The sequence below is a fragment of the Dipodomys ordii genome, unplaced genomic scaffold (assembly GCF_000151885.1).
Source record: "Dipodomys ordii isolate 6190 unplaced genomic scaffold, Dord_2.0 Scaffold45, whole genome shotgun sequence".
NCBI lineage: Eukaryota > Metazoa > Chordata > Mammalia > Rodentia > Heteromyidae > Dipodomys > Dipodomys ordii.
In genome coordinates, this window is record NW_012267261.1 from 2,630,733 (window position 1) to 2,702,821 (window position 72,089).

General features: G+C 36.4%; 2 protein-coding genes across 2 annotated transcripts in view; one reads left to right on the forward strand and one right to left on the reverse strand.

The window, feature by feature from the left end:
• Window positions 1-632, forward strand: part of Cldn16 (claudin 16) — a 23,703-nt gene extending 23,071 nt beyond the window's left edge. Inside the window, exon 6 of the mRNA XM_013019516.1 lies at window positions 560-632. Within this exon, the coding sequence (XP_012874970.1) occupies window positions 560-572 (13 nt within the window). The 3' untranslated portion in view covers window positions 573-632. The remainder of the gene's footprint in view (window positions 1-559) is intronic.
• Window positions 633-16,795: 16,163 nt separating this feature from the next.
• On the reverse strand, window positions 16,796-35,895 carry Tmem207 (transmembrane protein 207). The gene is made up of 5 exons (XM_013019518.1): window positions 35,750-35,895; window positions 33,884-33,921; window positions 28,226-28,270; window positions 26,760-26,902; window positions 16,796-17,483 (listed from the first exon to the last, which is right to left on the reverse strand). Exons 1-5 carry the CDS (start codon window positions 35,822-35,824, stop codon window positions 17,347-17,349), a joined length of 438 nt encoding a protein of 145 aa, XP_012874972.1. The 5' UTR covers window positions 35,825-35,895; the 3' UTR covers window positions 16,796-17,346.
• Window positions 35,896-72,089: the final 36,194 nt, after the last annotated feature.

Below are 72,089 nucleotides of genomic sequence, written 5' to 3' on the forward strand. Positions count from 1 at the left end.
AGCCATGCCTCCATCCCCAGCCCTTTCTTTAGTTATATTAAAGTCTTCCATTTGAGATAATGACCCTATTACCTATGCTTTCTGTGTAGCTTGGATTATATCCTGGCACCACCACAACTGATCACTATTTCATTATTAATTATATAAATAAATAAATTTTCCCCACTGATCTTGGATTGAAGTGAAAAAAATCCAATTTTATTATATTTTGTCTTAGCTTCTGGATTTGTCTTGAAATTATATTTAGCTTAATTAGCAATTACTTTAATGCTATTTCTAATAAGTTGGAATTTAAATCTAAAAGGTAGATGGAATCAAATGAAATAATTTCTAGAATTCACAATGGGGACCTAACATCTAACCCTTGGGTTAGATGCTAAAATTCTTTCTCTGGTAAGGAGAAGGAAAACCTGGTCATTCCACTCTCATAAAAAGATGATTTTCTAATTTTATATCACTTGTGTCTTCAGTGAAATTCTTTAGGTGAGTTGTTAAGCTCACCTCAAGTGAAAATAAATGGGCAATAATTTCCTTTTACACACTCATTTCACTACTATAGATGGAGAACATGATCTTTGAGAGGGAGAATATGCTGATCTTTACTGGAACTAGGACACTGTGGCAGAAAAAAGGAAGGTCACAAACAGAAGTCAAAATGTTCCCTTGATTGGCTCAAGCAATGGCATGTACAATTTCTCAGTATCTTCCATTCACAGATATCATTATTAACACAGAATTTCTTTGAATCAATATCTTCTAGTCTATCATAATTGTTATTTAGATCTAATTATTAGCCTTTTGGTTATGTAAGTCTTCTTTATGTTGGCACTTATGTTTTCTTTGTCACAGTCAGTAATGTTAATGAACACACAAAAGTACACGTTTTTAGGTATATTTATTGTCACAACATTCATATTCACATTCTGTACAATCAGTTTCATGGGAAAAGTAGATGATCCCCCTTTCCCCAAGAAGCACTCTGAAGCCGGCACTTATGGCTCATGCCTGTAATCCTAGCTACTCAGGAGGCTGAGATCTGAGGAATCGCAGTTCCAAGCCAGTCCAGGCAGGAAAGGCCATGAGACTCTTATCTCAATCATAGAAAAAGTTCAAGCCCCAGGACCAGCATAAAAACATTTTAAAATTTAGCTGGGCTCCAGTAACTCAAGCCTGTAATCCTAGCTACTTGATCTGAGGATCAAGGTTCAAAGCCAGCCTGGGCAGGAAAATCCGTGAGACTCTTATCTCCAATTAACCACCCAGAAAACAGGAAGTGGCTCTGTGGTTCAAGTGGTAGAGAACACGCCTTGAGTTGAAAAGCTGAGGGACAGCGCCCAGACCCAGAGTTCAAGCCCCACCACCGAAAAAAAAAATAGAAAAGAATAGAAACAAATCCTACTTTATAGCCATTATTCCCACCAACCCATGAGAAACCACTCTTCGGAATGTCAACTCACGTAGACTAATGTTTGAAATATCATATTCTTAACCTTTGGGTCTGGATTCTTTCATTCAACATTATGACAGAATTCTGTAGTAGTGTTTCATGTAGCTTATGTAGCATAGTTTATCAATATCTATCTGTGTACAGAACTCTCAGAACTCACTTCCATGAATTTACTACAAAGGCTCAATCCTTGTAACTGATAGACATCTGATTTGTATCTGATTTTTGCTTAATATAAATTATGCTTCTATGAGCATTTTGCCCATAGTTTTGAAAGTTATGCACTCCCTTTACTTGGAAATGTACCTACGGGAAGGATTTCTCCATCACAGGCATTACAGGCTCTGATACCCAGGATGCTACTGACCAGTTCTCTACAATGCTTGTATCAATTTCCATTCCTATACCATAATATGAAAATTTTAGTTGCTATGGAACATGTCAACACTTGGTATAATCTAAATTTTCAAATTTTAGCTCTTCTAGTATGCATGTACTTGTGTCAAAGAGCAAAAACAAAAAATAAACTACACATTTTAACATTCTATTTCCTAAGAAATTTCCTATAACTTTCCATATTTTTGTTTACTATCCTAAAAGATCTTCATTTTATTATAAAATTTAAACTATAAAATTTATAAGAAATAAAATAATAAAAAATAATACAATTTAATGTTTATTGTAATAATAAAATTTCACTGAAATAGTGAATTTCACATTAAACACATTTACTAGTTTTTCTATTAGAGTGCCTGTCTTTTTCTTAGTGATTTTAGGTATTTGTTTTTTACATTTTTTAAAAAATGTAAGTCCTTTGCTAGAGAAGAATATCATAAATGTTTTCTGGTTTGTGGAATTAATCATCACCTGATGTAAATTATTATTTCTCAAAAAGAAATTATTTTAATATAGTCAAATTTATTTTTGCCTTTATATAGTTATCATTTTTTGTGTTCTGCTATGACCTTGTTGTCTATCAAAAGGTAGTTTCCTAACAAATCGTTTAAATAGGGACACAGGTGGACCCATTGCAACAATGAGATGTACAAGTCGTTATGTCAAAAACGAACTTTACAACTTTGGTGGGGGGAGGGAGGATGGGAAGGGATGGGAAGGGGAAACAAAGGAGGAGGAGGCTACAATGCTTGATAAGAAATGTACTCATTATCTTGCCCATGTAATTGTAACCCCTCTGTACAAATAAAAATAAAGAGAGAGAAAAGGTAGTTTCCTCTGTGTCTTATAATCTGTGTTTTCCTTTTTGAAAACTTTTATGTACATAATGAAAAGTGTATAAGTCATGAGTGCACATTGTGATAATTGTTTAGAAACTTAGCACTATTGACAATGAGACCAAGAAACAAAAACTCCATAACTTAATTTTGCATACTTTCTGTGTTACTGTGAAGCTTGAGCAGCCCTGGTTAACAGAGTTTAGAAAGCATTTAAAAATATATCGATAAGAGATTATTTCATAAGAAACAACTGTAACCTTTATAAATACATTGTTTTGGTGTTTACAAAAGTATGACCTACGCATTTTTCAAATATTTTGCGCTGAAATGTAATGATGAAAACGTAGGTCTCAGTTGAATGTATTATTATAAACATCTGATTGACAGCATACACACATGTGAGTATACACAAATACACACATTGCTATTACTTAGTTAGGCTGAGATCAAGCAAAGAAGAGTTTAATGTACAAGAATATTTCATTGGTTGTCTTTTCCAGAGCTTGATTCTTCTTGAAATTGTGTTTGATTAATGCTTTGGATATCATAGAGATTCAATACTTCATTTTGTTTGAAAGCATGAAAACTGTTTCCTTTTACATAGAGCAGGAACAGTTACTCTCCACTATTTTGAAGAGTTGTGTTTGCTCCTCAGTTTAAATGTGAATGCTTTGAAATAAATTTATTTTCAAGAATAAAATGAATGATTGATTCCATTACTATCACTTTATTTGCAATTGAATGACAGGGTCATGTATGTACATGTACATACATGTGCATCTTATATGTATTTTTATGACTAGATGTGTTAAATTTAACAGTATGATTGTAGGAACAATAATCAATTTCATAGCAATGTTTTTCTGAAAAAATTAACAATTTCTAAAACTGCAGAATCTCTTAAAATTTTGACCTCTGTCCATAAAAACTAAAAAAAAGTAGAAACAAAAGCAAAAAAGTTTATAACAAATACAATAAAATAATAGAAGGGAGAGAACATTATCTTGGTTGCTATGCTACTCATGAAGCAAGCCAGATTCATTACATTTACTGATTTATTCGTACATGTCATGTATTTCTCATTAAAGAAAGAAACAATCAAAATGGGAAGAAGTACCACAGAATACTTTACTATTTGTCTTCAAAGAAAGGAAAATTTACAGAATGACACTCAGAAATGTAGCTTTCTTTGTAGAAGCCATTATGTGCAAGTATGGAAATACTACTATGAAATAATTCTGCACAATTAATAAATAATAATGAAGTCATAAAAAGCAAGCTGAAGCTTACACCTATAATTCTAGTTACTCTAATACTCTGAGATCTGTGAATCATGATTTGAAGCCAGCCTGTGCAGGAAAGTCTGTAAGTTTCTTATCTCCAGTTAACCACCAAAAAGCCAGAGGTGGAACTTTGCTCAAGTGGTAGCTAGCATTGAGCAAAAAAGTTCAGGGACAGAGCTCAAGCCTTCAGTTCAAGCTCCAAGTCTGGCACAAAATACATAATAAATACATAAATAATACTAATGTTACAACAGAATCAGACATTAATGACTTAGAAAAATACTATAATAATGATTTAGTTTTGGAATAAGTGTTGGAAGCCAACTTATTTATTTCTCTCAATTCTACAATGGTGCTAGTTCAGTTACTTGTACCATAGCAGGACAAAATAATCTAGAGATTTGAAATTTTATGGTGCTTTATCCAATAAAACTAATTGGAAAGGGAGACTCTGATCAAAATGTATTGTACGTATAAATGAGCATTAAATTGCAACCCATTGAATAACTATTCTTTGAAGTTAATAATAATGAAAGGATATATTAGTAATTTTTTAATCTAAGGGTTATTTTCTGAGCTGCATAGAAGATATTATATGCTTAATAGAAATACTTGGATGTTGTCTTGAACTCTCTGTCTTTATTCATTTAGTTAATCAAACATAATTGCTGCTATTCATTCTAATTCATTGAAAGCCTTCTAATTAATTTTATTAATCCAAGTCACTGTTCATGTCCTAGCCCAAATCATTATCTTTTCTCCCCTAGATGGATGCACTAGACTTTTCTTTCCCTTCTCTCAATCTTGCTTAACCCAGGAGCCAGATAGTCTTTCTATTTTCCCTAGAATAAGATAGCAAAATTGTAACATGGTTTTTTTTGATACTGGTCCTGAGATGACCTCAAATACCCATTCTCTCTGTCTCTCTGTGTCTGTGTCTGTCTGTCTGTCTCTCTCTCTCTCCCCACTCCTCTCCTTTTACCAAAGTTCCCCTTACACATCATAGTCTAATTATAGTACATTTGTTTCTCTACCCCAAAGATCCTCTTCTCTTGTTTCTTACTCGGAAACACCTGCTCCCTTCCTTGATTTATCTTATCATCTGTCTTAGCTTTAATATCAATTCCCTTTGAAAACTTGCCTTCACTTCTACTAAGATGTCAGGTATGGGCAGGTCCCTAACCTTTCCCTCACTGAACTCACTTATGAATATGACTCCTCCTTCTATATATCAATCTTCCATAAGATTACAAGTTCCCAGAGGCTTAAAAACATGCAGCCTTTTGTACTGCTCCATACCCAGCATCTGGCCCTGTGCTTGACGCATAGTAGGTTTTCAATAGTTTTAAGTTAGTGAATAAATAAATGGCAATAATACAATGCTGTAGAATTGCTAAATGCTATTGCATGCAATTTGTTTGATGGATCATCCTTTCCCTGTATATAATGCACTTGTATATAATTCATAAATGTATATATTTGTGCAAGTTTTTTTAAAGAAGGTAACATACGCTTTCAAGAAGCACACATGTGAGGAAAGAAAAACAACAACTGTCCTTTTCTATCCATGTGTGTTGCTTAAAAGTTCCTTCTTGGGCTTTGTGGCATGGCTCTTATTGAGACAAAGAGAAATTGCTTTGGGATAAGGAAGAATTTTTGAAATGTAAGGTTTTTTCTTAAACTGTTGTCCCCTCCCCACCCTGACAAGATGGAAGCCAAACCTCAGATTCTTCGAGAAATAGCAGAGGTTGTGGATGTATTTGGGGATTTCGTATTACTAAGTCACTTTATGTAAATATATTTTTCCCTATTCAAACTTGCCAATCACAAGCAGGTTGTGAACCAGAGCTAAACAAATCTGGGCAAAGGGGCGGGGCCTGCTGCATTAGGAAATTAGGAATAAATGGGGGTAGGGGGCTGCCTGCCTGCTCTGTGTGATTGCTAGCCAGATTTTGAGCTGATGGTGTGCCTTTCTGCGGAAGTAAATTTTATGTTGCTGAGAATTTTTTTTTAATTTTCGTGACTCCAGTAGTTCTTGGGGAGCATAGACTGTCTCTTTTTCTCAGGCTCTCTCTCTCTCTCTGTCTCTCTGTCTCTCTGTTTCTGTCTCTCTCTCTCTCACACACACACACACACACAGTGGTGACTCACATCAATAACTAACTACTCAGGAGGCTGAGATCCAGAGGATCAAATTTCAGTTTGAATTGGCACTGAAAACTTCTTGTCACACCATTTTTCAAAAGAGCTAGCAAAAAATTTGGCTAGAGGCATGACTCAAGGAGTAAAGTGACAGCAAAGCCAGCAAAGTGAGCAAGCCAGAGGTCCTGAATTCAAAAGCAAGCACCAAATTTTTAAAAAATAATATTCGAGTGACATAGGTAATTGGTATTATGTGGTATAGGAGACATCACAAGACCAGAAATCTCTGTATCTGCCTGTGGTGTGGGCTGTTTCAGTAGAATGAGAGATTGCTTCCTACATGAAGAAAGGTTATAAGGCTAGGTATGGTGGCTCATTCCTCTGTCCCAGATTCTTAGGTAGTGAAGATCAGGAGGATAGTAGTTAAAAGCCAGCCAGGGTACAAAAAATGTTGCTTCAACCCTATCTGACGCAGTAAGCTATACAGTGACATGCTTTTTATGAACAGTTGAGAGGCATTTAAAAATGAGGATGACGGGCTGGACCAACCATGGGGAAACATTGTGAGACCCCCATCTAAGAAACAGCTAAAGAAAGAAGAATAGAAAGCATTGTAGTCATTTTTAATGCAAAGAATCTAGAGAAAAGTGTTGTATACAAAAGAGAAAAAAATGCACAGGTAAAGTTATCAAGAGAAACCAACTAATATTCCAAAATTACATAAAGTTTGATGCCCCAAAAGCTTATCTTGTAGAAAAGGATTTTCATATTCACATATTAATTTGCAATTCAGACCCTAAGAAAACAGCATCCCTTTCTTTTTCCAAGTAGGAAAACTGAGCCTGAAGGATGCTCACAAATGGCACTGTTACCACTGACAATACAATCCAGTACATGGTCCACATCACCTATGTAGCAACATTTTATTAAGCTAATTTTGCCTCCTCTATTAATCTTCCTACTGTAACGTCTCCACTACCTTTTTTTTTGTTTGATTTTGTCAGTCATGGGTCCTGAACTCTGGGCCTGAATGCTGTCGCTCAACTCTTCAGGTCAAGGCTAGCATTCAACCATTTGAGCCATAGCACCCTTCTGGCTTTTTCTGCTTATGTGGTGCTGAGGAATTGAACCCAGGGTCTCATGCATGCAAGGCAAGCATGCTACCACGGAGCCACCTTCCCAGCCTCCATTATGTTTTAATCTTTCAAATCAACCCCTTTGCCTTTCTAATATAATTTCTTTATCTCAACACTCTCCGCTTGAAGAGAGAACTTATATTCTCTGTGTAGAGGAATAAGCTGGAAATTAAGCAGAGAAGCCAGTTTTTGGAGCTTTTGAGCTCAGGAACAATGTTTCTCAGTTGGATAAGATTTTCCCTTATATACAGTAATTAACTGGGGGAACTCTACAAGTATAAACATTGGCTCTTCTATATTCCTATTAGACAGTAATTTAGTCATTTCAAGAGTTTTATGGACTAATATTTATTATGTAAATAAATTAAATAGGTAAGATTAATTAGGTAACTGATAAAAAAGAACACCACGTGGTATTCAGGCAGGAAGAGAAGTGTATTTTTATCAAACTGCTGCCTGCCATGTATGGTGGAGAGGCAGGGCCAAAAAGGGCCAGAGGTTGGTTTGCAAGCCTTAACTAGGGAAGGGCAGGGAGAAGGGGTGGCCAAGTAAGGGAAGGTGTATTACCACCCTTGTGACTCTGGATCTTAGGAGTCTGCTACAGTCAGATGGGAGGTGTGATGGGAGGGGGGACAGAATGTGACTTTGGGGGAGGGGGAGAGGAGTGTCTCTGGGTGTGCCAGTTACCTTGGTGACACAGGTACTGGTCAGAGACTTAGCTAAGAAGAGGGAGACATCTCCCCACCTTTCCAGGGTGGACCTTACATATCAAAAATTAAAAAAGAGCACAGCAAAACAATGAAACGTGTATGGCAGTAAAGATCAGTTGAAAATGTTCACCATAATATCACTCTACATCTCACTTCAATTTAATATTTCAATATTTATTGATATTTTCTCATACCATCTCAATCTTTATATTGGCTTGTTAATTGGATATCTGTACTAGTATTATTTAATCTGTCTACTTAAATATCTCCTTTGTTGCAAGTTTTAATATTATTAGCAATTTTGCAGTGAATATCATTATATAAACATTTTTCCTTTTTATAGATTATAACTGTAGAATTAATTTCTAATTATATCTAAAAGCAAGAATGCTGAGTAGGTATGAATATATATTAACTTGTTAAATCTATTTAGCCCAACTGGCTTCGAAGAAAAGGTTTTGCTAATTAATAGGTTCGCCAACAGTGAATAAAAGTGCTTAGTTCCCTACATTCTTGCCAAAACAAATTATTACCAATCTTTAAGGTTGTAAATTTCATGGTCAAAACATTATATCATATTAATGTTTTGATTTGCATATAATAAATCAAATTGAGTGCAAGTATATACACTAATAGGTTGAATATATATTTCTGAAGCTGGATAAAACCACAATTTTCTTTGTTTTTATTTCCATCATTCCATCCTAATTTCAAAGCATATATCACCAAGGTCCTCAATAGGAGACAAATTTACTATTACTGGAATCTGAAATATTTTTAGCATTAATAGAATATTTGTTTTATGTTAGCAAGTATAAGGTAGAACTACTCTCATACTCAAAACATAAACATTATCCAGAACCAATAAATAAGAAAATAAAATATTTATGTATTAGGTTATTTAAAAATAGATTTCAAGATTTGTATCATTTCACTCATAAAATGGATAAGGACTTGGCAACATAGCCATGATAATATCACCATGGTTAACAGCATCAACAATCAGCAATTCCCTAAAATCAACTTTTGCCTATGTCTGCTGTATTCCAATTGTCTGAAAAATATCCTTTCCTGTTGCATACCAAATTAAAGATCCAATGCAGCCCACACTTAAGTTGCTATGCTTTGACTAAATCGATGTGTTTTTAATCTCTGTAGTTGTTATTTGAATAATCATTTAGGAATGTTGAAAACAGAAACTATTATAATGATTTCTTTGCAAAAACAAGGCTCAAAAACACATCTCTGAGGCCAGGTGCTGGTGGCTCACACCTGTAATCCTAGCTACATAGGAAGCTGAAATCTGAGGATCACGGTTCAAAGCCAGCCTGGTCAAGAAAGTCCGTGAAACTCTTATCTCCAATAAGCCACCAGTAAACCAGAAGTGGCTCTGTGGCTCAAGTGGTTGAGCACTAACCTTGAACTGAAGAGTTGAAGGACAGCCCCCAGGTCCAGAGTTCAAGCCCTACAACCAACAACAACAACAAAAACATCTCTGTGCATAGCATTAATACAATTTGTTAAGACACATTACAGATGAAAATCACCATAGGATATCAGATAAGCAGACAGTGGTCCTTTAATATTTCCCGAAAGGGAAATATTAAGTCATACGGAGATAAAACAAAATTGGAGTTGTAGCAAAAGTAAAAGGACCAGACTTGAAGCCAAGTGGACCTGGCCCTGTAATTGTCATTCTGAGTGTGCAGAGGGTGGGGCTCAACATAGGTGGACATAGGAAAGCTGTTGAAACCAAGAAGCTCTTCTACTGTTTTCCATGTTAAAGTGGTTGTATGGAATCTCAGCCTAAGTTACCTACAGAATTGTGGAAGGGGGTTGAGAAAATACCCTATTTATAAATGACAATTTGACAATTGTCTTTTAAATGATTAACATTAATAATGATAGTCATTACCATAAACCTGTTCGTTGGGAAATATTGACTAAGCAGAAAAAGAAATCTAAGAGAGAATTTAAAGGAAGTTTTCAACTCTCATAAATCCAAGCAAAATTAGCTGCACTAGTTAATACGGTGGAAAGTAAACTTGCTGAAAAATGACAGAATAAAGATAGAGAAAACTAAAATATTACTCATCAATAAAAATGGGAGATTTAAAGCACATAGAGGGTTAGTCAACTAGAATTAATGTTTTGTGACTATCTGTACAGCTGAATCTTGTTAATACCACAATAAAATGAAATTGTGCTAATAAAAATATGTACACATATCGGTATATGTATTTTCACAAGTATGAATGGTGTGAATATATATGATAAACTCTCTTTCAAATATTATACAGTATAGATTCTATATAATATAGACTATACAATACAGACTCATGACTGTCCGTTGCTATCTGAATGTTCATTGGATAGCTACTTTTCATTTTATCAGCTAATCCAAGTATTCCCTTCAATGGTAATACTTTAAAAAAAAGATATTCACAATTCCAAAGATATCTAGAAGATTAATATTTTTATACTCTTTAAGAGATTGGTAGTCCTTCATTATTTCAGATCTCTGTATATAACATTAATACAATTTGTGGGACACATTTAGGTGTCAACCATTCCATAAATATCAAATAAGCACCCAATTGTCAAATATTTCTTATAAATTCATAAGCTTACTTATTTTTCCTCACCATATTCTTCAATAAAACACAATAACTATGGTCCTTCTAAATTTAAAAGACAATAAATCAGTTAGCTCAGACTCTTCAAAATTATAAACTTATATAAACTGGAAATACATATACATAACAGAAAATAATCTGAGTTGAAAAATGAGTTCATGTTACAGGCTCAATTTTCCATTAAATGGGGGAAAATCCTGCAATGCTTATTTAATATCTATGCTTTATAATTTGGTGGTACTGGAGTTTGAACTCAGGGCTTTGTGCTCACTAGGTAGACATTCTACCTCTTTAGTCATGTCTCCAGACCTTGCTTTAAATATAAAGACAGATATCATTATACCAATTATTCCAAAAAGAGAAATTGTGGGGTTTTTTTTGCTTATTGCAAGCTATTTTTTCCCCAAAGGCAAAGCTCTTCTCTAAAGTATGACAATAAAATCAAACAACCTTCAGCTATTGATTATTTAAATAAAATAATGATTGACACATTGCTTTCTTTATTAGTCAGATCACAGGAGTAGAGTGGTCTAATTTCAGAGGGAAGATAGCTGTTTTTCAAATAAAGAAATATAAAATCCATTTTATCACCAATTTCATTTCATACAGGGGCACTACTTTTATTTCATTTTCTCAGAGCTACAGTTACTAAAATAACATAAAAGATACATTCTGCCAGGATCTAATATTAAATTTTTTTAAGAATGTCTGTATGGACTTATTTTGTACAAAAATCACAGAGCAAAGTAAATTTAGAAGTGAAAGATTCCTTTATAATATATATTCTGCTTTTTTTTCTTTGCCCTAACGTAAAAAAAAATCATTCTCCACCAAGAGTGGGGTCTTATAACCAACAAATTTTCATTGTCTCGTTTCTCTTACCCAATTCCAAAGTATTTCACATTCTGCTTTAAGTATAATATTCTAGGTGAGTTTCATTTCACTGTCCCCAGGATGCTATTGAGTCCTATGCCAGCTCTATTTCATTTCCGTCAAAGATATTGAATTTTAACGTTGTCTTTTATAAAAAAAAATGTTTAAAAAAGCCCTGCTTCTAGAACAAATGAAACAAATGTGGAACAACAAAACTGAAAATTGAATGAGAACATGTGGTCAGATAAAACTAAATAAGGTAGACCTCCAAGGTCAATGTTGTAGATAGGACAAACCATGAAGGTGTCAGAGGACCCAATTAGCCTGCTACTACAGGTAGAGCAAACTCACAGTTCTTCTCAGAAGAAGAAGGGTATTCAGATTCTCTAGACTCCACTGAAACACGAAGCGACTGTAAGTAATAATAAGCTCCAGTCAGTGCTGGAATTCTCTTTATAAATTTGAATCCCATTATTATTCCATTCTTGGCAAATTTGTACCTGGTTATTATTCCATTTTACTAAGGTGTTTCAAAAATCTGAAACAAATAGTAACCTAGTTTGGGGATTTCCTTAAAAAAAAAAAGAACAAAAAATAAATAAGAAAAGAAGGGGTGAAAAAAGCATTAAGTAAAATCTAGCTAATTGGCTGGAATCATGGGAAAGATTTCATGACCTCTGGTGTATACAGAAAGAGATAAGCCTGTTAGCAAGAAGAAAAAAAATGTCATTTAAAAAAAAAACGAAAGCAGGGAAATAAGAGATTTTAAAGTTTCCTTTACTGCTGGTTTTGTTTTCTTTTCCTTTTGTCTCATTTGTTCATTGATCTGAGTTTGGGAAGGTTTGGGAGGTACACAGAAATAATAGGGCCAAGGGTGAAAAAAACGCAGCAATGATACTAGACTCCATGTTGAAAATGGTCTATACAACTTATCGGTGGGAGATAGAAAGGACAACTGGGAGAGAGGTATGAAAGAAAATGTCCAAAAAGAAATGTACTCTTTATCTGACTTATGTAACTGTAACCCCTCTGCACATAACCTTACAACAACAATAAAAATGAAGGCATATTTTCTCTCATATGTGGAAGTTAGATCGAAATTATAAATACATAAATGTTTATATATACATAAAGATAGAGGCTCATATATACATAATATGCAAACATGCTATATAAAGTATGATTTGTGCAGGGAAGACTGCAATAGTGTAACTCCCTTCAACAACTAACTTGCAGTTTAACGAATACCAGAAACGAATACCAGAAAACTAGAATTAGTGGCATTGGTGGCAGGGGAGGGGAGGGGAGATTAAGTTAATAAAGAAAGGAAGGATAGGCAAATGCAGTCATAATATCCAATTTATACATATATGAAAATGGCAGTGGGTAAATTGAGGAAATGGGTAGGGATGATACAGATGGGGGTGCAATGATGGAAAAAGTGACATTGACAAAGATGCATTATACTTATAAACTCATATGTTGAACTGAAACCTTTGTGTATAGCTACTTAAAGATAACTTCAAAAGGAATAAATAATGCATATTAACTTTCTAAAAAGACGTAACCAGACGACAAAAAAAACTCTTTAACATGGAAAGAAAAAAATTAAAACAGTGCTGGGTAGGTGGCTCAGTAGTAGAGTGCTTGCCAGCATGCATGAGGCCCTGAGTTTGATTCCTCAGCACCACATAATCAGAAAAAGCCGGAAGTGGCACTGTGGCTCAATTGGTAGAGCACTAGTCTTGAGCCGAAGAGCTCAGGGACAGTGCGCAGGCCCACAGTTCAAGCCCACAACCGACCAAAAAATAAAAATAAAAAACAGTCCTATTAGAATTAAAATTTGAGACATAATTTAAATGAAATTTCTAAAGATTTATCAAAGAACTAAAATACAGGCAAATAATTTGAGAAATTAAGCAACAGAAAATGACCACTTTTAAATTTCTTGTTAAAGTGCCATGATAATCAAAACTCACATCACTGTAATTATTTTTAATTTTAACCTTAATTTTCTGTGGACCATAAAGGGTACCTTCTGTTGAACTATCACGCACTTACTTGTTGGTCACTAATTTCCATGGCTGGTTGACACTAACAAAATCTGTTGCAGACATATCTTCTTTTAACACATACACTTTTTATTATGATTATCAGATAGTTGTTCAAGTGGGTTCAATTTAACATCTCCATTTCTGAGAAGCAACAATATCTCTTATGTATTAACATCATTGAGTATACTATGCAGGTATTTCTAGATTGCTTCAGCATAGAGTTGCTTTATTATTCTCATTTTTCTCCCCTTAAAGATGCTTAGCAAATTAAGAGAACTGAATTCTAGTTCGTATGACAACTCGCTAGATACATCTCATTAATCTCTGCAGGCCCCACATCTCATAGAGAACTTTCATCTGTCTTCTTACCACTGGCATCATTCTTGTGAATTAAACGTTTTTATTTCTTTGTTGGACTCATAAAGAGTTTCTGAAGGGAGCAGACATGTTTATTCTGCTCTGTATAATTAGAAGTTAGAAACAGCACAGCCACAAAATTGTTATGAGAACAAAATCTGTTGTGTATATGAAAGCCTTATGTGTGTATCAGTCTAATACCCATAATAACACAGTATTTTTACACACGTTTCTTCAGAAGTTAGTCACAGATAAATACAAGTGAGATTTTATTAAAGCACTTACCCAGCCAACCCTGGATTTCACACACACTCCATAGGTAAGGTCTCATCCCCATTAGATTTGCATCTGGTTACTTGGAATTTTTAGAATGAGGAAACATTACTTACAAAAATCTCTTTAAATATGTTTTAAGTATCAAAAGCTCACTCAAGGTATGAATCATGGAATAAGATAATGATTTGTTCACTCCAGGATTTCCAATCCAGCAAGAATAAACAAATACAAATCTACAAATAGTACTGAGCCATGGCATGTAATTCAAGTGCTATGACTGTTGGGGAAAAAAAAAAAGAATGGCTAAAATCCAGAGCACTATTAACACCAAATGCTGGCAAGCATATGGAACGACAGGAACTCTTATAGCTGAGGTGGACAGTCACTGGAGAAGACAACCTGGGAGTTTCTGAAAACATCGTTATGCAACCCAACAACTCTGAGCTTGGCATTTGCTCTAAGTAGTTGAAAAAGTATGTCCCCATAAAAATACATACTTGGATCTTCATAGAAGCTTTATTTATAATTGCCAAAACTTGGAAGTACCCAGATGCCCTGTAGATGTGAACTGATCAATGAATGCTGGTATATCCACACAAGAGACTTTTAATTTTTTATTGTTGAATTAGAATACAATAATAATCTGAGGGGTTTCATTATGATCCATAGTAGATTCTGAACAAACTAACTCTCCATTACATTCCCATGCTTCCTCCCCTGTCTTTCAGACAATGTCATTTTATTCAATATTGAGAAGGAAAGAACTATTGAGCCAGAAAGAATGGAGGAAACTTTAATATATATTATAAAGTCAAAGAGGCCAAACCAAAAAGGGCTGCATACTGTATCATTCCAACTGTATGATATTCTGGAAAAAGCAAATAAAAAATAAAGGAAAATCAGTGGATACCAGGAGTTAGTGTGTGTGGGGAGAGTAGAAAGTGATGGATGGGCAGAGCACTCAGAATTTTTAAAGCAGTAAACCTACTCTAGGTTATATTACAGTAGTGGGAGAAAGTCATTATAAATTTATAACTGTTAGCAATAAACTCCTTCCCATAACTTAGCATTCTCCTTCCCCTTTCTACAGGTTGGCTCACTCCCTTCCTAAGCAACACTAGGCCCATTTAGTAAAGGCAGTAAGTAATCATCCTCCTACCCTCCCCCCCCCCCCCCGTTTACCTTGGGATGATACTTCTCTTGGGCAGCTACCACCATATAAGGCATCAAAAGCCTTTTAGAGTGACCTTCAGGTCTGGGCAGCTGCAGGACCCCTTATCTATTACTTGGGCAGCAGCCATAAACCCTAGTCAGCCATGATGAAGCCGCTGGCCCACACGTCCACACCAGGGTCTCTACCTCTTAGCCCCTCTAGCCTCTCCTAGCCTCAGTAGGTTATATAGGTCATCTCAGACAAGGGCTGGTGCTTCTTCTCACTTCACAGGGCTAGAATCATAGCCCTGTGTTAAAGATGGAATACATCAGGATGGAGGTGGATGTAAATGGACCAGTTTAGATGCCACTATATTACTCAGGCAAGAATTAGTGGTGAGTCCCTCATAGCACAGATAGGGTAGTAAGAGACCTTTAGGGACTAGATATCTTGTGATAAGATTTCCTTATGAAATTGTTGTAGGGATTAACACAAAGAGAAAAAGCAGTCCGTTAGCCTGAGCAACTGGAAGGTTGCAGTTAAAATTAACTGAGATGGGTAAAACTTGGGCAAAACATCTTTTAAAAAAGATTAGGAGTTCAGTTTGGTCAAGTTAATTTTGAGATATCTATCACCAAGTGGCTATGTTAATATTTGCACACATTTCTTAGAATTTTTTGTCTTTTTCCTTCGGATGGATCCTGCCACGATATAACATGAATGTATCTCTTCTATAGTGTCTTTAATAAGAACAATATCTGGTGCCAAATTTTCTTACCATAGTGTTGGAGTTATTGCCAAGCCTGAGAGCCCATCAGACATTCACACAAACAAAATGAAAACCCTCCCCTTTCTACATAGAGGCATTGCACATCTTCTCTGTCTTAGGGAATCTCCTATTTCTAGCTATACTTTCCTTCTTCCCTAAGACTCAGTGATAAAACTTCCTGAAGTAAAATTCATAATATTTACCTCCTCCCTTTTATTTATCCTTCTCCCTTCAAGTTCAAACTGATTCCTCCTTTTTGTATTCTATCTGCTCCTTGTAACTCAAATATTCCCTTTCTGTTTCTAGAGCTAAATATGTCTCCATCTCCTGTTGGGCCATTATTAAATTATATGATTTTTATTGACTCACCACTACAAGAGAAGTCCAATTAATGTAGAAATACTGCTGGGAACCCTTGGCTAATGCCTGAAATTCTTGCTAGCTACTCAGGAAGCTGAGAACTGAGGATCACAGTTTGAAACCAGTCTGAGCAGAAAAATCCATGAGACTCTTATCTCCAAAAAACCATTAAAAAGCTGTAAGTGTGTGTGTGTGTGTGTGTGTGGCTCAAGTAGTAGAGCCTTGAGAAGAAAAGCCAGGTCAGAGGGAAAAACACTGAGTTTGAACTCCAATATACCCCACAAAAATTATCTATTGGTGTGTCTGTCTGCCTGCCTGCCTGCCTGTCTGCCTGCCTGCCTACCTGCCTGCTGCCTGCCTGCCTGCCTGCCTGTCTGCCTGTCTGTCTGTCTGCCTGTCTGTCTATTGGGGGGTAGGTAGATAGCTAGGTAGATAGACACTGGGGCAGAAAAAAATTGTGTAATATTGTGGAAAATATTCATAACACTGTTTAGTTCCTATATGAGTACTAATGAAAAAGTATTAACTTGGTTGTATGTGTAGCATGGAAGTGATAGGTCAAGTCTACTAATTCATGATTCAGACACTGTCATTATAAAATGATTTTTCTGCATTCATTGTTTGTTTCCCTTGTCCTTTACATGAAAGTCATAGTTCTCCAGGAGCCACTCAGCTAAAGATGATCTGGATTAAATGTGAATTATCAGACACCACTTTGAAAGAATTGTTGCTAAACTTTATTTTTAACTGTGTGTATCTATTTGTTTGTTTTTGTCTTTTCTTTTTGGTATGGGGGATCAAACCCTGGACATGGCACTTGTTAGTTAAGTGCTTTGCCTCTGAGCTATATTCCAGTCTAACTTAGATATTTTTGAACTATAAATATTCTTAATACTCTCAGTTGATGATCCCCATCTATAGCTGGCTTGTTTTTGTAATTTCTTCATAGGGAGGTGGAGAATCCAATGTACCAAAACAGGGAACAGGGTACAGGTCATGGTTCTGAGTGTGAAGGTGAGCTCCAACAGTTGGCCTCACAGCTGCTTCTGTCCCTGGGGAAGAAAAGATGGAGAAAAGTAATCTTTCTAGTCCGCATAAAACAGAAGTGTATGAACTGCCTGATGATATTGGGCATTTCTTGGCTCACTGAAGCAACAGAAAATTACTTGTACCTAAGGTTTGCAATCATCTTGCTCTCTGCAGTGTTAGCCTAGTCATGATAGCAAGAAAATCTCTTACAATGAACTCATTATACTAACCACTGGGGAGCATTCACAGTTGAACATCTGAAATTAGAGAAAATCCTCTCTCAGGGATCAAAAAAGCAGATTCCTCTGAACACTAATATAATTTTAGCTCATGTTCCCACCCTAGAAAATGCAAATCTCGCTAGAAACCTTAACATGTTATTCAACATTAGTACTTTTACTTATGGTATGATCACAGATTACAACACATGCAAATGGGTTTTCTTTTTACTGGGGGTGGGGAGGTGTTGTTGTTTGTTTTTGTCTTATGTTTTGCTGATACTGGGGCCTGGCTTCAGGACCTCATTTGGCTTTTTTACTCAGGTCTGGTGTTCTACCGCTTGAGCTGTATCTCCGCTTCTGCCTTTTTGCTAATTAATTGGAGATGAGTCTTGTGGACTTTCTTTACTGGGCTGGCTTAGAACTACAATCCTCAGATCTTAGTCTCTTGACAAGCTAGGATTGCAGGCTTGAGTAACTAATCCTGGGAAACAAATAATCTAAATATCTCCTTTTGATGAATACTAAGTATTCTATTTAAAATATGCCATATAACTTTTAGAAGATACTCTGCAGAGTAAAATGCTACTTTGAAGTTAAGGTTTCTAACATTTTGACTATTTACAATAAAGCCATTCAATAAAAAACAAATGAACAACAACAACAAAAAAAACTAGCCTTCTCATTCCAAACTTGTCACCTTGAAAGACCTTGCGTTTATTCCAATAGCCCTCCTTGAAAAACTACTTTAATGTCACACAAGCAATCAATACTAATATTTCCTAGCCCTCTTTTTTTATATACATTTTTTTACCCTGATCTTTTCTTTAATATTTTTGATTGCTTCTTCCACAAACAGTAGCAATAATCTTAAATTCACCTTTACAAGAGAAAGCCCTTGAACTAAATCTAGCCTTTGACTGCTTCTGTATGTTAAGTTTAATTGGAACACAAACATACTCAGTCATTTACATATTGATTGTGGCTGCGGTTGAACCACAGTGGCAGAGGTGAATAGTTCCTGGTTCTCCAGAGACTATAAGGACTGCAGGCCCAAAATAGCCTCTTCTGTTTTTGGAGAGAAGAATTTGGCTGACATTCCTTAAAGGATTAAGATTTGCTAGTTCTTCAAAAATTCCAAAGAACCTGCCACAATTACTAAAAATATTCAGAATATTAGCTTTTAGGCATAGCTGTATCACTGGAATTCCATTTGCACATCACTCAAAATGGTTATTTTGGAAAATGATAAGTTAGTATAAATTGTATTTGCCTTGCTTGTTGTTTTTCTGGTTCTCAGAGAAAATTGTGATCAAATATTATTATAGTATGTGAAGGATAAGTGCTGTATTTGGGATGTAAACTTCAGCTCTTGCTCCATTACTTTGCTTACCTTTGTTTTATCACATAGCATATATTTACCTCAGTTTTCTCTGATGCAACAAAAGGCTACTTAATTGTATTTTCCTCTGTAAGAGTAGTAAGTGAATGCAATGTTTAAGACCTACCACACAGTAAAGTTCCATTCTTCTTCTTATAATATTATATGGGAATTCATTCTAGCGAAACAGAGAAACTACATTTTGAGAGGTCAAATTGGGAGTCTTTATTAGAAAGCCAGTGACTGGTCCCAAAGACCTGCACTCCAGAAAGTAGCTTCCACAAAGCTTTTAAAGGCAAATACCACATGATGGGGTAGGGGATAATCAAAGGGGAGTAAGGCAAACTATCTCAGGCCAAATAGCATGACATATCTGCATCTGCAATTCAATGAATGGCCTACTCACCTCTAGGCTTTTCAGAGCTGGGTGAATAGTCCCCACCACTCAGCAAGGTGAAGTTACTTAGACCCAGTATCCTTATTTCAGTATAATTAATTAAGAATATGTGACTGATAGGCATGAATTTTTTCTTTTATATTTATCCTATTTTAATGGTTAAATCATGATTAATTATTGTTGCTATCATCATTATTAGATATAATAGAAATAATTACATAAACCATACTATGGAGTAAAGCCTTTGGCAGATTTTAAGTTTAGGCACATTTCAAGGCTATGTCACTTGATTAAGCAGAGTTAACAGTGATAAAGTTCATTGTTTCATGTGAATTTTTTTTTCTGTCAGTTGTGGGGCTTGAACTCGGCCTTGGCACTGTCCCTCAGCTCTTCAGCTCAAGATGAGTGCATCACCACTTCTGGTTTTGTGGTGGTTTATTGGAGACAAGAGTCTCATGGACTTTCCTGCCTGGGCTGGCTTTGAACCGCCATCCTCAGACCTTAGCCCCCTGAGTAGCTACCATTAAAGGTGTGAGCTACTGGCACCTGGCTGATTTTTTCTTTTTCATTTTTGGTATGTTTGAGCCAGTCTTAGAGCATGAACTCAGCATCTGGAAGGTGTCCCTTAGCTTAAAAAATAATTTATTTTTTATTGTAAAAATTATGTACAGAGGTTACAGTCACTTAAGTCAGGTGGTGAGTAAATGTCTTTTTTTTTTTTTGTAGGTTGTGGGGCCTGGGTGCTGTCCTTCAGCTCTTCAGCTCAAGGCTAGCACTCTACCACTTGAGCCATAGCAGCTTCTTCTGCTTTTATGGTGCTGAGGAATCAATTCCAGGGTCTCATGCATGCAAGGCAAGCACTCTACCACTGGGCTACCTTCCCAGCCCCTACATTTCTTTTTAAATAGTCACCACTTTCCTCTTTTTCTCTTAGTTTTGTCCCTCCCAACCTCCTTTCCCCACAAGTTGTATAGTTCAAAATAGTATCTAGAGTGTGCCACTGCTGTATTTGTTCACCCTTTGTCCCACCATTTCTGTGCTTCCCCTCTACCTCCCCCAAACAATTAACTTACATACAAAAGGTTCAGAAATTCTAAAAAAGCAGCAACAAAATACAAAAAACAAAAATAACAAAAAAACCCTTGTTTCCATTTTTTTGGAGTTCATTTTATATGATCATATTCACATAGCTATTCAGCTTGTGTAATCCTCTCCTAAGAGTATTCTCCTTTGGTTTCACTGTGAATGTCTAGAGTCTGTCTCATTTATCATGTAAACACCATGGAGGGTAAAAGACAAAAAATTATACTTGTCCCCCAGACTTGTTCACAGTTAATTCCCTACCAGTTGAGCTACAGCTCCACTTTCAGCATTTTGGTGATTGAAGGCATCTAAGAATCTAACAGACTTTGTTGCTGGGCTGCTTCAAATGGTGAACTTCAGTTCTCAGCCTTCTGAGTAACTAAGATTACAGGTATAAACCTGGCCTCCATGATGAATTCTTATATTGAACACTGGCTATTTTCCTGGCAGACTGCTTCTGATATAGGCAATACAAAGTCAATAGTAATTCACCTAGCATTTTGCCTAGAAGTGGTTGATCCATTGGATTTACACACTTATTTTTTGCTGCAGTATCAATTTATTTCCAATGCCAGTATTATCAGTATGATGCACCAGGTGATAGTACCTTTACAATTGCTCTCTTTGGTAGAAAATTATATTATCTGCTTCCTATAAATGTTGCTGATGCTTTTAGACCTATTATAAATACTATACTATATAACAAATCAAGATGTTCAGAAAGCTTTTAGAAATTGAAAATACAACTATTTTCAATTTTTTCAAAGCATGTTTACGTGTCATTTTATTTGAATTGGGTTAGGGAAATCAGGCTTTTTTTTTTATCTTTTGAATGGTTAAGAACTATAGCTAAGTATAGTTAAGAGAACTCAAATTAAAATGCTTGCCCAAATTGTGTGTTTTTCCAGAGCTGTCAGCTAAGACATTATGCCAGTATACTTTCTACTGAGGTTATATAGCCAGAATTCAACTTCCTCATGCTATTAAGAACAAATCCAGATGGCTTTTGCCTGTAATCCTCATTTTGGAGGTGGGGATTAGAATTCCAGTTCTCAGCTACAGTGGAAAAGTCCAATTCACCACCAAAAAGCTAGAAGTGGAACCAGGGTTCAAGAAATAGAGCATTAGTCCTTAGTGAAAAAGCTCAGGGACAGTGTCTAGGCCCTAGGTTAAGGGTTATCTCACACACACACACACACACACACACACACACACACACACACACACACACATTCCAAGAGATTTGTCTTATTATGCTTTACTAGGACCACTTTGTTCTCATCTCTGTTTTCATACCCTCAGGTTTGTAACTCTCTTGTTCCAGCCTTCCAAGTGTTAAGATCCCAGGCGTATGTCCCTGTACCTACCTGATTATACTTTCCTTTATTATTTTTTAAAAAAATCCTATCCTTTCTTACATATGGGAATGCTTAAATGGTGGGATGCTGTCACACCTTTGCTATCTACTCATCGCTGTTTTCTAGATAGGCCTACATTTCCTCATCAGTACTGTGTTAGGAATGATGATAAATGCCCCACAGACTTGTAGGGGAGAATAAAGATTTGAGATTTGTGGTATGATTCAATGTAAATGCTCAATAAATCTGGACCATGAATATTGTCATGTCCTTTCACAAATGTGTGCGTATGAATTCCTCCCTTTGTTTACCTAAAATAAGTTACAGGCTACTTACATATAATTATAACATGTAGGGGAAAGTTCTCTAAAGGAGCATAAAATGAGTCAGTTGTGGGAATTCTGGAGGGAGAAAGGAGCAGTGCATGAGGGTCCACTCTTCTTAATCATCTCTCTTCAGTCCTCTGTTTCCCCCATGCTCAGAGCCATCACATTTAATCACAGCCAGAAGATCAGTCTTTCTATATATGCTTTGCTAAAATGAGGTAAAAGGCAAATTATCTCTGCAATTGCAGACGAAATGGGGTCAGGGAGCTTTGGCCGTTGAAAAGCAGCATTGTCAGGGATGTTGGCCCAGAGAAGCTAAGCCAAGATGAGTGTCCCTGGGACAGTGTTTCTGGGCTTCACCTTGCTCTCTGCTCGGGAAAGGCAGGCACTTTTGCAGGGATTCAGGGCTCCAGCTTTCATCCACAAAGCACATGAAAGAACTCCCACAGATTTTAGAGTCATTTTTTTTTTCTGAAGTACTGACAAACTACAGTGAGGTCTTTCTGCTGTGCTCTTTCTACTGAACATTAAATTGTCTACCTCCAGCCTTGCTTGTCTTTTCATTCACCTCCCATACCAAACCCCAGGTATCTTATTTAGTTATTTACTTATTTGCTTACTTACTTAATTAGTGCCTGAGTGCACTCCCTCAGCTTTTTTTTTTCTCTCAAGGCTAGTACTCTACCAGTTGGGCTAGTGCTCTAGCACTTCTGGCTCTTTGTAGGTTAATTGGAGGTCAGACTCTTATGAACATTCCTGCCAGGGCTAGCTTTGAATCACCATCTTCTGATCATAGCTTTCTGAGTTTCTAGGAATACAGGTATGATCTGCTGGTGCCCAACATAAATCTGTGGGTTTTGATTATTTATTATTTAGAAGAGATTCCAAAATTCTTATTTAAATAGATGAAGTATTTGGAAGAAAACAACAACAATGAAAAGAGAAATCATTTTACTCCTAATACAGGCTCTGGACAAAACACCTGAATAATTTCATAATTATTCCTGTCTGATGATTGAAGAGATCAGGAAGAAGTCAGAAGCTATTGTATGCATTGTTCCACTCAGGTAGACATAGGACATTGAGTGGACTTCCCATAGGTTATAGCAGGGATGATCATGGGGATTGTATTGTATATAGAGGATAAGTGGTACTTGTATAAGGGATGGGTACTAAAGACAGGGGGACTAAGAGGAGATTCTGGAGCATGGTATTGAAAGAACATGTAGACTTGACCCAGAAAATATCAAGAGAGACAAGTGGGAGGTAAGCTTAGAGATCCTAGAAAATAAACGCCATTTCAATTCTAGTTCTTAAAATATCTCTTATCTTTAAAGTGTAATAATCTTCTCTCCTTGCTCTTTATCTTCCTTTGTTCTCTGCAATCTCAACTTCCTTGTGACCTTCCTTTTTGTTTCTCTCTCTACCTATGCCTCTTCCCCCTTAATCCCTATGGAAGGTGTGTCAGAGTCATCTAGGGCTGCTGTAACAAAGTTTCAAAGACTAGGTGGCTGGCTATAGCAATAGAACTTTATTTTCCCCAAATTCTGGGTCTAGATTTCCAAGATCAATTATCAGCAGAGTTGGTTTCTTCTGAGACCTATGTCCTTGCCTTAGAGATGATAACCTTTCACCTTGCATCTTCCCCTGTGTCTTTTCTCTGTGGCTATGTGCTTATCTTATCGAGATGCCAGTCAACTGGGTTACCTTCCATCCTAATTACCTAATTTTTACTTAGTTCACTTTCCAAGGTTCCTGTCTTCAAATATTGTCATCTTCTGAAGTACTGGGCTTTAGGACTTGAGTATATAAATTCAGTGGGCTACACAACTCACCCGATAGCAGTACCAATAGAAGGACATTCATGGAAATAAAGAGTTCTCTCATAACATATTTACACCTAGGTAATAACTGAGTGAAATAAGTGCCAGAGTCTCTTCTACTGAAAACAATAGCTGAACAGGGAAACTCCTAAACCCAGAATCCATCATTCAAACATGTAAAGGCTATGAAGAGAACACAATCCAGTTGTCTGAACACTGAATCATCAAAACACTGCAAAAATTGGCAAAGTCACTAAGTGCTGGTGGCTCATACCTATAATCTTAGCTACTCAGGAGGCTGATACCTGAGGATCGTGGCTTCAAGCCAGCTGGGGGAGGAAAGTCTGTGAGGCTCTGCAATTAACATCCAGAAAACCAAAAGTGGCCCTGTGGCTCAAGTGGTAGAGTGGTAACTTTAAGCAAAAAGAGCCCAGGGACAGCACCCAGGTACAGAGTTCAAGCCCCAGGACTGGGAAAAATAATGGCAGTCATTGGTCCAGAAGAGGCTATTGGATAAGGGGTATTTGGCTCAGATCTGAAAAACCTTTTATAGACCTGAATTCCCATCAGACATTAAGATAGTCTGAGCTGGCAACATCTCCCTTAAGCACCTTTTATGAGGATGCCAAGCCAAGTAGTTAACTTTTTTTCATTAGTATTTTTAATCAAGATAATTGGAAACATTAGCCATGTAATATTGGCATGAATTGCTACTTAGATAAACCACCTATTTTATATATTTTAGCATTAGTAAAGTTCACTCAACTCTACCCTTGACAATTCAGTTGAAGATTTCATTTTGGCTCTCTTTATTTAAGGGCAATTTCTATATGGTTCTCTGAGTCAAATCTCTGAGCTGTAGGTCAGAGGAACACAACTATTTCAACTGATTATTTAACACATAGTGATATTAAAGTGAAATAACTTTGGAGGAAATAAAATAAAAGTCTGGGAGGACCCTAAGGTGAATACATCAAATTTAATGTCTCCATTAAAATATTTGAAATGACCTATTACCTATATTCTGCATGCTTGGAGAATGTCTTGACTTCCCTTTTATATGCAAGAGAAGGCAAAGACTAGGGATGAAGCCCTACTTCATATTCTCATATATCACGAGTGCCATTGAAGTGATTTCTCATTTTTCTCTCCCTCTTCTAAACAGGAAAACTCAACAATAGATCCCCCAAATTCAGTATTTCCATGTACCACACACACACACACACACACACACACATACACACACATATACACATATATACAAACACATACAAAATATACATATTCCTCAGTAGCTGGACTTTATCTGAGAAGCAGTAAATTTTTTGTGAATATTGATCTTTTGACCCTTACTTGCCTCTACCCACAATAGGATCCAGGAATGGTCCTCTATCTTCCCTCTGAAGAGGGACTTTTTGTTATAGAAACATTAGGGAGGACGTGAATGCATAAAGGAGAATCTAGTCATGACTGTGAATCCAGTGTGGGTTCGTATTTCAGATTGCTCTAAATATTGCTCATGGAGTTTGATTCCTGAGACAGAGTTTGGGAGAATTGAAGGATCACAGAGAATAACATTTTCTAAATTACTTTTTTAAACTTTGGTTTTGGATAATGGAAACAGGAATTTCATGTTCTGGGGTAACATTTGCTCTAAGGCTATGTGAATTGTTTGTTACTAACTTAAATGCATATTGTGCATCCTTTTTACAGGATAGTGAAGTAGCTCAGTGGTTGGATAGCCTACATGGCCAGAGAAGAAGATGAATAGCAAGGAATAACTACTTCAGTGGCCTTCAAGTAAGATGGTAATAGAAGATAACATTGTAAGAGTCTATATATTTCTTAATAAAAATCAAACTCAGAGGCTATACCTGGGACTGGGAAGAAAAGGAAGAATGAGGAGGGAAACAAAGACTAGAGCCCAATTCCTGTTATTAAGGAAATACATATGGTCATATTTGTTCAGAATAGGAGAGTATATTTTATGTTCAAGAAGGAGCTATTTTGTTCATGAATTCACAACCTAATTTTTTTTATTACATTCTTACCTATATATCTGTGAAGTTAACTTACATAGAAAAGGTGTGTGTGTGTGTGTGTGTGTGTGTGTGTGTTTGTATGCATGTGTGCTTATCAGAAGAGTGCAGTAATAGATAACATCTTCCATAGGAAATAATTACCAACTTCTAAGTTTATAGTTAAGAAACAGAGGTAGTATGGAAAAAGTCTGAATCTACTTCCTGAAACTTGAGAGGTATAAAATAAATGACGTGGATATAGATTTTTAAAGAAAACAATGTCTTCCTAAGTATGTTCTTGTTTTCAAAGATTGTAGGATAATATATAGAAGGTGATTTAATGTCCAACACTCATTGCTATGATATACAGATTATTGAAATAATATTAAAGGAGTCCCCTTTTATTTTACACTCATCACTCTTCAGGCTGGTGCACCCTGTAGGAAATACACAAAGGCTAGACAAATACATTCATCACTGTGGCACATAAACTGCTTTAGAAATTATTACAACAAAGCTGGGATTTATTTCAGCTGGGGTCTCCTTTCTTATAACGTGTTCCTGTGTAAACCCCTTTGAGAGACACCCCTTTGGTGTCTCTCATAAGTTGTGAATTGTTCAAGGTTCACCAATGTGCTTGACAGAGGATAGTTTTTTTTAGATTTCTAAGAAGAATCCATAAAACACCTTACCATAAATGGGGTCCAAATCTCCAATAGCGAAAACTGCCCTGGTGCGTCTCCGGGAGTGAATGGTAGGTCCCTTCAGCCAGCACTGGAAACAAAAGAGGACCACCCCACAGAGAAGAGCCACCAAGAAAATCAGCAGTAGAAACCTGACATCAAAAATAGCAGGTGGGAAATGAAGCAGGACATGTGCCAAGTTAAGAGTTCATAGTACCACCTTGAAAGTGGACAAGAAAGGCTCTGCTAGATCAGGGCAAGCAAACTGGGATGCTTAACTCCCATTACCATACATTGCTACTGTACTTGGAGTATTGCTGGTCCTCAGAGAAGGATGCCATTGTCAAGTGGTGATAATCATTTGTTTCTTCAAATCTTGAAGGTCATTCCCAAAGTTAATTTCTTTCCTTCCTTCCTTCCTTCTTTTTGCTTCCTTTTTTATTCTTCCTCTTTACTTTCAAGTTTATATCCATTAGTTCAGCTTGTGTTTCAGCAATATATGTGCATATGTATTGTTGGTGTGGGTCTTGAACTCAGGGCCTTGGTGCTGTCCCTGAGCTCTTTTGCTCAAGGCTAACATTCTACCCCTTGAGCCACAACACCATTTTAAGGTTTTGAGTGGTTAATTGGAATTGAGGCTGGGAATGTGTCTTAGTGGTAGAGTGCTTGCCTAGCATGCACGAAGCCCTTGGTGTGATTCATGAGTACCACATACACAGAAAAATCCGGAACTGGTGCTGTGGCTCAAGTGGTAGAATGATAGCCTTGAGCAAAAGAAGCTCAGGGGCAATGCCCAGGCCCTGAGTTCAAGCCCCAGGACTGGCAAAGAGAGAGATCTTTGCCTCCAGAGAGAGTGAGAAAGAGAGAGACAGAGACAGAGAGAGACAGAGAGATAAACAGAGAGAGACAGAGACAGACAGACAGACAGACAGACAGAGAGAGAGAATCTTAGCTTGCTGAGTAGCTAGGATTAAAGATGTGAGCCACTGGTATCCTGGATAAGTTTACATATTTTAGATGTTAGGACAATGATTTTCAAAGGTAGATAAGATAGGTGTCTGCCTTTGATAGTTAACTATAAATTGATAGGACTGTTCAACACAAAAATCAGGATTTGGAAGTCAAAAAAAAACAAACTTTCTGGACTCTGTCATAGAAGAAGTAGCTACTTGTTCTGAACAGCTTTTATAGCTGAGCTATATCACGGGAGGAATCATTTAGAAACATTTTAAAGAGTCAATTATTACCAATCTCCAAATCTGGAGTTAACTCTTACTTTCAAAAACAGTTGGTTCCCTGCCGCAGAAAGTGTTTAAGCAAACACTGGCCAACACTCTCTAGCTTGAAAGGGATATTCTTCAGATATTGATTTACATCACCAGTAAAATTTCCTTATGCTATGTGTAGTCTCAAATTATTTTGGAAAATAATCATACATTGAATTGTTTCATAAAAGGAATCAAATATATTCTTACCAGATGTACCACATATTAGGACGCTCATCGTTGTAATTTATACACCTGATGATATAGAAAGAGCAGTAAGTAGTAGAACTCTATCTGGCTAAAACTTATCTCTCTGGGAATATAAAATTTCTACTCATCACATCCATCCCCTCAGAAGAACCACCTACTAATCCTCCCTACCCCCCACCTACATTTACCTTTATAGATGTAAGTTTGAATCTAGTAGGTAGATAGACAGATAGATCTACAGTAGTAGATTAGATTCTAAAATTAAAAATGTTGTTATGTAAGATGTGAACAACAGAACAACATTTTAGAACAGCATGTCATAAGTATTAGGCAGATAATCATACTCCCATTCTCTTTATTTAGGTCGCTAGGGTTCTTTGCAATAAAAATTTTCCATGGAATGCTTATAAACCTTATTAACCTTTAGTATCTTGGTAGAGAATAAAAGTATTGAACAGTTGGTTGCTTTCTGGTTAAATAATTTGTAAGATGTTAGGTGTGTGTGGGGTGGGGGTGAAAGAAATAGTTATATATCCCAATTACCAGAGATCTGGAAATTTGTCTCTTTGGTCCAAAAGATTGAATGATTTGTGACTAGACATTCACAACTCTGTCACTACTGAAGTAAATTTATAAAGAGCATATAAAAAGTTGACAATGGGTTTAACTGGTCAGTTAATAGAGATGTGCATGTTGTGAACCTAAGAGTTGTTCTGCACTGAATGGACATCTGCAGGCTGATTTCTCTCAAATCTCAGCATCTGCCCACCATTACTGCACCCTGAAGTTGAACAGTGAATGCCTGTTTATCACAGCCTTGGAGACAGAGCTATGCTCAATCATGCCTTCCTCAGCCATTGTTCATAACACTTGGTGCTTTTTAGCTTGAAAGCATTCGCAGATATCAGTTAGTGTATTGCTCCAAGCATCTTCTCTGGAAGTGTCACATCTATCATTATCCTAGTTAGAAGAGAGAGTTTTTAACATATGTGAAGTGTCAATCTATTTTTTTCCCCAAACACTGAAGAGACAAGCCATTCATTCAGGCCAGGAGATTTTCTTCTTTTGTTTTTTACATTTGAATTTTGAGCCCCTAGAAAGATTAGCAATGTTCTTAATTCAAAGTGGCTAAGGAAAAAGAAGACAACCCAAATATAACTTTAAAAATCATCTTAACATAGGCTACTCTCACTAGGAGAGTTTATTTTTGTTTTTAACTAAATTATGTAACATATGCTTTGAGATCAATCATACTATATGACCCAGGCTGGCCTCGAACTCATGATCTTCCTGCCTTAATCTCTACTGTGATGAATTTATGAGCCCTAGCAATAAGGGCTCTAAAAAATTAATGGCATAACATTATAAGGGAATATTATCTACCTATCAAAAGGAATATACATTTATGCTTATAATTAGAATTCCTGGTTAAAAAAAACACAATCTAAAGAGCTCATTCTTACATTTTTACACAAATCCAATAATTTAACCCCCCAAACCTATTAATTAATATGAATATACAATTAAATACAAATGCTTATTTCTCTTGGAGATAGACGTAGGAGTAATTTTCCCTTTTAAAATTTTTGTATTATAACTTTTTAGTATATATATATATATATATATTACTTTTTTTTTTTCAGAGCTGAGGACTGAAGTCAAGGTATTGCACTTTTTAGGCAAGTACTATTCCACTGAACTAAATTTCCAACCCTTATACATCACTTTTGTAGTACAGGAATCCACACACAGTTCTTAAATTAAAAAAAAATCTTAAAAACCCACAGTCTATTAGTTATAGAAGCATATAGGGAATATGTTTTGGATCCTGGCCGCAATAAATTTTTAGTTTTGAATCTTGACTTGGAAGGCTAAGGCTGTCCATTATTTCATCTCCTTCAATATATAAATCTGTTTATTTATTTTTACATATGAAGGAGGTCCATATAGCAATATAAATTTCAAGTTCTCAGTAACTCATTTTTGTTTCCTAAGATTTGAGCCACTCAACATTGTATTCAGTGTTAAGAGTTACCCAAGCTAACTTATTTTACTTCTCTGAGCCCTGTGCACCCTCTGGTGGAGGATCTGATAAGGAAAAAAATGGCCAGGATGCTGTTAGCAAGCGAAATGGAATGTTATTGTGCAAAGTCAGAATTTCTGGCATCTTGGGATCATTTGTTCCACTCTGAGGATTTTACACCCTGGACAACTGAGATCCAGAATGAGGAAAGACAGTGGCATAGTGACTAGCTGACCAATGAACGGAAACTAGCAAAAGGGACTTATCACTTTACCTGCATTCTTCTCCACCCTGATTTCCTTTTCTTTGTCAATTCATTCTCAGAAGTAACTTTTGAGTTCTCTTTAAAAAAATAAAAACAAAAAGCAAACAAAAGAAAAAACTTAACAAAAAATGCCTGGATTCAGACTCTGTGGCTCACACCAAAAAACATCCCAGCTATATAAAACATGCAGGTTGGAAGATCATGGTTGGGCTGGCATGGGCAAAAATGGTTAATCCTATCTGAAAAGTACTTAACCTAAAGCATGAAGGATGTGTTTTGTGTGTATGTGAGAGAGAGAGAGAGAGAGAGAGAAAGAGAGAGAGAGAGAGAGAAATGGTGTATGTGTGTGTATGTATGTATGTATGGTTGGGTGAAATGATAGAGTTCTTTCCCCTGACTTCAAACTCTAGAGCACTTGGCTCTGATTTCAAACTCCAGTATCACATAAAAAATTACATAAACTATAACAGTATTTTAATTACTCAAACTCTAAATCCAAGATTTGCATAAAATGGTTTTAAAATGAACTTATTAAAGGATTAATCATGATAGGTTGTTGATATAATAAAGAAAAAGAGAAAGGAAAACAGGTATCAAGAAGAAGTGACATTAGCCTTTCAATAATCAGCACTCTTTAGAAGTAGATGCTGAAGGAGATAATTTCTTTCTCTGCCAGAAAACTAGAGCCTCCCCTTGCTCCAATGCTTCTGCTTTGCATGGATGTTTAGAGCATTTGATCCTTATTTTCATTCTTGGTGCAGAGAATCTATGGATCTAAATATTAAAAGTTCATTATTATCATTACCATTGCCAGTCCTGGGGCTTGAACTCAGGTCCTGGGCACTGTCCTTGAGCTTCTTTTACTACAAGGCTAGCACTCTACCACTTGAGCCACAGCATCACTTCTGGCTTTTTCTGTGTATTTGGTACTGAGGAATTGAACCCAGGTCTTCATGCACACCAGGCAAGCACCGTACCACTAAGCTACCTTCCAGCCCAAAAGTTCATTAATTTTTATAACACCACAAAGAAAACTGCTGAGCTGTTCCATTGTACTCATTCAAGTAGGGCTAAAGTCTTGTAATCTTCCTCTCCAGATTCAGAAAACACCATCAAAGAAATGCTAAGTACCCAGAAACACTTCTAGTCAAAGTATATAAATTCATGTGAAATTGTACTTTCAAACTTACAACACTGGGAAGTAGGGCTAGAGTATTGTAATCCTCCTCTTCTGATTCAGAAAACACAAAGAAATGCTAAGTACCCTGCCTTAAGGAAGTGGCCAATGTAACCACAGCCAAACACAAATGGCTCTCACTATAGACTCATGGCACTGACTACCAGCAGTGTAATCCGAAGCACTACACACAGCCCCAGCTTCCTATTACTGCCCTGTCTGTGCTGCAAAATGCTTTGAGGAAATACTGGAAATAAAAGTCAAACATTTGAAGTGAAACCCTGGAGAGCAGCTGAAAAAAGAGAAAAAAGACAGACTAAGATCAGTTTGTTAATTATGAAAGATGTAAAACCCACATGTAAAATTATAACTGGATTTCATACCTAGCTTAAGCTTTCCAACTACGGAAGCGGATAAAGAGAACTCTGTTGACAATAGGAACAACCTTCTACATCATCCTTTTAGAATAACCGGAATAACAGATTTCATGACCTTACTTCTCTGATAGAATTCCTCAACATAGGCCAATATGTAATTCCCACCACAAATTTTTGAGGGAAGTATAACTATCAAATTATATCATCCAAATATTGGTGGAAAATTTCATACATAGTATTTAGGAAAGTATTCCTCTAATATATAATCAATTAAAAGTTAGATATACAATAACTTTAAAATTCAATAACTTTAAAATTCGAGCTACAATAAAATTCTAGGTTCAGAATCAGTCCTAGGACCAAATCTAAGCTCTCTCTCTTATGTTATGTTTTCCTAATCTTATTTATTTCTTTATTTCTTTTATTTACTGTGTAGCCCAGGCTAGTCTTCAAGTCACAGTACCCCTGCCTCAGTCTCTTGCCTTCTCTGTTTTCCTTTCCTACTAATTAAGCATTTTATTTGAGGCAGTTTCTGGTTTTCACTCAAAAGGAAAATTATGAAAATTATGATAAATATAACAAATACTTTGATGCAAAATTATGTAGTCATAAAAAGGTCATAGCTAAGTACCAGTTGAAGTCCTGCTATTAATTTACCATCTTTCCTTGGCTCTCAATTACTTCACTTGAAAAGGAGACCAGTAACCTTAGCATAAAATGTCCCCTATTACCATATGTCATGTTAATTAGAGAGTTAGATTCGACATTTAAGATCCTTTCCAATTATGGATTTTTAAAAATTCTATTATTCTGGGTCAAAGGCAGAAAATGAAGAGGCAAGATGAGAACAACCATGATATCATGTCCAGAGTCAGCTAAGCAGCAAATAATCAAAACCTGTGTTGTGTCAGGAGCAGCAGAAAGCAGAATGGAAAAGATCCAAAATTATTGCATTCAAAGAGACATGAAGAGCCACGCAAAAGTTGAAGAGAGGCACACACTAAATTAAATAAGCAGCAAGAGGATGAGCCACTAGAAATAGGTGAATAATCCCAGAACCAAAAATATCACCCACTTGGCCTTGTCTCTTGCTCTAGAGCCCATGCCCATAGACCCTGGCTTTGAGGGTAATGAGAAATGTTCATTGAAAACAGCTGGCTGGCAGACGCTGTAGCCATCAGAACACAGTACTTGGCAGAAGTGCTTTTCTGACACTTGCCCTAAGTTACAGTGCATTACGGTTACCATTAATCATCAGCAGCATTATTAATGACATCTTCTCCCTGTGTCAAAAATAGAACTTGGAGAACCAATAAGTCTACAGCACCAAAAAAAAAAAAGGTGAGAAAAGTGAGCCAATTACTCACATAATGCACACCAGGATCCCTTTGAAGTGTATATATGACAGTGTAGAATTTAGGTGCTTTGTTGTGCTCAAAACTGAACTATCCAGAAAACTGGCATCCTGTGCTAGCCCTGACTTATCAGAGTAGGTGCAGCTGTGGAGCAACAACATAGCCCTTTCAGGAACTAAAGGGCCTTTGAAGCCTCAAGAGAAGGGAACTCAGTGGGCGAAAGTACCTACAGATCAACTGGGCCATTATTCAACAAAGCTGCCCACAACAAATGTTTTATGTTTCCTGTTTTCAGAAGAATTGACCCATCTGCAATTTTTGAACTATTTACTTAACATTTTGAAATTACATGATTAGAATGATTATTTTAAAATTCTTTGGGAGCTTTTCAAATGAACCTTTTTATTCAATTTTTTCCCCAATGCTAAATAAAAATAGAGAATTTCTTGTTACTTACTTACATTTCATTTTCTTCACACAGTAGATCTGAGAGCACCAACTGAAACACATGTTTAGAACAATAAAATCCAAACATCTCATCAATCTAATCCTTTAATACAAGCTGCGCCTAGAGACAATGTGGGTTTATGTCATTAGTTTCTTTCTTTCTTTTTTAATTAAAAACTCTGCAGCATAGTTTGTTGGTGCTGCATTTGGGTTTTAATTGAAAAAAAATTCTCTGGGTAGAATCTTAAACTTAGCAATGACAGAGGATGTAAAATGTGAACCAGATTCCTATCTTACATAATATTATGGATGGATTTGAAAACTTTGCTATAAGAACTTTTGTACACCTTGAATTATTTTTGCTTTCTTTCCACATTTTTGTTAGACAAAGGATGTTCATCATCATCATCATCATCATCATCATCATCATTATCATCATCATCACTATTATTATTGCTGTTGCTCTTGTGTTTCAATACTGGCATTAGCTTCTAGTTCCTGCCTTTTTTTTCTGGATTTTCTTGCTTGGCTTGGTGCTGTACCACTTGAGCTACACTTCCACATCTGGCTTTTTAGTTGGTAATTGGAGATAAGAGTCTCACAGAATTTTCTCTCCTGGCTGTTTTTGAACCCCAATCTTCACATATCAGTGATCCTAAGTAGCTAGGAATAGAGGCATAAGCCACCATTGCCTAGAATACTTGTATTATTTTTATGTAAAAGAATCAAGTTCCCAGCAAGCAGAAGTCAAACCTATTCACTTGAATGGGTGTTAAATACATGCATGAAAGCGTGATTTAAACTTGTTGCAATGTCAAGGTCCTTTTAAGATCATATGGAATTCCTGTTGGGATTTTAAAAACCTCTTTATCAAAGAAGAGGGAAAGTAATAACCTTCAAGAGATCTGAACTGCAATTATCTCAGTTTTCTATGTTGAGCCCTTATAGATGACATCTCAGAGCCACAGTCACAGGAAAGAAAGTACTTTATTTCCTAAAACGATCACCTGTCATCATAAGGACAAGTAAGAAGCTATAAAAACTTTAAAAGGATAGACTTGGGAATTTTGTAGGAGGTAGGTGTTTCTACCCACTTAATATCAAATGTGTCTTCTTCTGTACCTCGTATTTACTCCACCAAGTTTATCTAGGCAAAAGAGATTTGTGGAGATGTAGATGAGCTATGAATTGGCCATCAGAGAACATGGTAATGAACAATTTATAAGCACAGAAAATGAGTTGCATTCTCTTTTGCTAGAATGTGGCAAATAGATTTGCATACTAACAGAGAAGAAAATGAACATTCAAATTTTGTCCATAAAGAAACTTTATTTATGAGTAGATGCAATCATTAGGGGCTTAGCTTAAAGGATAAACAAATAAAGCCAGAATTACACTTCCAAGTCACTTCCTTGTCTTCTGGTATTTTGCAAGAAGTACATGGTCTTTTGTTATACTGCATTACTACCAATGAATTAGCTGTTAAGATTCCAGGCTATTATGAAATAGTGAGAGAAGTCTTACTATGTTATAGATGTAAAATCTTTCAGGTCCATGGTATTCAACAGAGATGCAGGTATGGGTCCAAAAGGGGTATTTAAAGCAGAGAAAGCAATTAATGTTAAAATGGCTCTGAAACAGTAAAGAATCAAATATGGTTGCAGACCAACAGTTAACATTTTTACATTAACCCAGCCATGGCATCTTGCTCCATAGCATTTTTATTTAAAACAATCATAATAAAACAAAGTAAAGTAATGGCTAAATGTATATTACATTATTTCTATAGTAACAAAACTAAATTAAGAAATTTACCATATCCATGGTAAGTCAAGAATTCATAGCATCTCAGGAAATCTTGCAGAAGAAAAGATGATTACCTGGAATAGTGGGGTGCACAAGGTTCCCATTGCTGAGATCACAGAAGTGACACTGAAGCATCTGGTTCTTGACATACCTTCAGGATAATCTGCTCAGAGACAGTGGTTGGCTGACTCAGATTATTTCCTGTTCTCTGCACTTATTAGCTGCTCTAGGTTATGTTTCCTACATAGCTGGCATGAATGATGGCTCCTCGTGACTAATGAAGTTGTGTGCTAGGAGATGGAATGTTGAATGCATGCTCCCAGGTACTGAGTTCATGGAATTTAAGTTTAAGGTCAGAACCCTGCAAGTGTTTGTCAAGGCCCTTAAACACCACCATGGAAGCTAGCTGGCTGCTTCAAATGCTGTCAACATTCCAATGTATTACAGGGAATTTGTAGAGATTTTAAAAATAGAATCTTATATTTGGAATACTTATTTGGTTTTTCTACCCATTTTTAGAGCCTCTTTTCTATTCTCATTCACATCATTCAGTCTCTGGCTGGGGCTTACAAAAAAATCAGATTGGCAAATTCAAAATGTGACAACATCCTGAGGAGGGACAGATATGGAGAGACATTCTTCCAAATACAATTGAGAATATCACACAGCTTATTTGGGAGGTAGTTAGGGCTACTAAACTAAAGAATAAATATATCATTTGTCTCAGAATTCACCTCCTAAAAATGCATACAACAGATACCTAGCTGTGATACAAATGATCAGTAATTACGATGTTTACTGTGAAAGAAACAGTTCTTAGGTTCATTCAGCAGAATAGTAGGAAGCTATGATGGCTAACCTCAGCAGCTGTTCTGAGTAGGCAGATCACAGACACTTATGTGGAGAGGACTCTAAGAGTTATTCTAGAGCACTGCAAATCGTGACCATTTTATGTACAAATGGGGAGATAATGCTATTACACTTGCTGTATATAAACCCTATACATATATTTTACATGAACACAGGAAGTCTCTGCATAAAACTGTGAACAGTAATTGTTTCTGTAAAAAGGAAAGGAAATCGGAGACTAAGAAAATAAGAAGGGGAGAGAAATTATATTTCTCAGCGTTAGTCTCTTGAATGTTTTATGTGTGTGTATACATACATATATATATTTTTACAGTGTCTATGTGTTATCTAATCATTTTATACAAACATAATTTCCAACAGCCAATTTTAAAGCCAAACACCTAGAATTCAGAAGAAGCATATTGTAGCTGAGGTTTCAGTATATTCACCAAATCCAATTCAAATGATAATACACGAACCCATTTATGATCACACACATAGATTGCAACTGAAACAAATGAGCCATATTAGTTCACTAAAATACTGCTCTGAATTGACCATTAAGGTATATAGATAGTTGGAGCTGCATCTGGACAGGCTAAGCAGGCTGTGCAGTTTCCGTGCTCTGTTTAGTATGCAGCCACAGTCACAGCCATGAATTTCAAAGCAGAGGAAGAAGGGCTCAGTGCCAATGCCAACAGGAGAAAAGTAAACCGAGCCTACAGTATTATTTGTCCCTAAGACACCCTCCATTTTGAGTGTCTCTGAAGCCTGTAATTAAACAGAATGAAAAATAGGCTTTTCACTGGTGAACTTATTTATTAGGCGGTCAGAAGGCTGACTTCCGTCAGTGGAGTCAATGATCTTAAGAATTTCTGGGAAAGGAAGGAAAGACCAGATGACTAGAAATGGAATGGAAACAAGGACAGCATGTTTAGAAATGAGCACAAAGGCGGACCAGAAACACGGATCAAATAATTCTTGTTAAAAAGTACGTGATTCCGCCGCAGGTGCCTAACATGACAACAGAATGGAGATGGAGTCGACAGTCACAGTAATATTGCAATCACCACTTCTATGGCCGGTACTAAGATAAAAAGTTACATTCATTACCCACTTCCTCATCCCAGATTACCATTTATCCATTTCCTTGCGTGACTTTCCCTTCCGGCTCCCAAAGGCCAGCATGAAAGGTTCTGCTTCAGATACTTCTTGTTCATGACCATTGGATGGAATTGCGAAAATGTCTAGCCATTCATGATACTTTATCTGAAATTTTAGCTCTTTATTGTCAGAGAATTGGAAATTTCAAATAGACTGTTAAGAACCAGTTCAGAAGCTGGGCACAGTGGCTCGCACTGGTCATCTCAGCTACTCTGGAAGTGGGAGGGTTGCCTTTCTGCAATTTCGGGTTGTACTTGAAAGATATTTTGGAAAACAAAAATAGTGAGACTCCAACTTGGTCCATAAACCAAGGATGGTGGGAAGTACTGTGGTCCCAGCAAAGTTGGTAGGAGGATCACAGTCTGACATTAGCTCAAGTGACAAATGCAAGAACCTACCTGAAAAATAATTAATGCCAAAAACGTGAGGGAAGTGGCTGGGAGCATGGTTCAAGTAGTCTACCTAGTAAGTATAAGGCCCTGTGGTGTATCCCTAGTATCTCTCTCTCTCCCTCTCTCTCCTTCTCTCCCTTTCTCTCTCTCTCTCTCTCTCTCTCTCTCTCTCACACACACACACACACACACACACAGATACATTAATATCAAATCTTCCCAAATTTAACATCTTGCATAACTATAGTAATTCTATCACACAAAAAATCTTTGACGCTGATAGGATCCACCACCCACCTAATTTTGTTATTTATGCTTATCGTTAATGCTTATGATTGCTCTTGTCTAACTATATGCTTATGAGCATGAACTTGTGATAGTAACTCTGATCACTGGCAAGTTAAACTGAGGATGAAGAACTTCCATGAAGTTGAAGATGAAGGACTTCACTCAGACCCTCTTCCCCAGGTACATTTTATGTTTGAATATAAAGGCGGGAGGAGGCAAAACTCTCAATAAGAACTCAGAGAGCAAGAGGCAGTGATTGTGTAGGAAACCACACATCCAGGATTCACTGATTTCTTACATGATGGACCTTTAATCTTCATACTTGTAATGAGAGCACAGATGCTTGCGCATTTAACTCTTCAGTGCTGGTCATTTACCCCGACCTTCTCCTTGACAGGGAAAATCAAATACTGCAGAAATGGATGGACATGGATGGATATGAAAAGTATTGTTTGGATTCAGAGTCTTGCAAAAGCACAAATTCCCTGAAGCTCTGAAGTCATTTCAGTATTTGTCCTTAAAGGTCATGACATGCAGCTGTTCAAAATGAAATAGGCACCCAAAGTCAAGGTATTAAGTTTGAATAAATCAAACCTATGAACCCAAATGGTCAGCATAACAGAAGAGCCAAAGACAAGCAAGGAGCTATTGAATATTCTCTTGAGGGAAACTGGAGGAGCAGGTTGAGGTTCTGGGATCTGGAAGACATTGGTTAAAGGCACCACTAACCAACAATAACACAGTTATCCCCTGTAAAACTGGATTTTCTTCAGTAAAGATAATTTTGGCGTATTTCCCTCAAATAATTTCACTTTAAAGATCGAATCTGAAGTATAGATATAAAATAGACATTGAACAGATATAAGGAACTAAGCACTACAGAATAAAATAAATAGTGAAATACAGAATTCCTAAAGCAGTTCAGCTGTACATGGGAATTGTTAGAGGTAGGCTGAGGTAAAGGAGTACTTACAATGCTACTTTTGCTTTCTCTCCCCAGTATGAAGAAAAACTGAACCACATCACTAAAGCAATGGCCAATCTTCATTCTTCATTTTATTTGAAGAAACTATCAGCATATAACACAATTTAATGCTTTTCTCTTTTAACCTCTCTTCATCTGGCCTCAGGCACAATACATTTTTTTGTTTGTCTCCAATGTTCAGTTTTCTCCATCTTTCTTGCCTTGACACATTAGGGGTATCCTAAAATTCAGTCATCAAATCCTTCCTTTGTTATATAGCTCACTCCCTCCTTCACTCCTTGTAGATTATCACCCATAGTCTTATAACTCTCAACCTCATACCTTCCACCTAAATCTCTTTCCTGAACCATATAATCAAACACCCACCATGTACAGGTTTGTTAAACTTCTACAAATAAACTTAATTCACACATAACCTCATCTTTCCCATTTACCCTTTTTCCCTTACAGACTTTTCCTGTTCCACTGAATTACTACTCTTTTCTTTTGGTTGTTCAGACTAAAAGGACTCTGTGTGTGTGTGTGTGTGTGTGTGTGTGTGTGTGTGTGTGTGTGTAACTATTTGTGACTTTCTTACCCTGCTTCCAATCAATCAGAAGTAGCCTTTACTTTCACAATATGTACAGACCTTCACTACTTTTCATTACCTTTACCAACAATTCACTTAAATTATTCATGAATGGCTATCACCTGTCACTGAAATTACTGCAATAACTTCTTAGTGAGTACTTCGTATTTTATACTTGTCCACCTGCAGTCTGCCCTCAATATAGCAGGGAAAGTCATGCTTTTAACTATAATTCAGATCTTGTCATTTCTCTACACAAAATCTGTTGAGTTGCTTATTTTCCTCAAAGTTGAAAAAATCAGTCTTTGCAGTTTCTTACAAAAGCCTTACCAGACCAGCTTTCTTCCCTTTCTAGACTCAGACTTTACTTATCAATTGGTCCACTCTTTCCTAGCTCTCTTTGGCCTTCTTGGTTTTCCTAAATAACCAAGACATCCTGCTGCCCCATTGCTCTATATTCACATCTTTCATGTGCCTACATGGTTTACTCTTTCACCTCCTTAAAACCTTTGCTGGTAAGTTGCATTCTTTCTGAGACTTTTCTCTTTTCTTTTCTTTTCTCTTACTTTGGCCAGTCATGGGCTTGAACTCATGTCCAAGGCACAGTCTCTGAGCTTCTTTTGCTCAAGGCTAGCACTCTATCACTTGAGCCCCAGAGCCACTTCCAGCTTTTTCTGTGTATGTGGTACTGAGGAATCAAATCCAGGGTTTATGCATGCTAGGCAAGCACTTTACAACAAAGCCACATTCCCAGCCCCTCTCTGAGGCTTTTCTGACTGCTATATCTGATACTGAAGTGATGATTCTATCCTCTTTTTGTAGTTCATATATTCCAGAGAATTTTGGAAAATGCAGTTTTGTAATACCAGAGAGATAATTTTTAAAATTATTTTTTCCCTCTGAAATGTCAAATTCATAAACAAAGGGCTTTTGTCTTTTTAAAAAAATATGCATCTCCGGTACTTTGATGTTCTTCACAGGGTAAACACTAATAAATATTTGATGAATAGGTAAAACAACTGATTAAGTAATATGTCAGTGAGAAATTGGGAGCAGAGCACTAACATTCTCTTACAGAGAAGTCATCTAGATAATATGAGAAGGAAAAAAATAAGGAGAAATTTCAAATCACTTTTGCTGAAATTTTACTTTGCTAAAGTTATACAAACATAAGAAGTAATCAGCCAGATCAACATTAAATGCAAAGGGAAGAAAGATGTCAAAATGATTCAGGAGCGGAATCTAAAGCATCTAATGTCAGCTTGGGGAGATAGTGTCTCTATGGCTTTTTGAATGGAAAAACTTGACATTGGTTTGTTCTACATTCATTACCAGATTGTACCAGCAACCAATAGGCCATGTCTGAAATGAACCATTAAATGTAGTCCTTTGCAGAGTTAACACAAATTATATCATTCTGAGAAGTGCTTTGACATAACTTGGAGTTAAACATTTGCTGTAAGTGTAGCTGTTTATGGTAATAATTGACAAACCATGTTTAGGCTAATGTGTATTTGGTAGAAGTTGTTTTATTAACCCAAGACATTACTGGATTCTGAAAAAGTAACAAATTCTGGTTGTGTTTTGAAAACTATTGGATAACCACGATGGTTGCTAAGGAGCTGAGTTTATTAATTGACCACATATAATATGACATTTCCAACTTTCCATTCCATTCAAAAATTTGCATTTTCTTTGATAAATATTAAAAATATACAATTCTAACTTTCCAAAATGGGTTGGTACAACATGGCCCAAACCTTTGAATGCAGGAGGGATAAAGATTATTAGCTTTTCTTCCTTATGTGAGCATTCATCCCCTTCCCACCTCCACGTGGAGTGCCGGTTTTCTTCCTTTTCACATAAAGATTAGACGCTATTTCTTTAAAAAAAAATCAAAGCTATTTTTTTTAGCAATTTTATTACTTTAAACCTTGGAAAATTAATATAGAAAATTGAAACTTAGTAATCTTGATATTTATATGACAAATAATGAAAAGAAATGTGCCTTCCTAGGTCCATCTATCAATGTGGAAATAAGTTCTATACAACTCCAGGGAGCTTATTTTGTTTCTATAAGCACGCTGCCCAAATCGCTGTTACTTCCTGATCGAAGTAGATAACTGTAGCTAGTGTTTACTAAGGTCTCTGTGACCAGGCTATATAAACGTTGAATTTCCATAACTTATTTGCACAAATTCATTCTCTCTCACTGATTGAGAAGATCAAACTATGGAACTTACGTAACTTCCAAAGCTCATAAGGCTAAGAAGTAATGGGGGTGAAATTAGAAGCAGATATGGTTGTGCCTGTAACAGAGTGTATACTTAAACGCTCCTCTTTGCTCTTCAGCATCTACTAATCACCCTCTAGCCATGGGGAATATCCAATGTCATCATTCTGTGAATTAAATAGATAGGAGAGTCATCCTGACTTAACTCTTCCAGAGCTGCTTTGTTGGTACCCACTGTGTGTCACATCCTGAGAACACAGACACAAAGGCCCAAGTGTGCTTCTCATGTCAGACATAGATCACACAAGAATATATTTTCCTTAATAATTGTAAAAAAAAACCCTCAGTTTGAATTTAGAGTGATAGCAACCACTTTTGCACTAGAAATAGCTGAAAACAATGACTACCTATGCTAAATCTCTCTCTCTAGTGCTGCTAATGAGATTTGAATTCAGGGCTAAACACTCTCACTTGGCTTTTTCACTCTTTTTTTTTTTTTGTCGGTTGTGGGGTTTGAACTCTGGGCCTGGGTGCTGTCCTTCAGCTCTTCAGCTCAAGGTGAGCACTGAACCACTTAAGCCATAGTGCCATTTCCAGTTTTCGGGAGGTTTATTGGAGATAAGAGTCTCACAGATTTTCCTGCCTAGGCTGGCTTTGAACTGTGATCCTCAGATCTCAGCTTTTTGAGCAGCTAGGATTACAAGCATGAGTCACCAGCACCCAGCTGGCTTTTTCACTCTTTACTGGTGCTCTACCACTTGAACCACCCCTATGTCCAAGGTGTTTTTGTGGTTGAATGGAGGGAAGAGTCTCATAGACTTTTCTGCTTTGGCTGGTTTCAAACTATGATCGTCAGATCTCAGCCACATGAGTAACTAGGATTACAGATGGGAGCCACCAGTTTCTGGCCACTTTTCTCTTCTTATAACATAGTTCTGTTGAAATATTTACTCTCCTTCTATTTGTCTTAGGCTGTATTTCCATGGCTGGCTTGACCATTGAGGGGGGTTGAGAATTTGTTTTGTTAATTATTAGTTGGACATGGTATTTGTTTACACATGTGTGTTCTGGACAAGGAGACATGAGAGGTCATAAGGTGATGTGAATTATAAGAAACAACTTACAATGTTTGTGAAATAAAAACTAGAAAATGGTAAAGTCTTTCTGAGTGTGGAGATTGTGTGTTGAAGCTGTTACAGGTGTTTCAGAAGAGGTTTCAAAGAGATGATTTTAGAAATGGATCCTGAATATATACCACATTTTCTTGATCCATTAATCTACTGAGGAGCATCTGGGTTGGTTCCATATATTAGCAATGGAATTCTATGCCTCCATCAGAAAGAATGATATTGCCCCATTTGTTAGGAAATGGAAAGACTTGGAAAAAATTATATTAAGTGAAGTAAGCCAGGCCCAAAGAAACATAGGTCCCATGGTTTCTCTTATTTGCAATAACTAGTATATGTCTGAGACAAGCAGAAATAGTCAGTTAAGTTCATGTCAGGCGAAATGAACCCCAAGATTAGGACTCAAGTGTTTTTTCTTTCTTGCTATTGTTTCTAACATATTTATAAGATATTTCTTTGTTGCTTTGTATGTCCCTCCCCAACAGTATAACCCCTGTTTTCATTGTATTTGATGTGGTATATTTTGTGGAGGGAAGGGAAAAAAGAAATTGTTTAAATAGGGATACAGGTGGATCCACTGCAATAATGAGATGTACAAGGTGTTATGTCGAAAATGAGCTTTACAACTTTGGCCAGGGTGGTGGCCGGGGGTGGGAGAGGGGAGGGAAGAGGGGGGATGGGAAGGGATGGAAAGGGAAAACCAAGGAGGAGGCAACAATGCTTGATAAGAAATGTACTCATTACCTTGCTCATGTAATTGTAACCCCTCTGTACGGTATTTTCACAATAAAAAAAAAGAAGAGAAAAAGTAAAAAAAGAAAAAAGAAATAGATCCTGAAGAATGTGTAGTGGTAAGGTGAGGACTTTTGGCACCTTGTGTGGAAACAGCATGAGCAAAGCTGTAGAGTACATAATGTATAAGATAACATTGGGGATGGTAGTCAGGAGTTCTTATGTAGTAAGAAATAGCCGTGTAGGGAAAGATTACATAATCTTTGATTATCAGAATAAAGAGCCAAGACTTTCCCTTTATGAAATGAAATTGCACAGAAAATTCTGTCTAGTATCTCATCTAGAGATGATTTGGCCTGGAGAAAATGTGAAGGGCAGTACATGCCTTTATTAATATCCAGATTATAAAGAAAAGAGGTTGTATAAACTTTAGGACATTATTAATAATTAATCATAAAGATGTGGGTTTTTACTCAGATGTTAAACAGACTACTGTTTGATCAGATTCATAATGGAATGATTAAGATCATTTAGACTATGCATTACAATCTAAAATTATTTATAATATACATTATAGTCCACATTTATTTTAAGAAGAGTTTAAGACTATAATTTATAATCAAAATTATTTGACATTTCAACAAAATATTCAAGAAGAAAAATATTTTCTTCACACTAATTTGGCAGCAATTCTCTTGAATGAGGAATGTGAGAGGAAATGAAAGATTGACTAGCCAATGCCCTGAGGAACAATTCATGGTCTAGGAAGTATACATTCTACTGCAGCTCAGGGAAGGAGCACTTTGTGTTTGTAATTTAAGCTGTAATTTGGGTTGTGATATGGTGACACTAAGTGGCTGAGAACGGAAAGGCTGTGTCAATGGAAATCAAAATAAGAACAAAAAATTACACTTGTAAATGGCATTTATGACTCCCTGGCAACAACATAAGAAAATGATATCCATAATAACTCGGAATCATTAAACTGATACCAACTACTAGCAATTTTTTCCTTCTGTGAAGCTTAAGATTTTGATAAATGGTTGATTAAAAAAATGAATTGTATGACCTGAATTGAAAGATATGATATATATATACTTGAAAGATATATCTATTTTTTAACTAAATAAAAACACTCTGCTACTATAGCAAGTTCATAGCTTTATTTTCCTTTATCCTTTAGAGATTGGTTTTTTAAAAAGTTGTAATTTGTCTACTGAAAGTAAATCAATTTCCTAGTCTAATATTCATTCATTTGTTCATTTGATAAATTAGATGAAATCATTTCATGTTATTACTTTGGGGTTAAAATGGTTTAACATTGCCAATTATGTATTATTCAAACTCTGTTTGCTAAAAGCTTCTAGGTAATGACCTAGATACATGGTCTGGCTGTAGATGGAGCATTCCTCTTGATCTAGTTCGGAAAACTTCCACATGGAGAACCCATTCATTTTGTCTTTGAGTAATTCTCACACAAGGTAGAAGAGATAGTCTTCCTTAAATCTGGGCTCTTGCTGAACCTCATACACAATGGTTTTAATTATCACTTTCGAAATTGCAAAAGAAAACCTCACTTGTTTTTCCATTTTAATTAGTATATACTGATTGTGCTAAAAGTTTTCAGCATGATATTTTCATATGTACATAGGAAGTATCCCCATTCAAAGTTCTTCCTGAACTATAATTTAAAAACAGAAAATAAGACTAAAGAAAAAATTCATCCTGTAAATTGCTCCCCTTATAACTTCTCCCCTCATGGTACAAAATTAAGAGGTTTCATTGTTCTAATTTCATACATTGTACAGAATACTTTGACTATATGACTGCCCAATATTTTGTCATTTTTCCCTCCTTTCTACACTCTACTCCCAAGAACAACTTATCTTACATCCTTGCCATTCATCTTTAAGGACTCAATACTAAATATGAAAGAGAACATGTAATATTTGATTTTCTTGGCCTTTCTTATTTCTTATAATACTCTTTAGTTCCAACTATTTTCCTGCAAGTAAAAGAACTTAATTCTTCTGAATGAATATTATTCTGACTGGATAGTACTCTGTTTTGTATATGTTCTATTTTCTTTACCCATTCTTCAGCTGACGGGCATCAAGGCTGGTTCTATATTATGGCTATTGTGAATAGTGCCTCAGTAAAAATGATGTGTAGTTAACTTGACTATCTGTTGACTTCTATTCCTTCTATTATATGCTAAAAAGTCAATAGGGTGCCAGTGGCTCATGCCTATAATCCTAGCTACTCAGGAGGCTGGGATCCAAGAATCTCAGTTCAAAGACAGCCCAAGCAGGAAAGGCAGGGAGACTCTTATCCTCAATAAACCACTAGAAAACCAGAAGTAGTGCTGTGGCTCAAGCAGTAGAGCACTCGCCTTGAGCTGAAGAGCTGAGGGACAGTGCCCAGGCTCAGAGTTCAAGCTGCATGACCGACAAAAAAAAAGCAGAACAAAAAATCAATTTCCATTTTTATATACATTTTTCTTATTTGGGGAGGGGAAGGGAAATAACAAAATGCTGAATTAAAGGTTGACCCATTGTAGCAATGAGATGTACAAGACACTGTTGAAAATGAACTTTACAACTTGGATGGGGGGAGGGGGAAGTTGGGGAGGTGGAGAGAGAAGGGATGGTAGGGGAAAAACAAAGGTGTAGGTAACAAGGCTCGATAGGAAATGTACTGATTACCTTACTCATGTAACTGTAACCCCTCTGTACAGTATTTTTACAATAAAAATATATACAAAAATAAATCAATTTCCATAATCAAAGAAAACCCAGAAAATGGGAGATAATCTTTGCCAGTTATTCATTGAGTAATTACCTAGAATATATAAAGTATTCTCAAATTTAAACACCAAAAATTTAACTAATAAATAGACAATAAATTTGAACAGAACTTTATAAAAAGTTTTATTGTTGTGTAAGTCAGGTATGTTTCTTGAGTATGCTTCTTTTTTTCTTTTTTTTGTAGGTTATGGTCTCTGAACTCTGGGCCTGGGCACTGTCCTGTCCCTCAGCTCTTCAGCTCAAGGCTAGTGCTCTACCACTTGAGCCACAGTGCCACTCCTGGCTTTTTCTGCTTATATGGTGCTCAGGAATCGAACCCAGGGCCTCATGCATGCAAGGCAAGCACTCTACCACTGAGCCACCTTCCCAGCCCTTTTGAACAGTGTCACCCCCCCTTGATTTTCTCCCACTTATTCCCTCCTGACCCCCTGAACAGACTTTTTTTTAAAGGACAAATGGTTCAGAAGACAAGTTCAACATCTTTAGCATAAATGGTATAAATCAAAACATGAAATTTCCTTTCATCCCCATCAGAATGGTTTATCTTCACAATAACAATGAAAAATGCTAGCCAGAGGTAGATACAAGAAGGAAATCTTCTACACTGTTGCTGGAAATTCAATTGGTGCAGCCATGATGCAGTTTCATAAGAATTAGTCTTCAGACGTAAGTGCAACTCTGCACTTATTTCTGCCCTGACAGACATCAGTTCACTGGACTAAGCCTTTGGTTTCCTCATCTGAAATGTGGTAATCCCAAATTCACCCTGGAAAATGAAGGTCACTTCATTTTCCCTATTTTTTCCTCTCTGAGGATTTGTGACATGCTTGCCTTCTGGCTTGTGTCCCTCCCTGATTCGCCTTCATTGTCTATGGTTTGTTCTTTTTAAGCCTTCAACATCAGTGTTCCTGATAGCCCTCACAGAGCACTTTGGCTTGTTCATAACTGTGACCTTAGTTGACTTCATCTGCCCTTTGGTTTCAGCTGACACCATAGACCAAATGGTCTTCTATTTAAAGCTCCAGCTGCAAAATCTCTACAGTGCAGGACAGCATACTCCACTGCCTCCTAAACATATCCTTTTGAAAGCTTTATGGATAATTCCAACTAAACCTCGCCACAGATGAATATACCATCTTGTATCCAGCAACATTCATTCTCTGTTGTCTGTGTGATATGATCCCATCTGTCTTACTAGGCAGAAGCTGAGACCACATCCTAGCACCATTATTTTTTTTATTACTGGTACTCTCAGTAACATAAACTTTATCTACTTTGTGACTCTCAAAACATCCTATTTGCCCTATTTCTGCTAGTTAAGGACTGGGTTTCTTCTATACATTTTAATTATAATTATTATTTTCTTTCCTTTTTTTTGGTATCCTCTACCTCCTATCTGTCTTTTCATCTCCTAATCCAGTCTCTTAGGCAGACTGCTTTTCAAAATTGTAAGGTCAATCTTGTAATTCTGCTTCTTAAAAAAAAATACATATTGGCTTCCAACAGTTTTCAAAATTAAATTTCAGCTACTTAATTTAGTACAAAAGGGAGGGAGGTGAAGGAAGGATATCAAGTATTTCAGTATCCCAGTAGGTGAATTTAATCTTTCTTCAATATGTATTAGAAGAGAATGTGTCAGAGCAAGACAAGAAGAGAACAGAGGAAGAGAGGGAAGAGAGCAAAAAGGAAAAAGAAATAAAGAGACGGAAGAAGGTGAAAGAGGAAAATGGAGACTATAGAGGGGAGGGAAAAAGTATAAAGACAAAGACCAAAGAAAGAAGGAAAAGAAAGAAGGGCCACAGAAGAGAAATTCAGGTAAACTTAGAGACTTTGGTCCAGAATTCAGGACAACTGGAGAAGGGGTAGCCTCAGTCAAGAAGAAATTACAAAGACATATTCTTCCTCTGATCAATAATCTTTGTCTTATTGACCAATACTACCTTTCCATTTGCCCATCTATGTATATTCCCATTTTGCCTTAGGTAGACATGTGGGTAAAAATCCTCAGCTCTCCCTTCCACTTAATCTGTTTCTTTTTCCAATCCATCATGTTCTTGTAAAAATTTCCGTGTGATATTTTAACTACCTTTAACTGCTTAATAAATCAAAATAACTGTTGAGTTCACATTTTCTTACTTTACATAAAGATTACAAAAGCCATGTATTAATATCTACAGAGTATAGCTTTATCAGATATAAATTTTACAAAAAGGTGCCTGAAATATGAGGTGTATTGGAAAGAATTTGTTTTTTAATGAGTAGTGTACCTCATCCTGCTCTATTTTTATTTTATTTTACAATGTTATTATACACAAATGAATGTAGAACAAACTGCAAATCATTTATAATCGAGTTCAATGCATTTGATATAAATATATATATATATATACATTTATATGTCAAAATCATTAAAATATATATAGAGAGAGACACACATACATTATCTTACTATATTGAAAGTATTTTATTCTATTTATATTTTGTCAGTCGTGGGGTTTGAACTCTGGGCCTGGGCACTATCCCTGAGCTCTTCAGCTCCAAGCTAGCACTCTACCACTTCAGCCACAGCACCATTTCTGGTTTTCTGGTGGTTAATTGGAGATAAGAATCTTATGGATTTTCCTGCCCGGGTTGAACAGCAATCTTCAGGTGTCATCTACTGAGTAGCTAGGATTACAGGCATGAGCCACCAGTGCACTGCTTTGAAAATATTTTCAATAAGACAAAACAAAACTGCACAAACTTCTCTAGTTTCTCTGCAACTTCCTACAATCTATGCCTTCTTTGAACTGGTTTTTGCACACCTTCTGAATCGTGATGCTACTACCCATTACCAGGACTGTTTAGAATTTTATCAAAATAAAACCCAACAGGAGTACTCTGATGTCAAGCTTTTTCCACTCAAATTTATCTTCATTACTTCATATTTCAATAGCTTGTTTTCATTGTAGTGCTGAATAATATTCTATTTGCCAAAATTTGTTTATACATTGACTAATTCACTAGGCCTTTTGCTGCTTATAGGTTTTATCAACAATAAGTAAATCCTACCTGAACATGCATGTACACATTTTTAAGGTACACAGTTTTATCTCTCTTTAGCAAATAGCCTAGGAATGACCAAGTCATCCTAGAAGTGTATGTTTAGCTTTTGCTGAGAACTTTAACATGTTTTTCAGTGCTTTTGTAGTATTTTACAGTAATACCAGCCATGAATGAAAGATAAAATTGCTGCAATTTTGTCAATATTTAGGATACACAGTTATGTTCATTTAAGCTGTTCTAAAGGACAACGTGTTAGCATATTTTTGTATGTTCTGTTTGCAATTTTTTTGTCATTTTTAATTTAGATTGAATTATCTTGTTACTGAGTTGTACATGATTTAAATATATGCTGGATTCCAATGCATTATCTAATATGTTACAAATTTTCCCTCTGTTTCTTGTGTTTGTATTTTCTTATAGGAGTTTTTATTTTGACACAGTTCAATATCTGTTTTGTTAATATCTCATGATTTGATGTTGTCTAACATTGTTCTTTTTGCTACCTGTAATTTCACAGAGGTATTATCGCACATTTAACTCTAGAAGATGTATACTTTTAGTTCTATTTCTTCTATGAATTAAATTGATGGACCAGTTTGGTTACCCTGTGTTTCACTTTGTAAGAGACTGACCTATTCTTTTGAAGGTAGCTGCACCATTTCCAATGCCCACCAGATTTAAGATTCAGACTTTTCCACAGTATCATCAGCACTTGTTGTAATCTCACTTTTTAATTTCAGCCTAATATAGTGTGAAATGGAATCTCTCACTGTGGCTTTGATGAACATTTTCACAGCACTAATGATTTTGAGCATATGTTCTTGTGCTTCTTGGTCAATTGTATAACTTAGTTGCAAGCATACAATTTCTATTAAAAACTATGTAAAAACCTCACATTGAATCTGACTTGAAGACTTGACAGAACCACTGAATAAAATTGGATGGGTCTGGAGTTTTCCTTTATAAAAATAAATTATAATACTTTCTTTGTTATTTTTTAGTGGTTGTACAAAGGGGTTGTTAGTTTGTGATTATTATACATCATGATCAGTGTCAAACTTTCTATCATTCCTCCTCATCTCTCCAAAGTTATTCCCTCAAGTTATCTGGCTCCATTTGCACATATATATACACTGAATATGACTATTTCACTCACCTTTCCTCTTCATGCTTCTTCTCTCCTTCCTTGTGACCTCTAGAGAAACAGAACCCAAGTATACATATATAGATAAAACAAGGGAATTTATTGGAAAATTGTCTAACAATATTTTTGGAAGATCTCTGTAGATGTTATTTTATCTGTATTTTTCCAAGGGCAACTTTGATTTTCCTAGCTGAATTTGAATTTGAATTTCCTAGCTGAATCAAAATATTACATTTTATTTTTATCTTTAAGTAGCTGTACAAAAGAGTTGTCATTCAACAAAGTGGTACTAATGGGATGTCATCTGAAGGCTAAAGAACCAGGAAAAGCTGTGATATAATTCAATCTACATCAGAGGGCCTATATACCAGGAACTCAGCACTGAGACTCTCAGCTCAGGACCAAAGGCCTGAGAACCAATGGAGCTTCAAAGTCTACGGTCCAGAAATGAACTACTCAGCTCGAGAAATATGAATGAGTTTTCTCTATCAGTCCTTTTTCTACACGGTGTGTTCTGCTCTGATTCTCAAGAAAATGTGCTTATATTTCTTTTAGCACTCTCATTCAGTCTGGGCACATTTATTATTTATTTATTTGGTCATGGGGCCTGAACTCTGGGCCTGGGCGCTGTCCCTCAGCATTTCAGCTCAAGGCTAGCACCTGTACCACTTGAGCCAAGCACCATTTCCAGCTTTTTCTGTTTATGTGGTGCTGAGGAATCAAACCCAGGGCCTCAGGCATGCAAGGCAAGTGCTCTACCACTGAGCCACCTTCCCAGCCCCTCTGGTTACATTTAAATTATAAGTTTTAACTCAATTTCTGAGGATAATAGCTATAGCTCTAGTCCGTTCTTTTAAGCTTAATCCCTCTGTATTTGCATCATGTACTTGCATCTAGGTAGCTGTACTTGCAGTTAGGTAGATACCTGTATATAGTCTTTCCAAAATTTAAGATTCCTTCTATACCTTCCTCCATCTTTACTCATTTACTTCTATTACTTATGCCCCACCCCACCGCTGTGGCCAGCAAAAAAAGACTGAGTTGCTAGAATTTAATAGCACATACTGCAAAACACAATAGATCAGGAAAAATAAAGCACAGGAGTAGAAGCCAGGAATTCAGAAAGAAACCATGTGTCAGTGATAAAGCACAGCTTCAGTAAAAGCATTCAGATGCTACTTTCTTTGCTTTAAGTTTGCCATCACCCCAGTAAGGCAATATATTTACATATATATAATTCACTATATATGTATATTTATGGATATATATGTAAATATATGCATGTATATGCACTTATGTGTATATATGTATATAAATCTATATATATGAATATATATACACACACATATATATAGCTCATCTTAGTGAGGTGATATGTGTATATATGTACATACAACCATATATATGTATATATGTACACACATGTATGTGTGTACATATATACACATACATTTCACTCTAGTGAGGTGCTATGAAATTTAAAGCAAAGAAAGTAGCAGATGAATACTTTTACTGAAGCATTGTTCAGTAGATATACACAGACATATATTCATCTATTATCTCTCTGTCTGAGAAAGAGAGAGAGAGAGAGGGAGAGAGAGAAAGAGGTAGCTACCTCCTCTGACCTTGCCCACATAGTCCAAAGAGCAATGATATCTTAAGGAATGGCACTTGTCTTGAAACAAAATATATCAACATTACTTCTTTGGTCACAAAGTATTTGAAAGAAAAATATTTATCTTACATTGTCTTATAGTAGGGCACCTGTCTTGAAGTGATCGGCTGGCTTAACTCACCTTTTGTTTAAAGGGATGTTCAGTCATGCATGCCATAAGGACTGACACGTAATCCATACACCAACCTCTGGGCTCCAATGCTAATGTAAATGCACCACATATCCATAACAAAGGGGAACACTCATTTGAAGGCAAATGTAGGTCAAACCCCAAACTCACACTTTTTTTTTTTAACCATAAGCCACAATTGTGCTTTTTTTGGGTGGGGGGTCCAGTTGTGGGGCCTGAACTCTGGGCCTTGGGGCTGTCCCTCAGCTCTTCAGCTCAAGGCTAGAGCTCTTCCACTTGAGCCACAGCGCCGCTTCTGGCTTTTTTCTTTTTGGTGCTGAGGAATCGAACCCAGGGCCTCATGCTTGCAAGGCAAGCGCTCTACCACTGAGCCACCTTGCCAACCCAACACAATTGTGCTTTTCATCAGACATCCTAGCACCCATTTCTGGGGGCTGTACTATCTTTTCTTTGTGTTGATTTTTTGCATTGATTTGCAAAAAAACTTGGTTAGTCTATTTTGATTCCTTATTGCAACAATATCATCAACTCAGTATCGAAGACCCAGGTTGAGATCTCACTTTTGGAGTCTCTCAGAAGCCCAAGTGTTCAGAAGTAACACCCCCTCGGTAGCTCCCCCTCTGTAGCAGAGGTTCACTATCAAGGTACTGCCAAGGTGCTGGCTCCAGAGCTGAGGACTGGACTCTCTCATTTTACTCAATACTATTGTGTATCCACCTTTTGATTACTCTCCATATTGCATCTATGTTTTTGTTTTGTTTTGTGAATTAGTGCTAAGGATGAAGCCTATGACATTGTATACTACTAGGCAAGCACTCTACCACTGAACCATATCTCAGCCCCATTTACTTTTGTGTATTATCCTTACTGAGAACATAAAAAACTTATTTAAAAAAAACAGTTGTCTTACTTTGGAGTTTAAAATTGTTATCAGCAGGAAGGCTGTATTATTGGGAACTCATGTAGCAATATCAGATGAAAACATTCACTGTTGTATTCCATTTCATTCCATGTTTTGTCACATACTCCACATTTGAGGAAAAGGGAAAAGATTGTGACAGGAGAGATAGTGTTCATTTAACCACCTATTCTCTACCTCCAATGTATGGAGATACTCATAGAGTAGAGCAAAGAGAGTCTGAGTTTGGGTTCTATTTAAAATTCATTAGTTGCCTGTGCTTGAAAGAAGTCATTTTAAATCTCTAATTTAAGCAGCAATGCACTGAAGATTGTATCACTATGCCTTGATGTAGAAGTTCTTTAAAACTCAGATTTATACAGAGCAAAATAAATTGTTCTACTTAAAATCCTGACAGAGATAACTCAACAGTGAAATTTTATTTTTCATCATTTAGAAGCATTTTAGTTGCCCGGTGCCCCATGGCTACTTAGGAGGATGAGAGTTGAGGATTACAGTTCCAAGCCAGATTAGACAGGAAAGACCATGAGATGCTTTTCTCCATTGAACTACCAGAGGTGAAGCCTGTGGCTCAAGCTGTAGAGCATACTTGCCTTCTGAAAAAAAAAAAAACTAAAACTAAAACCTAAATAAATTGTTGAAATAGGGATAAAGGTGGACCAATTGCACCAATGAGATGTTCAAGATGTTAGGTCGAGGGGGCTGGGAAGGTGGCTCAGTGGTAGAGCGCTTGCCTTGCATGCATGAGGCCTTGGGTTCGATTCCTCAGTACCACATAAGCAAAAAGAAAAAAGCCAGAAATGGCACTGTGGCTCAAGTGGTAGAGTACTAGCTTTGAGCTGAAGAGCTCTGGGACAGAGCCCAGGCCCAGAGTTCAGGCCCCACAACCGGACCCTCTCCCCCAAAAAAAAGATGTTATGTCAAAAATGAACTTTACAACTTTGGTGGGAGGGGTGAGAAGAGGGGAGATGGGAAAGGATGGGAAGGGGAAACAAAGGAGGAGGCAACAATGCTTGATAAGAAATGTATTCATTACCTTGCCCATGTAATTGTAACCCCTCTGTACGGTATTTTCACAATAAAAAATAAAAATTAAAAAAAAAAAACTAAAACCTCTGGGACAGGCCATGAGTTCAATCCTCAGGACTGGCACAGGAAGAAGAAGAGAGAAGGGCAGAGGAGGAGAAGCGTTTTAGCATGAACTCATTCATTTGTGAAACCAAGAGAAGGCTCTAAGAGGAATGTAGGGGTTAGGTTTTGCCTATGTTGTTCTCTAATCCCATAGTTCAAGCTAAACTCATCATTGCTTTCTGATTTATCATAAAAACAAAGCATATTTTTCTTTCCTAAATTTAAAGCCAATTTGGAATGAAGGATCTAAAAACTAGTAATGATCCTCTCTGATTATTATTAACTAATGGAATTTTTTCAGATTTTTAGAGAAAGCAATTAAGAATGTGAAGAACCCACAGTAAGAAAGCTGTCTGAAAAGGCTTTTATGGTTCTCATCACTTAGAAGTATAGCAATGCAATAAAATCAAGCTGAAATTTATGGATTTAAGGCTTAAAACACTGTGTCTATAATTATTCATCTTAATAAGCTTTTTACTCTTCAGTAAATGAATAAGGAATAATTTTAAAATTACATTTGGACCTTCATACAATTACTTCCCACAACATACCCATCTGTTCACTAGAAGATGTATCTAGACATAACTTGTAATTGGCATACAGGAACAAAGCTTCAAGAAAAAAAATAATTCATTTGGGATCTGGAGCCTTAAATTTCACTTAATCCTGTGTAAGAATGGGCTGTAAGGAAGAAAATGACTTTTTTTTAATTCCATTTTGGAGATACTGATACAGTTTTAGACTGGACTTTGAAATTAGATAATAGCCAGCAATTTCCATGAAGCATTATCAAGTCTATTTTCTTGCCAAAACCATTTAGTAAGAATGCTTAAATATATTCTGCTTTAAGGTATTTTATCAGCTAATTCAAGCATCATGTATCTGAATTTCACATTTGGGTGGTACCTAGGAAAGCAGCATACTAAATACCAAAAATGATGGGACCTCGGAATTTCAATGGCTGTGAATAATTAATTTTCTTTTTCACTTCAGTTTTTCAAAGAACCTGCCTGTCCATAATTCCCCTGTTCATATATGTCTTGCCATTCTTACTTTTTACTCACAATTCTTTTATTAAAAACACCTCTAGGAACACTGATGGGGATCTGCTTTGTACTCATAACTCAGGGTTGTTCCATGGCATGTCCCACTGACCACCCTTCCCTCTCCCACCTCCCCAGACCTTCCTGGGATTCTCCTCCTCTTATCAGCTAAGCCCATCCAAGCCTTACCACTGGCCTTATCTGAAAGTGAGAAACCATCAGCACACAGGACCTCCTAAATCCCAAACAGGACAGACTACTACATTCCAAGACACTCTCATCTCTGACTATACTTAAAAACCCCAAGGAGTTTTGCTCCTTGTTCCTCTCACTCTGCTGGGTGTTACTCACAGTCCCTCTGCAGCAATGATTACAGTCTCTTCTGATCTGTTGAGGTCACTGCTTTCTTCCATCTCTGCTTGATCTTTCCTCATATAATATATGATTTTTATACTATTATTGAAGGATGTTGTGGACACTAGCCTATTAAACTCCATTTTCTTTTTTTAATACATTTTTTATTGTGAAAATACTGTACAGAGGGGTTACAATCGCATGAGCAAGGTAATGAGTACATGTAGTTGTGGAGATGGGAGGGAAGGGATGGTAGGGGAAAAACTAAGGAGGAGGCAACAATGCTTGATAAGAAATAAACTTCATTTTCTTTCTGTCTTTCCCCGCCCCTGAGTTTGTCTCCCCAACAAGCACCTTGGGACTTCAGAAAGGACAAGAGCAATAAGATAGCATCTTGTGACAGCCCAAACTTCCCTCAGACAAAAAATGTATCCTTATCTGACCATAGACCACTGAGACATCCTGAGATCCCAATCCACCTGTGCGTGCCTTTGAGCAAGACCACTCAATTATGCACACGTGTGGCCCTGACTCTTCCCTGATTTAAAATTAAACTATACACAATACCACAAAGACAATCATTTAAATTTTTTAAATTTATTTTTACTTTTATTATCTTTAGTTGCACAAAGGAATGGACAGTCAACAAAGCAGTTTATGAATACAATGAATCTTGATCACTGTCCTCCTTTTCAACATTCTCACCCTGCCCACCTTTCATCATGCTTCTGAGTTTTGTAGGATACACATTGAATTCTTGACTGTATTCTCTCCTCTTCTCTTTATTCCTCTACCCTTTTCCTCTTGATCCCCAGCCCCGTTTTTTCCAAGTACCCACTTCCTGGTGTTGATTTTGTTGAACTTTAATTTTGCCTTTCTAAGGAACTACATACACTATTTGTTCTCCCTTGAACCTATCATGTATCAGTTCATACATTTGTATTCACTTGAATACTACCCAACATACATATCTACAAGCTCATTGTGAAAATACCACACAAAAGGGTTACAATTACATGAGCAAGGGAATGAGTACATTTCTTATCAAGCATTGTTGCCTCCTGCTTTGTTTTTCCCCTACCATTCCTGCCCTCCCACCTCCACGACTACACTCCCTCCCCACTCCCCCACCAAAGTTGTAAAGTTCGTTTTCAACATAGCATCTTGTACATCTCATTGTTGCAATGGGTCCACTTGTATCCTTATTTAAACAATTTGTTTCATGGTCACTGGGTCTCCTTGTCTTCCTGATGTGCAGCTTTGGGAAAATCTTTTCCAGTGAGTATCCAGGACTCTTTTATTTAATTATCATGTACAAATTGGTAGCCAACCCTAGTTACATTGTGACTTAGATCCAGGGCTGTTCATATAAAACTATTTTTCTTATGACTTGGGTATGTATATTGGCTCTGTGAAATTGCTTAATATATGAACATCCTTGAAGCAAAGCCCGAAGATTTGAGGTGTTTTCATAAGGCCTAGGTGATGCAGTTCCATCCTTCTTACCTAGACATTAAGTGTTTTCCCCATTTCTGCAAATCTCACAAACAAGAAACATGTTTGCTCAGGCCAGGCAAAAATCTCACATAGTGGACAGGCTTGGACCTGTCATTGTCCAAAGTCTCTCCTGTTAACTGTCAAAGTCTTCACAATGAACAAACCATCTGAATGTTGGAGTTTTGACTCAGGTCTCCTGATTTCTAACTTTTTCCTCATCATAAGTAACTGTCCTACTTCACCTAATATTCAAAGGCCAGCATATTTTTACAAAATTCTGAAGACCTATATTGGCTATTTTGTGGTATTTGTAGTAGAAACAGTGTTACTAGTCAAGGTTTGAGAAAGCAATACAAACCAAAAGTGTGTGTATGTGGATGAACATGCATCCACAAATGTACATGGCTATGTGTGTGGGGTGCATGTATGCATGCAGTGTGTGTGTATATAACCATGGATATATTTGTATGTGTGTATGTGTATATTTAAATGAGGAAGTATGAGTTGGGGAAAATGAGGCATAAGAAAGAGGAGTCAATAACTGAGATATAAACAGGATTCATGGATACCACAGCTAGATTAAAAGCATATAGGCTCTACTTCTGTTGATTTAAGCTTCAAAGTCCCTCATTATGCTGCTACACATAACACGACAGTAGGAAACATTGGTAAATGGTTTATCCAAGTAAAGTAAACTGACTAGACTTGATATCTCTTGGCCCAACTGATAACATAAAATTAGTGTAATTACAAGAAGGATTAAATATACCAAACATCCAGAACAAGTTAATACACTTACCTTAGAGTGAATATAAGCCAAATTCCCAACCCTTGAAGTTAGAGCAGTCATTTGACCTTTTTATCAGATGTGCCTGAGCACATTCATCTTTTCATTTTCTTTGATTTGTAACCAGGACTACAATAGGAAAAGACAAACTTGGTTTTAGCCAGCTTGCATGACCAGTTAGTTTATTGTGTTTGTCAGTCAGGAATTCAAACTGACGTATTCCTCATCTTATTCTTTTTCTTTTCCTCTCTCTCTCTCTTCAATCTGGAAAGCCAAAGATAACACTCTTTTTTGTTTGTTTGTTTGTTTCAGATAATCCAAGCAGTCTTCTCTCTGACCATCAGAAAGGTGTAAGCCTCTGTCCAACTAAGCATATCCTCAGAGATGTGACTCTTGTAAATCAAGGGATAAAAATCAAGTCACCATGGTATGGGCATGCATTTACCAGGTATCCTGTAACCAAGGCCTTAGAGCTTCTTATTGAAAACAAGACAATTTCTCTCAGGAGTAGAACAACAGAGATTTTAGATCAAGCTTTAAGAGCAAGTTTCGTTGGTCTGAAAAATAATAATAAACGTTATTTCCTTTTCCTCAAAATCCTATTGCTTTTTGTGAATTTTTATTGCCAAGCCAGGGAATAGAACTTTAGCTAACAGCTTTACTGATAAATGTGGGCTCTATCTTGTGTGTCCCACCAAAATTGTATTTGTGGCAACATCACGAACACAGCATGCAAGGGCTGGATCCCTTTTGGAGACCTCCCTAGATCCTCACTGTTTCTGATAAAGAGAAGTGGGGGCAGGGACAGGAAAGAGAAAGAACACTTATTACAAAGTTTGCTCAGGAAATTGTGGAAGTGGATAAGCTTTAAGATCTGATGTCAGCAAGTACAAAGCTAAGAAGGCCCAAGGGATTTTCAGTGTGGATGTCAATGCTTGTACCATACCTAAAAAGAACCAAAGTCCTAGTTTAAGTTCAGAGCCAGGGAAAGGCCCATGTCCCTTGAAGCCTGATGGATTCCTTCTTATTTAACTCTTTGGTCTATACAGTTCTTCAACTGACTGGAAGAGATAGCTGGCTTTACTAACTCTTCTATTTCAATGTTAATAATATCTAGAAACAGGTCAAAGATGTGCACACTATGTTTGATTAAGCATCTAAGTAGCCAGGGCTCCACGTAAGTTAACCAAACAATGACAAAACAAACAGCTAATTCTATATACACAATCAGAAATGCTATTAGTAAATTTTGTTTAATCTGAAACAAAATATTTTTTTGTTAGGTACACTAGAATTAGGGGTAAAAAAGAAGATACAGAGATATAATGGTAGCAGAAATATTTCCTACCAAAATAGAAGATCTAATTAAATTTACACAAAAGGGGGAGGTTTCTTTGAATTCATCTTTGGTTGCATCTTTCCCATGGTTTTTTATTGTTATTTTATTTATGGAACATTTTCTCTAATTTTGATGAGGATTTGGATTAGTGTTCCTTCCTATAAAGTTTTCTGCATTAAAAAAATATTCTGTTATCTCCAGTGATATATGTACTCTGCTTATATACTTTGTTCTACTGTTTCATTTTAAAGGACTTTATTTTTTCTGCTGTTTGCTTGCATATTTATACTTACTACTGAGACACTGCAATTTAGAAAGATTCCTATACACAAAACAATTGTAAGATGAATATCCCTTCCATATTCAAATAAGGTCTATGTGACAACAATTTTAAACTTAAATTAAATTGCTATTTAGCAACTCAAGCCTGAAGTGATGAGAAATAACTTGTTTCTAAAGGAATTAGTATAAAAAGATTTCATTTGGACACAAATTTCATTTTAATTCTATATAAATTACAGTTGTAAGATAATTAACAGTATAAATAGAGTTTATTTTCTGTAGTTACCTTTAGCTAATTATAATGCTATTATGGCAAAGCAGATATATCAAGAAGACCCATAAAATTTTGGAAAAGTTGAGAAATAAAGGAAGAGAGACACTATTATCCTGTATGATTTGTTATGATCATAATAATCTAAAAATATATTTGAAAATAGAAATCAGTTTTCTCATTCCCAGGTTAAGATAAATAGCAAAACATTAGGTATAAAATGTACAAGACACTGTTGAAAATGAAGTTTACAGCTTCAGGGGGAGGGAAAAGTTGGGGAGGTGGGGAAGGAAGGGATTGTAGGGGGAAAACAAAGAAGGGGGTAACAATGCTAGAAAAGAAATATACTCATTGCCTTACTCATGTAACTGTAACACCTCTGTACAGTATCTTTACAATAAAAATATATATTAAAAATCAAGTATAAAAGTACCAAAAGAGTTACTGAAAACTGTACACAGTGTATGTGAACAAAAACATACAGGCACATGCATAAATAGAATGAGGTTGTCCTAAGTTGAGAAAAAATTAAAAAGCTATGAACAAAAATACTGTTAAAGAATAGCCATTCTTTTGATTCTTAAGACCAAGGAAATTTCAAACATTTTTGATCCAGTGCACCAAATAGTGCAAGAAGAGTGAACGGTAAATTGAAAGTCTGAGAAACCCATTCTACATAAGTATATAAAAGCTGTTTCCAAGCATGTACAAAATTATAATTACTGATAAAGTGCTGACACCATATTGTGATGAATTGCAATGTGAAGTAAGCTTTCAGGAAAGCTTGTTTTTATTAAAATTGTCATTAATTTAAACAAAATATACTGTTAAAATCTAAGTGACATATATATATATATACAATATGTATATAATGTAAATATGTATTCTATTATATATCATTTGTTATTAACTTTTCAGTATGATATGTACCTACTAATTATGATATATACATATGAAAAACCTGCATAGCAAATTAATACAAATGCACTAAAAAAGGAAGATATTACATGACAGACAATAAGCTTTGTTTCTTTAGCAGATAATTTACTCCCACAATTCAATAAGCAAAAGATAAATAAGAATACTGAAAAAGAAAATAAATATAGTATGAAAAAAGGAGAGGACAGATGAAAAGGGAGAATAAAGGTGGGTGAAAACCATCAGAATACTAGATGGACAGACGCAGAAAGGAAATGAAGTAACTTGAAGAAATGGTTAGGATTTGGAATGTAGGCTAATGGAAGGGAGAATATTGAACAAGATGTGTTATAAACTAAATGTTGAATTGAAATTCCTTCATAAATTGCTTAAAGATGATGAAAAATAAGCAATAAATCTGTAAAAGATTCAGAAAATGGAAACGTAGTACAGTGTACATTCTCACCACCCTAAATCTGCCTCATCAATTCTGATCTTGGAAGATGAATAAGGCCAGACTTCTCTGTACTTGGGAGGGAGAAGAGGAAGCATACACAATTTTCACATGCGCCACAGTGGGCTCAACCACTGTTGAAACAAATGAGAGGCATAATCATTGAAATGCATTTTTAAAATCTGTCAAGGTGGCAATTTTAGAAAAGGATGAGCATGTTAGTATGTGATAGCTAAGAGAGCAGATGACAAACCATGCAATGTAAGTTAGGTTCCCATGTTGCATGACCTTTTTTGTCTTTTTATTTATTTATATTTTTATTGTGAAAATACCATACAGAGGGGTTACAATTACATGAGCAAGGTAATGAGTACATTTCTTATAAGCATTGTTGCCTCCTCCTTTGTTTTCCCATCCCATCCATTCCCATTTCCCCCCACCCAGTCCCCTTCCCCCCCACCCCAAAGTTGTAAGGTTCATTTTTTGACATAACGTCTTGTACAATTCATTGTTGCAATGGGTCTACCTGTATCCCTATTTAAACAATTTGTTTTTTCCCTTCCCCTCCATAAATTATACGAACATCAAATACAGTGAAAACGGGTTATACGATTGGGGTGGGACATACAAAGCAACAAAGAAAAATATCTTATAAATATGTTAGAAACAATAGCAAGAAAGAAAAACCATTTGAGTCCTTATCTTGGGGTTCATTTCGCCTAACGTCAACTTACCTGACTGTTTCTGCTTGTCTAAGACATATACTAGTTATTGCTCCACATAGAACTCTCCTATGACCCAGCAGTCCCACTTTTGGGCATTTACCCTAATGATCACAAACAAGGCCATACTAAAGCTACCAGCACAACTACGTTTATTGCAGGATTATTTACCATAGCTAAGATATGGATCCAACCCAGATGCCCCCCAGTAGACGAATGGATCAAGAAAATGTGGTATATATACACAATGGAATTCTATGCCTCTATCAGAAAGAATGGCATTACCCCATTTGTTAGGAAATGGAAAGATGTCCCTTATTTTTATTTACTTATAATGTTTTATAATTTAAATGGTATCAATTAGTTGTACAAAGTGGTAGTGTTTCATGTCCATCTATATATGGTATATCTTAATCAAAGTAACTCCTCAATCATTCTCTTATCCTATTCTCCAAACCAACCTCAAACAAGCTTTATTTTATCTTGGTCACAGGTGCATATCCACACTTGTGCACACTCTGGGTTTGTCGTCCCCTATCACTAACACTCCAATAGGACCTGTTTTACATTCTTGTCATTCATTTTCTTTTAATGCATAATTGTTAAAAGGGATTACACAATGGTGTGTTACACATGCATATACAGAACTTTAATCAGATCGATCCCCTTGCTTTTGAAAATTATGTAGGCTCTCTTGTAACAGAGTCTTATTTGTACAGGGGTATGGTAATAACAACTCCCTCATACAGTTGCCATGATTGTTAAGTAAGGGATTATAGGTAAAGTGTAAAGTGCCTGGCATAGAATAATTACTATATAAGTAGAATGACAATGCTTCGCAGTTGGGGATATAGTCACAGTTTATATCTGTCCTGTCCAACAAAACTAACATCCTCTCAGAAATCTCCTGATTTAGATTATTCTTTAGTAGCATTGATCATCACTGTGACCAAATACGTGGCAGAAACTACTTGAAAGAGGAAAAGACCTATCGTTGCTCACAGTTGCTGAGGGTTCAGTCCCTGTTCACTTGGACAGAATATTAAGCCAGCAAGCCTATGAGGAGAGGACTGTGCTTTGCCTTTTGGGGGACATAAAACAGAGACTAGGGAATTCAGAAAAGGACCAGAACAAGATGTAATCCATAAGGACCCACCTCTTAGTGGCCTACTTCTTCCAGCTAGGCCCCACCTTCCCTACTTTCTAGAAACTTCCCTCAAATAGCACTATCAGCTTGAACCAAATATTCAAGACATGAACCAGTAGGGTATGGGGAGGAAGGGATTTCATCTTCATACTGTATCTGATAAAACATAGATACCTAAAGGTAATTGTCAAGTATATGTATGTAAGGTCATTAATTGTGATACGCTTACAATATTCTATGATTGTCTTATAGCAGCTAAGATTTTAAATAATGCCAATTGGAATATTAGCTTGTTAAATATGTCATAATCTACTCCCTCAGTGGAATAAAATGCATCCTTCAAAAAGAAATTCCTTAGAATAGTGTTCGTTAATTTTATTTGTCTGATGTCCATTCAAACTATGCAAAGTCAATAGGGATCTCAAATATCTTATGACTTTGTGGATTATATTTGGTAGTATATTTATATATATTAGAAATTATAATATAAAAGATAAATATGTATTTATTTTTCATTTTAGAGTGGCAATTAATTTATAACCTATGAACACACTTATTTCTAGTAAAAAATTATAATTATACCATCCCAGGTGTATGTGGCTCATAACTATAATCCTCACTATTCAGAAAGCTGAGATCTGAGGATTGCAGTTTGAAGCCAGCCTCTGTTGTCAAATCTGTGAGACTCTTATCTCCAATTTGCCAGTTAAAAACTAGAAGTGGAGGCATGGCTCAAGTGGTAGAATGCCAGCATTGAGAAAAAAAGCTGAACAAGAGTTGAAGTCTCAGTATAAAAAATGCAGCACAATTAAAATTTTCATTTAAGTACATAGCTTTACATGTTAGCGGATGTAACATGGAATGTGTCACTATCAGATACATTGCAGGTTGTAGAACTTCACTGCATTGTTCACTGCATTGTCATGTGAATGTTATTTCAATATTACAAAGACACTTTTGACTACGTGATCTTGCTCAGAGGATCTTTGTAATGCAAATGGTTTTGGGGCCACATTTTGAGGAGCAACTACTTCATGATTTAGAATTTTACCAAAACCAAAACTTTTTCAAAAAGAAATATTTTCTCACTGGCAGTGCTTAAGAGCACCAGTTCATGGTGGTACTAAATCTAAGGACGATTTTGGTTTGTTTTATTATTGTTTTTAATTCTCTGCCAACAATGCACCCTCTATTGCCTACACCTAAATAAATCCCTCCCACTCACCATCCTTGATTCAACACTGTGCAGCAGACATAGAAGAAGATCCAAATCTGTCTGCTGCTAAAGTATGAGGTTTTTAACTGCTGCTACAATATCTTAAAAATTATGATACTATATTCACTCATGGTCACTTTAATTGTAAATAAAATTGTACAACAAAGCCATTCCCAACCTACACTGTGGGACAAAATGGAGGAGGAATGCAAAATACCCTAGGAAAGAAAGGATAAAGAAGTTCTCAATCATTCTCTGGACTGCAAACAGGAGATCCAAATACCCTCACAGGAAAACAGATATACAGCAATGGAGGAAGCATGTAAATCTCTGAAAACTGGAAGAAACTAGTTAATTACCATTTGGAGATAATTACTGTTGTAAATCCAGTCACCCAGACTCTGTTTTTACAACCTGGCTTTTTTCCAAGGAGAATAATCTGCACTCTCCAAGTATCTCATTTTTCCAGGATTTTCCAAAGTTCAGCAGCTCCTCCCTGAGTCACCACTTCAGGCGCCCAAAGGAGGGAGGAGGGGGAATATCCCTAGCCACATCCTCCACCCTGTGTCTTCGTAGGATCCCTGTGTGGTTACACAAAATATACTTCAAGCATTTGAATTATGTTAGGCTGTATTCAATTGCTTCCAATTAAATTAAAAGGTTGCATCAAATTTCTTTCAATGTAGCTTGAAATGGGAGCTACTACTAGGGCTCTTTTGAGACCCCATTATAAATCTGAAGTAGGTGGCAAAAACATTGACTCTGAAAAATGCAGATTCAGTATGTTTGGAAGCCTAAATTTTATCTTTAAGACATAAGGAGGAAAAATAGAAAATAAAAGGTTTTGAATGTGGAAACAGAACACAGAAGCAAAAAAAAAAAAAAAGAAAGAGAATGATATTAAAAATGGTAACTGAGCTCCTAAGATGATAGGATATCCAAACTGGCCGATGTTTTGTGAAGTATCCTGGCCAGCCTTATCAACTCTTTCAGTTTGCCAAATCGGGATGATGATTTGTTTGGTTTGGTTTTGCTTTGTTTTGTTTATGAGATGGGGTATCATTTGGTCAAGCTGTTCTCAACCTCTTGGGTTCAGCCTCCAGCGTAGCTGGTGTTATAGGCCTGGACTACCACACATTGTTTGGATTCCATGTTGTTTAATGATATTAAAATACTTACCACACTATAAACTGCACAAAACACCTTAGAACCTCTAAGTGTTTTGAATGAACACATATCAAAAGAATTGCTGTACTTTTTTTCCTTTTGATTTATAAAAACTGTACAACCACCCTGAATGTAATTCCAGTGTGAATCACACCCAAACCTTAATATAATACATTAAAACTTTATATAATTTGGAATCACATTTAGTTCAATTAAAAGACATGATTTGGATCTGTTGTAGCTCCAGATGCCATGCTTAACTCTACAGATGGGTTAAAAGTGAATATACAAGATCCCACCCTCCAGTGATTCACAGTTACCTGCTGACAAAAGTATAGACCTTACAGGAAAAATAAAGAAGTAAATAAACAAATGAATATAGCGATTCTATTTAGAAAGGGATATTGAGAGTACAATTCTATTAGAATGACAAGGATGGCAACATAACTATAACTAAGAAAAGACCTTGAAGGGACATTCAAGAACTTAAAGTCTTCAGATGCAGAAGAAGTAGGTCATTGCATATTGAAAAAGCTGCACACACAAAGGCATAGAGATGGGAAAGCTCAGCACATTGTAAAAGGAATGTACACTTACATTCCTGAATTTAGTGTTTCTTTTTCAAACAAATCATATATATATATATATATATATACACACATATATATATATAATAAAAAATACTGTAAAACTGTGCAACATTGTGCAAGACCCTGCTCCTCTCTGGTCTCCACTGGAGTAACTTCAGAGTCTGGATATGCCCATCTCATTTGCCCTGCCTGGGCTACACCTGTTGTTTGACATCCATCAAATCTCAGCTCACACATCAGCTCCTCAGACCAACACTAACCATTGGCCTGTTACCAGCGATGGCCCACCACCACAAGCCCTCTCTAGCACCTGTCTCTGTCTTGTTTTCTTTGTAAAGCGTATGTACCACTGCCAGGATGGCGGCTAGGTTAACCTTGTTCGTTGATGGCGGGGGTACTTAGCTCTGGATTCCCTTCAATTGTAGAACTCAGCACTCTACACCAAGTACTACCAGCACTAGAATCAGGGTGAGACCCCAAAAGACCATTTGTCTCCAGGTGCCAGTGGCTCACATCTATTTAAAAAACAAACAAAAAGATACTGTACAGAGGGGTTACAGTTACACAAATAAGGTAATGAACACATTTCCTATGGAGCCTTGTTACCTCCTCTGGTACCCCCTTCTTCTCCAACTCCCCAACTCCTCACCTCCACCAAGTTGTAAAGTTCATATTCAATATAGTGTCTTGTACATCTCATTGTTACAATGCATCAGCCTATATCCTTGTTTCAGCATTTTGTTATTTCCCTTCCCCTCCACAAATTAGAAAATTGTATATATAAGATGCAGGACACCACAATCAAAGACAGTGAAAACAGGAGTTATACCATTGGGGAAGAACATACAAAAGAAACAAAAACATCACATTATAAGTACATTTAAAATAACAGCAACAAAGATAAAACCTCTTGTGTCCCTATCTTGGGGTTCATTTTGCTTAGCACCATCTTATATGGTCATATGTACATAGCTTTTGACCTTTTCTGCTTGTCCTAGACATATACTAGTCATTGCAAATAAGGGAAACCATGGGACCTATGTTTCTTTGGGCCTGGCTTACTTCACTTAATATAATTTCTTCCAAGTCTTTCCATATCCTAACAAATGGGGTGATGTCATTCTTTCTGATGGAGGCATAGAATTCCATTGTATAAATATACCACATTGTCTTGATCCATTTATCTGAGGGGCATCTGGGCTGGTTCCATATCTTAGCTATGGTAAATACTGTGATAAACATAGTTGTGCTGGTAGCTTTGGTTTAGCCTTGTTCGTGATTGTTTGGGATCACAAAGAGGGATTGCTGAGTCTTGGGGGAGCTCTATGTGGAGTCTTTTGAGGAACCTCCACACTGCTTTCCAAAGTGGTTGAACAAGTTTACATTCCCACCAACAATGCAGTAGGATTCTCTTCTGGCCACATCTCTTTCAGTATCTGTTGTTATTATATTTCTTCATTATAGACATTCTAACTTGGGTGAGCTTGAATCTCAATGTTGTCTTGCTTTGCATTTCTTTTATGGCTAGAAAAGTTGAGCATTTCTTCATGTGTCTATTGGCCATTCTTATTTCCTCTTCAGAGAAGTCTCTCTTTTAAGTCTTTAGCCCACTTATTAATCGGGCAGTTATTTCTTTGAGGATTTGTTATTGGGGGATTTAATTTTTTGAGTTCCAAGTATATGTTAGATATGAGACTCTTGTCTGTTGTCTGGCTGGTAAAGATCATCTCCCAATCCATGGACTTTCTATTGATCTTGTTAGCTATGTCTTTTGGCATGCAGAAGCTCTGCAGTTTAATGCAATCCCATTTGTCCATTTCTCTGATTTGTTGTGTTTCTGGGTTTTTATTAAGAAAATTTCTACCTGTTCTTTTGCACTTAAATCTTTATTTGAGTCCACTTATGCGTCTACCCTTGTTCATGCTTTCTCTTTGGTTGTCGTCATGATTGCTATGTGTCCTTATCTCCACATGCCTCTTACTGTATTAGAGATTACTTACCTCAAAGGCTAGCCAAAATCTTCTTTATATCTTGAGCAAAAAGATGAATGAGGCCAATTATATTCCTTCCGTTGGTGTTTTGAACTTAGAAACTTGCAATAGAAGCCAAGCTGGAAGGGTGTAGATGAATGCATACTTAAGATAAAATGGTCAATGACAAGTTAAGATTTAAATGGCAAAGGCAAGTTGAAGCTGCAAGGGGGAAGAACCATGTGGAGAAGACATGTGGTTCTTAAAAGTAAGAATATAGCTTATCTGGCTGAGCACCGGTGGCTCACACCTATAATCCTAGCTACTTAGGAGTCTGAGCTCTGAGGATCACAGTTCAAAGCCAGCCAAGGCATGAAAGTCCATGAAACTCTTAGCTCCAATAACCCACTCAGAAAACCGAAACTGGTGCTGTGGCTCAAGTGGTAGAGCCCCTGCCTTGAGTTGAAGAGCTGAGGGACAGCACCCAAGCCCAGAGTTCAAGCCCCATGACTGAAAAAAATATATAGCTTATCTGTACAGCTTTCTTAGAGTGTGATGTGTATTCTTCATCTAAATCTTCTCCATCCTGAGTTCCTCAAGGAGTCTCTGATCCTAAAGTCAAAAGAACCTGCCTAAGCCAGAAACTAAGAAAGCTAGTGAAAAATTAGGCCACATTTCAGAGTACTACTTGGGGCTATGGTTAGTTTAGATTGTGTTGTATATATTAATAGCTGAAGACCTAGGAATTACCTAGAAATTGCTGGTGAGCCAAGGAGACTCTAATTCATTAGATTGGGTAGGGGATTAGGGATGGACTTTTGCCTTGGTTTTGTAAAGGATTCTGAATCATGGATAAAACCTGTAGTGACTTTGATTTAGTTACTTTATAGTAGGATGTTGTTACTGCATTTTTTTGGTAAGTCAGATCCAAAAGAAAAGGAAGACCAGTAAGTTCATTATAAGGATATTTTAGATAAGAGATTTAACTTTTGCATCTTGTTTATTCTAGGCCATTGAGAGCTCTGAAGATGAATGTGGTCATTAACATACCTAGCCCCTAAATATGGTCAAAACTAATGTCTGAGATTGCTAAGAAAACCCCTGAAAGACAAAAGCTTTTTTCCAGAATGAAGATTATTTCATGATATGGAAGACTGTATCTTAATGCTAAGAAACCAGTTATATAATTAAAGACTATTTGAATAATTTGAAGGTAGAGAAGGAGAGAGCAGAGAGATGTAGAGGTGGTAATAAAACCGTTTTTAAAAAAAGGAGAGGAAAAATTAGGCACAGGTGATTTTATAATGAAAGTTTGCTTAGAGTAGAGATGGTTTTGGTCTTAAATAGCTATAAACAAAATTATGGTTTCCATGACTAGTGAGCAACAGAATTCAAAATGATGGTCTGGGTAGAGCAAAAGCCAGAGCACAAGATTTCTGTCTCTTAATTTCAAGTTAGGATATTTTATCAGTAATGGGACTGAATGCAGGGCATTGTACCTGCGAGGCAAGTGCTTTACTACTTGAGGTATATCCCCAGTTCCAAATTAGGATCTTTAATACAGGTAATTGATTTTATTCATTAACTTCAACAGAATGTGATCTTTGAGTTATCATAATGTTTGCTTTTTGATATTTAATTTTAAGGATAAAAATATTTTATGAATCTCTGAATGTGTTCAAAGATATATGATCTGTCATATATATGTAATATATTAATATATGTGTATATGTAACATTTAAGTAATATGTATGTAATATATGCATATACTACATATATAATATATGTCATACATGTAATATATAATATATATGTGTGTTGTATATCTACCAGAGGTGAAGGAAAAGAACTAGAGAATCAAGACTTGCTGAATTGGAGAAGATTTTTAAGCATTTTCATTTGTTTCTTTCTAATGAAGAAGTAAGAGACACAGGAATTCTGCAAGTTAATTTTTTACTTGAATTTACAAGATAATTCCCCGAGTTTCCCCACTGTTCTTTATATTAGCCTAGAATTATCTGCCTTGTAGAATAACTAGACTTAGATAGTGCTTTTGAAGTTAACATGTAGTAGCCATCTGCACAGACTTCTAATTACTTTAACTTGAAAAGGAAGTACACAGCTTTGTGTGTGCATGTTGTTTTCTTTTTACAGAAACATAACTCCTTGCAAATGGTAATTGATGTCTTGATAGCACTGCAGGATAATTAAAGCTTTTCCTTGCTAACCTGCCTCTTATACTGACACTATCCTTTATCATAAGTCTTTGAGTGTTAGTCAAAGAAGACAGGACAGTAAAATGAGATTAAAGGCATGAAGATAAAAAATATCTGCCAGTCATAGGTGATGTTAAAAATAATTTTTGTATGCGAGTTAATGGAAATATAATTATCTTCTTAGCAAATATGAACACATATGTCTTAGGTCAGAGTTACTTTAAGGGCTAAAATTTGCAGGACTGGGTGAGAAGATGTATTAAGAATTTCTCAGAAAGGTAAAACATAAAATTTACTAAATCTATATATTATAAAATGGGAAATGTTTGAAAGTATCCTTAACAGATTTCTTTATATGATAAGGATTATTGGTGTTTATTATAATTATTGTTTATTATCTTTAACGGTTTTAGTTCAACATGCCTTTTGTGAGTTCAATGCATCTTGGTCGCTGTCACCCCTTCCGTCATTTTTAACAAAAATCTCTGTGGTCTTGTACAACTGAGTGATAACATAAATGACCCTGTCTAAGGGTGAAGCCTCAGAAGCTCAGATCCTGCCATTGTATGGTTGGATGTCAGAGCTGGGTCTCAGCCCATTTGGTGTGAAAAGGCAGAGTGGTACTTGTGAATGCAAAAGGACAAGAAGGGATCAGGAAGAGGAAGGCAGCAGTCCTAGTGAATGGCAATGAGTTCAGAGAAGCAGCTTCAAGAGCCATCCATGCACTTCTATGCGGATAGCACCAAAGGAGCCTCATTTAATGAGAAGATTTATCTTTGATGCCTATGTAACAAAAGATGATCTGACATTGTTTGAACAGACAACATCAGAATGCGAAGGTTTAGCACTGGTGTATTACAGAAATGCTCAAGGAATCCCATAACAAATACATTTAAAACACACACTCTAAATCCTTTTTTAAAGGGCACCTCACATTAATCCCTCAGCGGGGGCTCTTCATTTTTATAGTGTCATTTATCACTTTAATGTAACATTAGTTTAGCAGCTAAAAGCTATGGTAGAAAACCTGCGCCAAATGTTGGAACGTTAATGACTTAAGTAAAAAAGAAAAACTTCAGAGACCAGCCAGTGCTCTGGTTCTATCCTCTGGGTTATAATCCCAGATGTAAGAAGCACTTGCTGCTGTATAAATAATACTGCAAGGTGGTTAATGTTGGCAAGACCAGACTTAGCAGTAACACTAAAGGGCAAATAACAAAAGGCTTGACAAACTGACTCGAGGAAAATGTAT

Excerpts from the sequence above, each read along its gene's own strand:
- Tmem207 (XM_013019518.1), bottom strand. The coding sequence starts at position 35,824 with ATGTCAAGAACCAGATGCTTCAGTGTCACTTCTGTGATCTCAGCAATG. Across the intron at positions 28,271-33,883 it reads CTGTGTGAAGAAAATGAAAT|GTGTATAAATTACAACGATG; the intron begins GTAAGTAAGTAA and ends CTATATCATCAG. Across the intron at positions 26,903-28,225 it reads CCTAATATGTGGTACATCTG|GTTTCTACTGCTGATTTTCT; the intron begins GTAAGAATATAT and ends TTTTGATGTCAG.